We start from the raw sequence: 72,089 nt of genomic DNA, 5'->3' as shown, positions 1-72,089 counted from the left end.
TTTTTTTGATACAATAGAATAATGTAGATTTCTAAACCCGGTATACGTCAATTTTTGTCTCTGTTAAATGGAAAAATTCATAAAAATAAGATTGATATTTTTATGAATGGGGGAGATGGGTTTTTGGTAGCTAAAATTATCGCACCAATAACAAGCTAATAATGTATGAAATAAAAAAAACAATCAACTATTATACAGAAACGTACAAGGGTTTAATGTAAAAAAGCTAAACTGATAAATTATTAGATTTTACTTACCTCCTTACCACATAACCTGCATAAAACTTTAGAGGGTATCCATTTTTTGAGGGAAAAAAGAGAGAGAGAAAGAGAGAGAAAGAATGAGAGAGAGAGAAAAAGAAATAAAGAGATAGAGAGAGAGAGATAAATATATGGAGAAAAAGGAAGTGTACAAAAAGACGTACAGACATACGGACACGTTCGATTATAAAGTATCTTTAGCTACTACAAAATTTAGCTCTTTATCGTTTAGTTTATTTAAACTCACACTTTCTGTTTTCAATTGTTTTAAGACACATTCTTTAAAAATTATAAATAATGATTTATTTTTTAAAAGCACATTGACAATTGACACATTTTTTTCATTTTTTCTTTCAAAATTATTTTGAAACACTATATCCAGCTGTTTTGAAAATTTTAATAGGAAGACGAAGAAAGACAATTAAAAATGAGGGATGAGGAGAGGGAAAGAAAACCCTCAAAAATAGATGGATAATCCCTCATTTTTATGACGTCACATTGAGCGACTTTCTTCTTCTTCTTTTAATAGAGATAACAAGGATGACAACATCCATACAAGCGAAGCAAATAAAATCTGACAGACAGACAAACGAACATAAACAAAAATAGAGTTACTATGCATTCTATATTCCATCAATTCTTAAAAGTTTTGGAATAGTTTGGAATTGTTTTTATGGACAGCTTTCCGCGGATATTAAATGAATGATTATAAGATTAAACCAGTTTTATGATTATTTAGTATCCATGGAAAATTGTCTCTTATTCAATGCTACATATGATTTTTATAGTTGCTGAGAACCGGTTCTAATCAACAGGATATTAATCGGTTTCGAAGCCAACCTGTAAAAAAATTCTTTCTTTATAAGAAGCTTAATATGAACATAAGTATAATCTAAGACTAGATCATATAAATGTGTCGCTTAAAACATTGTACTAAATAGTAATAGGAATCAATATATGTTTAAAATTGTTTAAAAAGAGCTAAAAACTTATCTTAAAGAATATAGAACTAGTCCCCAAATTTGTTTAAAAACGTTTTGTTATTAATTAGCTTAACAACATTGAATTTTAATTAATTAAAAGTTTTGTGTTCAAACGTTTCAACCATCAATTATAATCTGCAACAGTGGTAACATTTGTGTAACATCATTGGGGTTGTATATCAAGATCTATTTATCGGCCATTGTCTTATCCCTTTAGATCCCTGAGTAGGTCATATATCATATACCAAAATAAAGGAATAGACAAAAAAAAGAATTAATTTTTATGATATCAGAGATTTAAAGTAATAGAATGTCTGGTTATTCGTCTGTTCGATTGATCCTATGATAATTTTCCATTAAAACATCGACTAATGCATTTTATAAAAGTGTTAATTTATCGCATCGAATTAAAACAAGTTTTCTTTACCCCCTGAGATGCCAAAAGCACGGGTTAAAAACTGTTTTTTTTTTATTTTTAGATTGTACATTTTTTATATTCGTAGAAAACTGGATTTAATACTGACGTATGAGGGGATGTACAGACAGACCGGAATACGAGTATAGAGTAGCTTCGGCGCAATTATATATTAATAATCTAACAAAGGTATTTCATAAAAAAATACAAGATTTATTATACATTTAAACTGGTCAGAATAGGCAGAATAATAGGATGATTATTTATTGAATATATTTTAATATTATATCAATTAAAAGCTTGGGCGTCACGTTTCTGTACAGGACAGAAACCACGTGCACAGGAATAAGGAGCTAAGACTGTCGACAACCTAGCATATAGGTATACAGTCTACCGAATGTAAGCTGGTGGTGAGATGTTCACACAAAGGCCTACATAAATCAACTAACTCCTCAATGCAGCAGGATGGAACATGGTGGCGGTTATCAGTGTAGGTCTGACTCGGCTGGAGAAGTATAGGAATGTGGACAGGGATGGAAATGCATAAACTTGAATGAAGAAGGCACTATGCCACACTCGCCTCCTTCTGAGGGAACATGAAATGTTCACTCACAGTTGACCGGCACGCCTGCTTCGGCGGGTGGTTGTTGTGGTCGCAGGTTCCTCAATTTCGGCCTTTTTCACGATATCAACAGGATTGGGTTCTGAGAGAGTAGGACCTTCTGGGAGCTCTGGAGCAACGGCATTCTGGAGAGCCAGCATACCTTCGCAGGGAGCCTGGGCCACCGGGCCCTCAGGGACAGCATCAGCCTGTGGATTAACGGGCAGATCGATTCCAGATGGAAAGAGCTCGCTAATTTGAGCATCAAGCTCTTGATCACTGGTCTCCCCCTCTGCGGGATCAAGGACCACGGGATTGCCTTCCCTGTCGGTTGGTCTGTATTCATCAGAGCATTCAGAACCATAATGGGAGATCAGCTCAACCCCATCATCATCCGGTCGTGGTGCGTTCTCAGCGGGAAGGGGTGCCTCTATGGTCGCCACATTCTGCCCAGGTACATTTACAATATTACAACGCGTATTAATATATTTAATAACCCTGTCAGAGTTTTGGTCTAACAGTCGACTAGTGGACTCAATAACAGAGCACATTCGTGCTTTTAGCTTGACGGTCGACTCCTCTGAGACAGTGCGAATTTTTTCGCGCAATGTTTTGCGGTTCCGCAATAATTCGGCGGATATTTCAATAAGACGTTTGCCATGGTGTATGTGTGCTTTCTCAACATATGAGGCATTGTTAGCAATTTTAGATTCCAGACTTCTCTGGAAGGGGAGAAGGGCTTCTTCTATTGCTTCTTTTACGGTGGAGGATAGGACTTTTTTCCATTCCTCAGCAGTCACCCAAAAAGCTTTAGGCTCATTTTTACTTTCTGCTAATGTCTCTTTCTTTTTAGGGGGTAATGGAGGCGGTTGAGTTTCCACCTTAGCCTTCTTGGCTGCTAGGCCGCCGCTGCCTGTTGGTGTTGGCGGTCGTTTTTCTACCGCTTTTGGGGCTGACTTTACGGCGACTACCTCTAGTTCAGGTGAGGCATTACGTTTTGGTGGCGATTCCACCCAATTTTTCTGCGGTTCCCCTCCCCTAGGTATCATATTTTGTTCCATTAAAGGCCTGACCCTAGGTCTGGCTTTGTCGGAATATTCGTTGGCTTCTAAACTTTTAGCCTGCCGCAAGTTTTCTTGCTGCTCAAGGAGCCCCGGGGGAACATCTTTTCCAACGGTGCGATAGACGTGTATCGCACGGCTGACACACTGAAGGTCAGTGAGGCTTTCAGGGTTACGTGGCGGTTTTACTCGAGGCTGGATGGGATACCTGTTTTCATCAGGCTCATAGTAGGCCTCCTCTTGGCCCTGGGGATAGCCATGATTGTTGTCATAATAATAGTCCTCTTCTGGGTAGAAGGGTGCCTCTTCATATCCACAACGGTATGAAGGGTGACTGGCCCCATGGGAATGGTGAAAACCCCTTTGGAAATTTCGCCTGGGATATCCTAAAATAAAAATAATAAACTTAAAATTAAAGGTCTTTAATTCCTTATACCGAATAAGGAAATATTTTTACAAAGACGACCTTTAGGGACGACAATTTTATAGGTATATATGTCTGGTTATAGGTCGTCCGTTTTTTGGAAATTAGTTTTCCCCATTATTTGTAAAATCTTGTAATTCGTGTGTTTCACTCGTACCTCCTGCTTTGTACGCGTGAATTTCGGTGCAGGCTAATATGTAGATGATAAAAGCGACGCATAGTAACGACCCTATCCCTGTAAGGATGGCTGCTACTACAAGCACCATATGATACCAAGTACTAGATAGGAAATCAACCACTTTATAATACGTTTGAATAAACCAGGAGTCTGTAATTTTTACTTCAAAATTATTAGAGTCCGCGGCCAATTGGCTGAGGTATAATTCCTCAGCGCTTTCTGAGAAATTAGTTTTTTCTAGGCTTTGCCAAGAATGATAAAGAAATAGGCTAATTGGTTTATCCATAAGATATTGGTTTACATTTAGTATTTGCATACCCTGCCCTTGATTCCCAATGAATTTTCCTTGGTACAATTGTAAGAAAATTGGATTTTCGGAACATTTGGTTGGGGTTAGATGGGTGGTGTTAACCAATCTGTGGGAAAACGGTGATACCCCCATAGTCTTATTATTAATTGAAACCGAGAAATGATCTACAAAACAGGGTAAATTTTCTCCCACAGAAACATTGATTTTAAGGTTATTGCACTGTATTACCAGATCCAGCTCACCGAGCGCCCTAACTAACTTTTTACGATGGGTCTGAATACTACTTTTAGACAGAAAGTGGTTCTGTAAGCAGCGGTTTTCGGGGACAATTAATTTACTATATTGTTGGTAAGAATAAAAAATCTCTAGTGGTAACATGTCATCTTTTTCCTTAGCATTTAAAAGTGGAAAATATGGTTTTACAGAGTTTGTGAACCATACCATTAAGTTATCAATATTAGTTCTGTAATAAGATAATTCAGTAATTAGATTTTCAAAATGCCTTTTATCTTTAAGTTCTAACGCTAGCGTAATTTGGGGATCGATCACTAGATATTTTTGGTCACCCTATTCTCCTTCAAATGTAAACAATGAAATATTAAAGATGTCTACCGTTCGCCAAGGAGAAGTGAATTTTTGTGCGTTATCAGATTTATCATCCGAGATAATTCGGTCGTAGCCTAATCGAAGATTGTGATCTAGACAATTGTTTCCCACCCAATGACTACCCAGGTAACAGCCCGCCTTTGTTTGTAATAATTCAACAGGTTCAGCCTGGACCCCTATTTGTTTTTCCTCAAATGTCCCAGGGATAAAAATGCTGTTAATGGCTACGCCGTGTCCCTCGCAGGCGGGGTCAATGCCGTTAAGGAGGTCGTTGGGGTAAGAAAGTGTCCCGTTTACGATGAAACGCGTGTATGACATCTGGTGTTCATACACTGAGACCGATTTTCCTTCAAAGTTAAATATTTTAGTATTGGACATGGTGTAACAGTCTTCATAAGATACGAGGCTCGGTATCTCCACCAGTGCTGGAGCGGCGAGGTGGACATGGCTATACCTGCCACAATACCAGTAGTGTGTACTGGTTCGGAGGTGACAACGGATTCCAGGTATAATTTTTCTTTCAACCTTTTGAAGCAGGTGAAATCGTTTTTGTTCGGTATTAGTAATATTAAGAAACGCAGCGCATTCAGAGATTTTCAAACGCGGGTTTTCGTTTGCTACACATTGAGTCGCATCTATTTGTATTATTTCGGACGCATTTGATTTTGCCAAAATAATAAAAAGCCCCATGAATCCCAAAATAAAGTTACCTCGAGCTCCTGGTGCTTTTGCCAAATGATGCATTATTTTTTTTATGCTTAGTGTTTTTCTCTGAAATATGTTAATCCGTTAGTTTTAACGTATATTTTTTTTGTTTATTTTCATTATTATACATACATAAATTAAGCTATATACATTTGCCACTTTTGTTTTATATACATTTTACTTCTTCCTTCTAATTGGGTTATGTAGTCCGATTTGGACGTGTATGCGGTTATCCCCCCCTTGTGACCTAGTTTTTCTTTCTTCTTCTAATATATATTTAGGTACTATGCTTTGTTTGTTAACATTAATAACTTTTTCAGGGCTGGATTGTTTGGGTCGTTGCGCAAAGAAGGATGCCTCAGATGGGACAGTCTCTTCTAAGAAACTATTTTCGACATGGATGTTAGGACCGGATGACCGATCTGCACCCGGGGGTTCTTGGTTTTCGGGCTGTGATTCAAATGGTGAGTTTTTTTCCATTATATCCCCTCCCCCATTACAATCCACCTCCCCTTGGAGTACATCCTGATTAGGTTCAGGGTTTTCTTCGATAAATTCATCGTTATTGTTATCTAGGTAGGTAAAATCATCGTTTTCTATACCTTTATTATCGTTTATTTCGGTTAGTCCCGTATTATCTATGGTCAAGGTTATTTCCTCAGACGCGACAATTTCTTCAATTGGAAAGACGTTAAAGGAAAGTGTTTCCCCCAATAATTCTACTTTAGAATCTATTTTTCGTATTTTATCTCGGCTAACAACTTGGTTAGTTTTAATTGGATTTGACCCGAAGGGACTAAGTTCAAAAAGGGCTTCTGAGAATTTTTTTGTTACAATAAAAGGACCCCCATAGAATGATTGCAATTTTTTGCTGACCCCTACCTTGACTAGGTTAAAGAAGGCAAAACATACATCGTTAACGAAAATAGGGGATGAAGCCTTTCTAGATTTATTTTGAAATTCTAAATAGATTTTAGATTTTTTGGAAACTTGTGCAATAATTTCTTCCAAATTTTTTAGGTAGTTTAAGTAAGATCTGCAATCAATATCCTGCCTGTTCTGCAGAATTGGTGAAAAGAAATCGAGATTAAGAGTTGGTTGTCTGCCGAACATAAGGTAGTATGGCGTATACCCCGTTCTTCTAGACGTACTTGCGTTAATTACAAAAGTGGTCAAAGCTAATTTTCTTGCCCAGTCTTTACTTTCGAATCGGTCATCAGATCTTAGACCTGCATAAATGCTTTGATTATGCCTTTCACATGGGTTACTATTAGGGTTTCTCGGGGGAATAAGTTTAGTTTCGATACCTAATTCGTCCATAACTTTTTTAAAAACTTCCCCAGTGAAATTTGTTCCCCTGTCACTCCTCAGTGACCGAAATAAGCCGTAGGTGGGTACCACCTGTTCGAGAATTACTTTTACCGTGCTCTCCACGGTAGCATCTTTGATAGGGTGAGCGATTATGTACCTAGAGAATAAGTCCACTAGGATAAATATGTAGCAGACATGTTGTCCTTGAAAATAGTTAGGGGTTAAGGGACCGATAAGGTCTACCGATACTTGGCCAAAAATCTCGTGACTAATGGCTGAATGGGTGATGGGTTGTTTGTGCTTAGGTACCTGTCCTATCTTTCTTAGGCAGGTAATACAATTTTTAATGCGTGATTCTACAAACTTATTGATTCCTATAAGGAAGAATCTTTCGATTATTTTGCGTATTGTTTCATTTACCCCTTTGTGGCCTACAATATTATTGTGTGCTAATTCAAAAACTTTATTATATAATCCAATGGGTACAACGGGTCTTTCAATGAACGTTCCGTTACTAAGAGGTTGTCTAAATATCAGAAGTCCTTCCATAACATATAAATGTTCTATTAACTTAAAAAGGACCTCTTTCCGGCCGGTTAGTTCTGCTCTTTCAAAGTTTGACAACTGCTTTTTTTCGAATATCCACCTACGAATGTCAAATAATATTTGATCTTTTTGTGTTTCAGATTGCCAGACATTGTGCACACCGACTTCAGACGCCGCATGTAACTCAAAAATCTGGTCTTGGTAGGGACAATCCTGTTCATAAGGATCCAATGTAAATGAACTAGTACATTTTTCGCAATCGGTTTCCTTATGTTTTTTGCATAAAAATTGCCCTCTAGATAGATTGTCGGCATTGCAATGGTCCTTACCCTTCCTATGAATTACTGTAAAGTCGAAACTTTGGATAAAGAATATCCAACGCAAAGTTACCCCATTTATTGTTCCTTTTTGCCATTTTTTGTAATGAACTAAGGAAATCGAATCTGTTCGCACAATAAAGTTTCTAAATCTTAAGTAATGGAGAAAGGTTTTAAGAACAAATACTAGGCATGCTAACTCGCCTTTATAACTTGGATAATTTTTCTCTGCCCCGTTACATTTTTTGGAACATATCCCAATAATTCTTTCTTCACCCCCTTGTTTTTGGCTGAGAATTCCAGCGAAATAACTTGTAGAAAAATCTACATCTACTATAAAGGGGTTTGGGTTATCCCACTGGGGATAACCTTTACTTATAGAATTTGAGAACATATTTATAAAATTTTCCCAATCTTTTGATAAGGAATCGGTCCATTCGATAATTTTGTCGTTTCTGTGTTCATCTAGAGTACAAGAATTTTTCGCATAGGATGGGAAATAAGCCCTATAATAATTGGAGAAGCCCAGGAAACGCTGGAGTTCCTTGCCTATCCTGGGCCTGCTCCAATTTTTAATCTGTTCTAAGTATGCAGGGTTCATTTTAAGTCCTTGGGAACTGACTATATGACCTAAATATGTACATTCAGATGTAAAAAATTTACATTTGGCTAGATTTAACTTAAGTTTTGCTATTTTTAGGACTCCGAAGAGTTTTCTGAGATGGTTCAAATGTTCATCAACATTTTTTGAAAATATAATAAGATCATCAAGGTAAGAAATTATAAATTCGTACAAGCCAGGGATAAGGGTTAGGACTCTGTCCATCAGATGGCAGAACACTGATGGCGCGTTACACAGTCTGAACGGCAGTTTCTTGAAAAGATACTGCCGATTCAGGGCTGTGAACGCAGTCAAATGTTTACTTTCCTCTGAAATGGCTAGCGCATGAAAGGCGCTAGTCAAATCGAGAGTACTAAATACATTGCCAGTGCCTAATTTTTCTAAATTACTAGAAATCAAGGGAAGGGGCCAGTTGATTTTTCGTGTTACACTATTAAGCGCACGAAAATCTATTACAAACCTAAGTTTACCCTCCCCCCCAGCCGTCGGTTTTTTCTTTACGGCAAAGATAGGGGAGGACCACTCGCTGTAGCCCTCCTCAATGACGCCCCCCCTTAACCAATTTTCAATTTGTTCTTTTAATTTTGTTTCGTACAATGGGTTTAATTGAATGTTTCTAGCCTTAGTAGGTTTGGCCCCAGGGATTAAGTCTATTTTATACTGCAAGAGGTCGCAGTTACCGATATCGGCATCGTCAATCGAAAATATATCAAAATGATCAAGGCATAATTTTACTACCTTTTCCTTCATCCCTGGGTTATTTTTAATTAAGTCGCTATTTTCTAAGTCTAATTTTTCTTTAATGAATTTAATTCTTTTAAGAAGTGTAGTTCCTGACAATTCATTTATTTGATTAATATTTTTGTTGCAGGAATTCTGGGGATCTGATTCAAATTCAAAACAATATCCAACTTTGACATTATTCAGTAAGGTAATATTTTTTCCTGCTAAATTAACAAAATTTACCCAACATTCTCCCTTTTCATTTACATTATAAATACCCTCCATAAGCATCAAGCCGTTATGGCTTGTCATTTTAGAATTATTTGGAGATATATACAGCTTCCCGAATTTTCGGCGGGTAGGTATTGTTATTACCGTTGTATTCCCTCCTGGCAAAAATGTTGTTTTCTTTGCTAATTTCACGCATGTTTTATTTTGCTTTAATGTCCCAGTACCCCCCTTGTTACTCCAATTTATTCCTGGGATAAGGGAATTTTGTTCTGTTTGAACATTATTTTTAGGAATTAAGGGTATGTTTTTACTCTCTTCAACTATGTTAATTGTTGAATTTTCTATTGGAATTTGCTCTCCAGTGGGGAGCTCAAATGAAAACTTATCTAGTAGCAAATTAATTCGATTAACTTTGAGAAATTCATATCCTAAATTTATAATTTTAGACGTTGTTTCAGGGATGTAAAATGTTTCCTCAAATAGTTTATCTGATCCATTAAAACTGAACTTTAAATGTACGTGTCCTACGATATTTACTGGTTTTAAATCTACAGACAGGGCGCTAAGATTGGCAGGGGTAAATGTGATTTTATTATCATCTAAGATTTCTTTAGAAATAAGGGACCTAAAGTTATTTCCTGTATCCACTAAAGCGTGTTGCAGGAATTCCCCCCCCGTGGGGTTAAAAACTTTTAATTTTGCACAGATTGGCATTATAAAATTAATTATATTTTTAGGCGGAATCTAAGATGCATATCTTCCAAGATCCCAACCCCAGCGATTAGACGATGATAATCCTCACACAGAGATTTTCTATGCTCCAGGTATAGTTGTGTGTCAAATCTTTTTAAATCATGCAATGTTTTAACAATATGATTAATTGTTAAAATAATTTTATATAACTTTCTGGGTTTCATTAAATTTTATTTAGTGCTCAAGAAATTTCTTAATAAGCATAAGAATGTTGATAGTTCTAAAGAAACTACTAAACTTTGATACGGGTCCTTATTTATATACTTTGATATATGTTGATTAGTATAGAAACCTATCGGAATAAAATTGAACTAAATTTTTAAAGATTGAAAGGCTACAAAGTAGCTTAAAAATAAGTGTTCAGCTTGCAACTAACAAGAGATTAAAAACTGACTGAGTTATTTTTTGATTTCTGTCTGTATTTATACAGATTATAGTTTTACTAGGTTAGTATTTGAATCACAATTTTAAATAGTATAGGGTTAGCGCTGTGTTACAGCTCAAAAAATATTAAGATACGTCGAACACACTTGAGAGGATCTACCCTAACTGATTTATTTTTCTGATATTGTTAGTATTTATACTAAATTTAAAAAGTTTTTTCCACCTATGGGGTAGAACATGTATATGTATTTACTAAAGTATAATTAATGCTGAAGTCAGCCTCAAAAATAAGAAGTGGTTTGTGGTAACTGCTTTGTTCGTGACTGGCCTTGATTAATAATATACATTCAATTTTATATAGTGGCCCTTTATTCCTCTGATAATCCTAGCGGAAGTTAATAGAACTAAGTTATTTTTATTCTGCTAGTAATCCTAGCGGAAAATAATTTAATCAAATTTTAATCAAAATAATTTAAGATTTTATTAATCACGTGTTAAGTAATTAAGTTTTTAATTTTTAAATGCTGCTTGATTGCAGCTCAAAAAATCAGAGAGGAAAAGTTAATTGAAAATCTTTCTGAACAACTGAATTAGATTTGAATATTCACTCGTATTTATACAGATTTGCAGTAGACCCCCCCCCTTTTCTTATTATCTACTTATATGGACCGCGATAGCATTCGAGGCGACATCTTTCGGATACATAATAAATTAAATATAGTTCTATTATTGTCACTGTGCAAAATACAATGATATTAACCCATATGAATCCGTTATTATACATAATTGCTGAAGTATTTCAGCTACAAAAAAAAATCAGAGGCTAAAAATGTGCAACTCTCAAATAAAATTGATACTGAGGATTTAGCTCGAAAATCATTGTTTATATACAGATAATTCTCTTAAAGTCCCCTAGCGGTTAAAAATCGAACTAAAATGTTTTAGATTCTTATGTATATACACTCAAAAATATACGATATTTACATTTTAAATAGATCATGCGATATTAAAAATAAGGACAGTTTACTAAATAGGTTAATAAGTATTCACTTGTTGGCTTCTTTATGAAGACTATTAATTTTCCAAAAGGAATGGAAATCTTAAGTGCATGTGAAATGCTCCTCAGGTTACCTCCCTCTTTCCCCCAATTTCCTGTCTCGGCTACGGTGGGATAGGGAAAGGAGGGGAAGGAGTTTATTTTATGTTGCTTAGTCATACTTAATAATAACAATTTGTTTTATTTTCCCGCGCCAAAGCATTGCCTGGTAAGGGATATTTGATATTAAGGAATTTGCAAGTTCAGCTTGACATGGGATATTTTGTTTATCTTTCCATATCAAAATATGAAATTCATTCAGCCAATTTTTATTTTCTAGGATAGGGACAATTAATATCGCATATATCCATTCTTTTTACATATAATGGACGTGATTTTTAACAAGCGCTTGTACATGTTTATCTATTTCAGATTCATCGCTGGCTTCCTGATCCATTTGGTTGATGGTTTTACGCGCATACTGCTCAGGTATTTTATTACTATTACCCGAAGCTTTTCTAGGTGGGGTGAATTTATTTCGTGTCTTCCCAAAGCGGGACTCGGGATGTGGAGGCTCCCCAGCTTTCTTTTTGTTACAGTTCTGTACTACGTGGCCAGGGATATTACAATGCCAGCATTTAATATTTTTACTCCTCCCATTAAAGGCTCCTATGACGCCCTCGATTTGATCCCAAGCAATAGGATCATCCTCATGATCTACCCAAGAAGGAACCTCATCAGGTTCTTCGGTTAAGTTTTCCTTATACACTGCCGTGTTAGTGGGGGTATTATCTTCGATAATGCTGATTATGGGTTGTTTTTTCGTTTCCGCAGAATTTTTGGGTAAGAACATTTCCATGGCTTGGGAATAGCAAGCCGAAAGGTTTTCCTTGCTAATGTGGCCAGACCCGTCCCAATTAACGTATCTTTGTCCGAGGGTAATAAGTTTATTTAAGTAAGCGTTGTAGTCATCCAAAAATTGCATACTCTCAACATAATTGGCCATGTCCATGGCAAGGTTTGAATACAGTAGATTTTTGCTAACGTTAAGATAGAATTCTTTCCACTTCTTTTTAGGTATTATGCCAGGGTTCATGAGTTTGAACACCTTAAGTTTGTTCTCAAAGTAGGTGTCAAGGGGTTGATTAGTCTCTTGTTTTAGGTTGTAGAAGTACTGCGAGGCTACCTCTGGATCCGAGAAAGGAGTGACCAGCCTTCTGATCATCAGGTAATAACTTAAGGCAGATAAAGCCTGATTTCTTTCAGGTGTAATTAGGTCCCCTAATCGTTCCCCTCTAGAGTCATAAATTCGCTGGTATAAAATATCCTTAAAAAGGATTGGGTCACAGATTCTGTATGTTTTTGCAACCCTCCACAAATTAGCGAAGAAATTATCAAAGTCGGCTCTGCCGTCCCACCTAGGGGCATCCCTCGCAAAATCGGAATCCCATTTTTGTCCCTTAATAAAGCATTCTTTAATAAAATCATCGTCGGCGGCGCTGATTGCTGCCGTCGCGGGTGTGCTTCTTGTAGAGGGTCTTGTTGCTACATTGGGTGCAGACCTACGGAGAGGCTCTAACGACTTAATCCTATCAGGGATAAAGGGAAACTTTTCCAATAAAGTTTTTTCGTATTCCGTTAGGGAAGTTTCCCTTACATTCATCCAATTGTCATTATCCGCCGGACCTACAAAGCCTACAATTGAATAAGCCATACAACCTGGGGCTGCAATTCTATCCTTGGCGACCCATTCGGTCACGCTTATCTTTTGTTGGACCGATAACCGGTCATAAAAAGTGGCATTAATTGAGTCGTCACCTATGGTGTTAAAATGGGTCATGTTGAGACTTTCATTTAACGTTTTTTCCGCAAACAATGGGCCTAGATTTCCGTCCGCTGGGAGTTTTGATACCCTACGTTTTAGGTCTAAGATGTCGGTATCGGCTAATAATCTGCGATGTGATTCCGTGTCCTTAAACCCTGCCCATTTTGTTTCTATTTCGAGCTTCATAATCTCGGATTCTTGTTTTATCATATCTCTATAATGTGACGAGTATTCGTTTAATTTAACGTTTAACGCTTCCTTTATAAATTCTTTGATTTTTTCAGGGGAAAGTGGGTCTGACTGCGGCTGCGTGTTATCAGGGACGGTCGGAACCGGCGGAGGAGGCGGAGTTTTGGTTTTCTCGCCATCCCCCTTCTTGGCATTATCGGTCATGGTGCTGGAGCTGTAGTGTTCGTTAACACTTATTTGTCTACCACGAACTTTTTAAGAACTTGGGAGTATCCCTTTCTTCCTGTTTTAGGGAGAAAATATGGAAATATGTGAAATTAATACTAATGTGAAAATAAAAGGCGGGTTCCTTTTTATCTTTGTTTGGCAGTTTGCCACGAAATAATTATTAGCAATAATCTGTAACAAATTGTTACTATAAACTGTTTCCGTGAATAAACTTAGTTATCTATTCGGAAAATATTAATTTCACTTTGCAATCGAAGCTACTTTACAGTTTGATTTTGTCTGTACGTTAATAATTATCTATACCTTCCCCCCTCAAAAATGAGTGGTAGACAAGACTGCGCCAAAATGACGTATGAGGGGATGTACAGACAGACCGGAATACGAGTATAGAGTAGCTTCGGCGCAATTATATATTAATAATCTAACAAAGGTATTTCATAAAAAAATACAAGATTTATTATACATTTAAACTGGTCAGAATAGGCAGAATAATAGGATGATTATTTATTGAATATATTTTAATATTATATCAATTAAAAGCTTGGGCGTCACGTTTCTGTACAGGACAGAAACCACGTGCACAGGAATAAGGAGCTAAGACTGTCGACAACCTAGCATATAGGTATACAGTCTACCGAATGTAAGCTGGTGGTGAGATGTTCACACAAAGGCCTACATAAATCAACTAACTCCTCAATGCAGCAGGATGGAACATGGTGGCGGTTATCAGTGTAGGTCTGACTCGGCTGGAGAAGTATAGGAATGTGGACAGGGATGGAAATGCATAAACTTGAATGAAGAAGGCACTATGCCACAATACGATGCTATACATACTTTTTTCATAAAGGCTGAGAACCCGTTCTAATCCTCGGGATATTAATCGTTTTCGAAGCCATACTAGAAAACATATTAACATCATTTTAACAACATACTTATGTTGATAAAATAACAACACAAAATTTAGACAGAGTTGACCTATCCGTTTACTCTAGAAATGCCATAAACATTTATCTATGCATCCTTAAGTAGATTAACCCCATGTGTGGTCCTAGAAACAATACCCCCCTCCCCCCACCATAAAAAATATAACCCCCCCCCCCCGCACAGTGAGTATTAAACCGCTAAAGTAGAGTTAATAGATACGCAGAGAGGGGGAGTAGACATTAGACTGTAAATTATTCTGGTACCCAAAGTTTTATAAACAAATTATCAAACTTGAAGTGTCCAAACTTTTTAACCAATAATTTCATTCTTTAGAATGGGTGCAGTTTATAATAATTTAGGATTTAAATGAATATATAGTCCATTGTCTAGAGGAATAGTCTATGGATGGTTTTAGGCTAATTTTCTGTTCCTTTCTTCCCGTTCGAATACAAAGTCTCTAGATGCTATAGCTATAGTCAAAGCCACTAGTATAGGCTATTAGTTATTTATCGTATCGTATTATAGACAGCTTTCCTCGGATTTTAAAATTAAAAAATTATAAGACTAAAACCAGTTAAGTAATCTTTATTTTACTATACGTAGAACATTTTCTCTAATACTAAAATGCCATAAATGAGTTTTCAGAATTGCCGAGAACCAGTTCTAATCCAGCGGTTATATAAATCGGTTTTGAAGGCTTATAATAATTTGAAATTCTACCATTTTTCCATTGTGAAAGTCCCAAATATTAGGTTACCTATGCTTATGTAGTTACATCATGCAGGGTTAAGTATGGAATTTAGTCTTTATTGTATTTGGAAAACTATGGTTCTATGATGTTCTTGTTAAACAGCCATTTTTTTACTTTGGTAGCATAGCCAACTCTATAGAAATTATATCATTTTCATGTTTCTATAATATTATCTGTCAGTAAATCCTCTATGATCTCGTAAAAGGCTGGACCAATCGTTTTTCATTAGTAGGGAAGGTTTTAGGCTATTTTGAGGAGGTGTGACATTCCCCCATAAATTAAATATCAACCCCCCCCCAAAAACAAAAATGTTTTGGGGGAGGGGTACACAAAAACCCCTCTTCTTAAAACAGTTAAAGACAAAAATTCATATAGTTTTAGGCTATTTTCCACAATTTTTCCGTGGTTTTGTATGTACTGTTTATTAGTAAAACTATGGGTTGTATTGTGTATATAGGCATACTGAGTTAAGTATGTAACTAGAGAGAGATAATGAATCATTTTTAGGTAGCGCAGCTACTCTATAGATAGGCTAGGTCTGTATGTCCGTCTGTTGCTACAAAAGTTGTGTTGTATTGTGTATATAGGCATACTGAGTTAAGTATGTAACTAGAGAGAGATAATGAATCATTTTTAGGTAGCGCAGCTACTCTATAGATAGGTTTGGTCTGTATGTCCGTCTGTTGCTACAAAAGTTGTGTTGTATTGTGTATATAGGCATACTGAGTTAAGTATGTAACTAGAGAGAGATAATGAATCATTTTTAGGTAGCGCAGCTACTCTATAGATAGGTTTGGTCTGTATGTCCGTCTGTTGCTACAAAAGTTGTGTTGTATTGTGTATATAGGCATACTGAGTTAAGTATGTAACTAGAGAGAGATAATGAATCATTTTTAGGTAGCGCAGCTACTCTATAGATAGGCTAGGTCCGTACGTCCATCTGTCAAGAATTCATATTGATAAAGGAACAAGTTAGGAGAGTGATTTATTGATAGTATCTGCCATTATATAAACATTATAATTTTATACCTACCCTCAGGGAATCTACTGCTGCAATGTCTAGCACGTGACACTAATAGTGGGAGTAGGTAGGGGGGGGGGGGGAATGCCTCATCACTTTAACAGGCGAAACTCATTACCATGCACAGTTAGGACTTCCATACAAAGGTAGTGCAATCTAAGGGTTGTTTGTCTGTTGGATGTTACTTAACCTAATATCCTAAGGTGGGCTTTAGAGTATCGCATCCCACAAGTAGATGATCACTTGAAATCGATTCAAAAGTCTCCCGCCCAAACGAGGTATATGGATGCAACAGTTCTTGTTCTAACTAAATATTTAACCCATTTCTTTTAATTTATTTGTTTTTCATATTTTTATTCATTAATTCTAGTTATAAATCAAATCTTGATTTTTTTAAAGGTTTGTTAGTTTTTCAAAGGAAATATTTTCCAGTATGGATTCAAAATTTATTAATATCTGCTGGATTAAAACCGGTTCTCAGCCACCTTGAAAAATTATGTATAGCATCGTATTATATCCAGTTTTCTACGAATATAAAAAAAACAGGTTTTAATCTTATAGTTGAACATTTTATATCCGCGGAAAGCATTTTATAATACGATGCGGGAATTACCTAATCCAGTATGGCTTCGAAACCGATTAATATTTGGTGGATTAGAACCGATTCTCAGCCATACTGAAAAATCATGTTAATCTCTATATCACCAATGGATATTAGGAGAGTCAACTGATAACCAACCTTTTGATTTTAAGATCTTTGTCTGAATGTCCTAAATATGCATGGTTTATGATTTGCGCCTGTTTACGGGCCAAAACATTCACCCCTACTCTAACTATAAGTGTCACGTACATATACGTACCATTTTTAACGTCTCTTGTAAGACGCAGTTTGGTGCAAACTCGAACCCGACACCTCCCCGACGACAAGAGGATAGCTATAATTAATTTTAAAATGGTTTCTAACAATAATTAAACATAGAAAAAAATGTATTCATTAACATATTTTTACCATTTTAATTCCTTCTCCATGTAGTTCTTACATTCAGACAATAAAAAAAGTTTTTTTTGTAATTCCTGCTTATTAATATAGACAGTTTAATTTTTTTTGAAGGTTCCCCTTAATGAACAATGAGCATATAACCATTCGTCAAACTGTCTCTACTAAAGGACATCTTTATGTACAGAAATAGTGTTTTCCTTCTTCTGATTTTTAAGATAGAAGGTTAAGATTTAGCTGTAAATCAAATTTATATACATCAACTGCTGAAATTTTGTGTGTAGATTTTATATTGTCACAAAGTGTCTAGAATAATCTACTCTAAAATTCAATTGATGCGCATGTCCGTCTGTTATGCTTACTTTTTCCTTCCATCTACATGGCTGTTCATCCTACTAATTCTAAGGGGCAGAAAAGGGCAAGAAAAATAGCTTTAAACCATTTCAAGACTTATTCCATAAAATACAGAACTCAACCGTTTCAGTAGGTATTGAAATCCTAAGCTACAGACAAAAAAAAAACCTTACTACTTTATAAAATACAACTAGCAGATACGCCCCTTGAGGCTTCTATGGAGACTTGAAGGATGGGAGGGAGCATTCACTTTTAACTTTAGTTTTAGTTTAATTTTATTTTTTTGGGGGGAGGGGGGGATCATTTTTCCATGTAGCGATTTCTCTTGGGAGAGTAGATAATAGATTTACCTTTACCAAAAGTAATAAAGGAAAACCATATCGGTTCAGCAGTTAGCGAGATCCATTGCTACAAAAAAAATGTTAAAATGACTTGTGTTTATTTTATTACTTTATATGATAGAATGAAAGGGGAAATATAAAATTACTTCCCACTGTTCTATCCCTAAATCCAAGCCATTTTTTTAATTTCCTCCCAATTTCACCAATGAAATGTTAATTCTTAGCATATGCAAAATCAGAGTGTTTTCACAAAGTATATGAAATCAGCAAAAATTTATGCAGTTGAATGTACAATACATTGCAGAAAAAAATAGATATATTATTATATGGATCTTACCAGGGGCGTCCAAGCTTTTTTTTGGGGGGGGGAAATTTTTTATGGGGGGGTAATTCGTTTTTGGGGTGGGTAAAATTAGTTTACCCCCCCCCCCAAAAAATTTACCCCCGGGGTAAAATTTTTTTGGGGGGGGGTAATTTAAATTCTATTAAATATATATTATTAAAAATGCGCGCGAAGCAAGCAAAAAAATTTTTTATTAGAGATTTTTTATTTTGGGGGGGTTATTTACCCCCCCAAAATTGTTTGGGGGGGTAAATACCCCCTCCTAAATGGTTGGGGATGCCTACGGCACCCCCAGGGTAGGGGTAAATTTTAAATGGGGGGGCGGGTAAAATGAAAAAAAATCGTTTGGGGGGGGGGGTAATCGCCCCATTACCCCCCCCCCCCCCTTGGACGTCTATGGATCTTACACCAGATTTTCATGTTCTCTAATAAAGCAAGACACGCAGCGGGCTAGAATAAAGATTCCCTACTTCAATATCCCCTCCCTTCCTACTGGATGAACGAACTGACCGATAAATGAGTTCCATGTTCGAAACTAAATTGACGACAATTTTTCCAATGTTATAATAACCAAGTATATTCTACTTTGCTCTTTTATTATTATTTGCTGTTCTGGTTATTTGCAAATTTGTAGAAACACTCTCTGTCATTTGTTGGGGGGGTAAGACAAAAGATTATAGCTAAAGGAATGTGACATTATGTCTATATACGGACATACATACATACATAGTTTTAGAAGCTACTCTATATACCATATGTAAGTCTGTATGTTCATAGCTGTAGGAATATTCACTGTTATTTGTTTGGGGGGGGGGGGGATGATACAAAGGATTATAGCTAAAGAATGTGACATTATGTCTATATACGGACATACATACATACATAGTTTTAGAAGCTACTCTATATACCATATGTGTGTCTGTATGTCCATAGTTGTAGGAATATTCACTGTCATTTGTTAGAGGGGGCTAAGACAAAATATGATAGCTTAAGGAATGTGACATTATGTCTATATACGGACATACATACATACATAGTTTGAGAAGCTACTCTATATACTATATGTATGTCTGTATGTCCATAGTTGTAGGAATATTCACTCTCATTTGTTGGGGAGGTAATACAAAGGATTATAGCTAAGGAATGTGACATTATGTCTATATACGGACATACATACATACATAGCTTTACTATCGAAGCTACTCTATAACTATATGTATGTAGGTATGTCCATAGTTGTGGGAATATTCACTGTCATATGTTGGGGGGTAAGACATTGGATTATAGCTAAAAGAATGTGACATGACATTATGTCTATATAGATATGTCTATATAATACATACATAGTTTTAGTAGCGAAGCTACTCTATGCCACATGTATGTCTGTATGTTCTTAGTTGGAGAAATGGACATAATACTTGATTATAGAGTGGCAATGCTTGTATACTAAAAGTATGTCCTGTTTGTCCGATCATCAACAAAAAAGACTGCATCTTCCTTATTCATGACCTCCAGAGCATTATTGAAATAGACGTAACTGGACAAAGTGTCTCAAAAATCAGCCATGTGACGTCATAAAATGAGGATTATGAGAGGAGACGTGTGAAAGAAACCCCCTAAAAAAGAGATGGATAATCTTTCATTTTTATGACGTCACATGGCTTAAAGACTAACGGACAAAGTAATTATAAACAGGTAAATGCTCATGGTTACAAATAAGCTTTACATAAAAAAGGACAGTTGTCTTAAATAGCAGCCGAGTAAATCCTAATTCCCGACACATTACAAACTGTCCCAATTTTGTATAACTTTTGCGGAACATGTCCCAGTTACGTCATATTTTTCTTTCCCGAAAAAGAGAAAGGGGGAAGAAAATCTCTTCAAAAGAGATGGGGAAAACCCTCTTTTCTCCCATCTCTTTTTTCTTCCCCCCTTCCCTTTTTTTTCTTACCCACTTCCCTTTTTCGGGAAAGAAAAATATGACGTAATTGGAACATGTTCCGCAAAAGTTATACAAAATTGGGACAGTTTGTAATGTGTCCTAATTCCCTAGTGACATTAAAGACTCACGAACAGACATGGAGAGTTTAAAGTAATAATAGTATTGTCGTTCAATAACAGAAAATATTAGATACAAACAGACATACAGCCATTTGAGAGGAATAAAGTAGCTTCGCTACTAAAATCCCCGTACCATGCATGAATGAGAAATTACCATATAAGCCTAAAATTTAAGCCCTACTTTATAAAAGTTGTTGAAAGCTCAAATTTTTTTTTTTTTTGCTTGAAATTGCAGACCTTAAGAATTTTGTTTGTCTAAGCAGCTATGAAATTATTAGGGTGTCGTAGTTCTTAATTTTAATCGTTTATTACGGTGAACTTTTTTATATTCTTTGCTAAAAAAATTATTTTCATTATTTTTTTTATATCTTTACTTAATGTTCATGGTTACTTTAATTTTCAATTTGTTTTCTTGATGTCCTAAGTTGTGATTATTCATTGTTAAGGTCAAAGGTATTTTCTTTCTCTTATTTTTCTTTTTCTTTCTTTCATTCTCTTTTTTTTTCTTTTTTTCTCTCCCTCTCCTCTCTCTTTCTTCCTAGCTCTATCTTTCTTTATTTCTCTTTTTTTCTTCTTTTCTTTCTTTCTCTATCTATCTATCTATCTCTTTCTCTTTTTCGCAAACTCTCTCATCCTCTATTTCTCTATCTATCTATCTATCTCTATCTCACTTTCATTCTATTATTTTCTCTCTTTCTTTATTACTCTCAATCTCTCTCTCTCTCCTTTTTTTTGTTTCCATTCTATCTCCTTTCTCTTTTTTCCTTTTTTCCCTCTCTCTCTTTCTCTATTTTTCTTTCTATCTCTCCTCTCTCTTTGTCTCCCTTTTTCTTTTCTTTTTTCTTGATCTCTTCTACTCTAACGTTTAGCTTTTCAAAATATTGTATGTAATTATCCTTCTAAATTCTTAAAATACGGATTTTGCTTGTAAAAACTCTGGCACCTATGTAGACTTAAAATAGGGTCATGTCATATTGGAATTTTTTAAAGCTCTGGTACCCACCATATTATTTACTTACACATGACCAACTTTTTGTTAAACAATAATTTTATACTCATGGATAAACAGGGAGGGAGGGGACATTGGACTGTTATTATACTAGTACCCAAAGTATAATTAATATAAAATGAACTCAATTGTATATAATTTTTGGGGCTTTTATTAAATCTAGTTTTATGATAACGTTGTCTTATTCGTAGGCTTAACAAAACAACAATGGGGACTTTGAGTGAATATCCAACGATGTTTTATTAAGGGGTATTTTTTGCATTATACTCGGGGATATACATCAATTTATCGTCCATTGTCTTCAGTGGCGTGCGAAGCACTTTGTCTAGGGGGGGCATTTTGAAGATTTTGTAAAATTTTGCCCCCCCCTAAATCAAAGTGCCCCGGGGGGGCACTTTGCTTTAGGGGGGGGCATTTTGATTATATATACTAATTTTAAATAAGGGCGTTTTAAGGGGTGGGATTATTTGATTATGGGCCTCCTAGTCCTTATCCCTTCTTCCCCATCCCTTCCCCCATCCCTATTTCCCATTTATATCCCCCACCTCTTCCCCCCCCCACCTCTTCCCCCCCTCATCTCTCCCCCCCCATCTCTTCTCCCCCATCCCTTCTCCCCACCCTGCAATGACCGAAGGGAAGGGAGCTAGAAAACATCTTCGAAAAAATAATACAGAAGATAAATTAACCTTTCCACCCCCAAAGATATAATGAACTGTGTAAAAAATAAAAAAAATTACTTTCATTGTGATAAAAAGCAGAAACTATTTGGAAGGGCGCGAAGCGCAAATTTTTTTCTTCAAATATGCAGGGAGGGAGGGGTTTTTGGGCTATCTATTACACTAGTCCCCAATATTTCATAGCAGAAACCATTTGGAAGGGCGCGAAGCGCAAATTTTTTTCTTCAAATATGCAGGGAGGGAGGGGTTTTTGGGCTATTTATTACACTAGTCCCCAATATTTCATAGCAGAAACATTTGGAAGGGCGCGAAGCGCAAATTTTTTTCTTCAAATATGCAGGGAGGGAGGGGTTTTTGGGCTATTTATTACACTAGTCCCCAATATTTCATAGCAGAAACCATTTGGAAGGGCGCGAAGCGCAAATTTTTTTCTTCAAATATGCAGGGGTGAGGGGTTTTTGGGCTATTTATTACACTAGTCCCCAATATTTCATAGCAGAAACCATTTGGAAGGGCGCAAAGCGCAAATTTTTTTCTTCAAATATGCAGGGAGGGAGGGGTTTTTGGGTTATTTATTACACTAGTCCCCAATATTTCCTAGCAGAAACCATTTGGAAGGGAGCGAAGCGCAAATTTTTTTCTTCAAATATGCAGGGAGGGAGGTGTTTTTGGGCTATTTATTACACTAGTCCCCAATATTTCATATAAAATTTTCTTATTCGTTGGCTCAACAACTTTGGGGACTTTAATGGAATTTTGATTGGTTGGTTAATTAAGTCGAGTTTCCATACATTTCATCCACTAATTGTAATTGTAATTGTAATTAAAAAATTTGGTAAGGTTAAATGAATAGTAACTGTCTGTTTGGCGCGAAGCGCCAAAATTTTTTTTTGGAGTATTTCTTGATCTTTTTTTTTGGAAACTGGGATAGTTTTGCTTTTTGTAGGGTAGGGGGCTAAAAGGGGCATTTTTGTTGACCAGGGGGGGGGCAAAATGGGGCATTTTTTAACATTTAGGGGGGGGCAGGGGGGGGCGGTTGCTAGGGGGGGGGGGCAGTTGGGGGCGTTTTGGTCGCTAGGGGGGGGGCGATTGCCCCAAATGCCCCCTTCGGTTCGCACGCCACTGATTGTCTTATCCTTTAGATCCATGGAGTTTACATATTAAGAACCTCTGGGGCATAAAATCAAGTGCAGCTAAAATTTTTAGCAGGGAAGCTACTCTATAATTAATTTACAATTAATGGCTGTTCACCTTTCAAGTTATTCTTTGAAATGTCAATGGTATTTAATCAAAAAAATTGTGGAAGGGTGCAAAAAAAATAGCATAAAACTATACCAAATTAGATTTAAGACAAAATTGACATAAATCATCACGTAATCTTTAAAAACAGTGGTTTTCGAGATCTCAACGGACAAATTACTTTATATAACAGGATATATTGTTCATGTATTTATAATTACTTTTACGAAACTAGTAAAAACTAAAATTTTACAAATGATTATCTCTTCATGTCTATTCTACTTATGGATAAACCCATTCTTGTTTATTTACTGAAAGTAAAAGTATAAAAATAAATTTTATACATTAAACTTCATGAAGAAATATTTTACATTAGCGGCTACGCCCTCTAGAGGCCTCTAGGGGCATTTGAAGTGTGGGAATCATGTTTAGAAGGGACGAAGGTTGTGTTTCCCTTGTTATCATCCATTGTCTTATCCCTTTAGATCCCTAATAAAATAGATAGATTAATCTATCCTAAAATTCAACACTTCTATGTAAAAATATTAATAATGGCTTTAAGTTTACCGCTTTTAACAAGGACTAATACAACCAAAAGTATATCCTTATACTAAAGTTATACTGTGTATGTCTGTCTGTCTGTGTGTATGTACCGAAGGATCTCGCAAACCGCTGAACCGTTATACTTCTCCTTTACATCGTAGATTCTCATAAAAAATAAACATTACCACCCCCCACCATTTGAAATAATATTTTATAACTAAAATTGAAGCAGGGGGATCGGATTCCCTCCCACCCAACCTAAGAAGCTCCTAAAAGCCGCTAGTGATCGATAAAAAAGTAAATTATAGAGTGGTTTGGATCATAAGCAAAAACAATAGCTTTATAAATATGCATAATTTTGAATAAACAAACAAAGAGTATAAAAGATAAAAAGACTCCGTGCGTCTTTTAAGAATCGCAGCTTCTATATAACTAGGGGTGCAGGTGACATTTGACTGTAAATTAAGTGGTAAACAATCTTTAAACATTTTAATGCACTTTTTGGATTAAATTCATATACTTTTTATTAATTTTTTATCAGTTGGTTCAAATAAGCAATATCTAAACCTTTAAATCAATGATATAAATATAGAGAAGGGGTAATATTGTTAATTAACAACGTGGATGTACATCAATTATTCGTCCATTTGTAAATGTCGTTATGTTTCTTGATTTTGAAAATTAGCAATATTTTACAAACAGATCTATAGTATAGATGTATATACAGACAACTACCTCCCTTCATTTTTTAAAAAGACCTCTTTTGTCTGCTTCTAAACTATGTTTACTACTTGACTGTGTTAATATAAGCCACACACCATTGGTTGATTTTCAATGACCTAATAGAAAGGTTGCACAAGGTGGTTGCGATGGGAAGATACAGTTATTTAACCCTTTCTCCCTCTAGTGTCTTACTCTAATATTTTACATTTACTTATTTAAATGTAAACTAATTTTGGAAGTAATTTTACTTGTTAGATAAATACTTAGAAAAGGCCATAAATATTAATAATATACCTACTGTGTTGGAGAGGGCGAAGGAAGGGAGGTGACAATAAAGTAAAATTTGGTTAGGTCAAAAACTTTGGGGATAAAACTGAATCTAATTAGGGTGTTGGTGTATAGAGTAACAGCGTCCAAACTATTTAACCAATAATTTAAAATTTCGTGGGAGTTAATTTTGTCATAGTTTAGGTTGAAGGCCTTAGTGAGGATCTGGAATAAACTCCCAATTGTAATATGCACTTTAAAAAGTAAACTCTCTCGAAAGTTTCATGATAACGTTTTCTTATTCGTTGACTTTATAACTTTTGGGACTTTAGTGAATTTTGATTAGTTAGTTCAATAAGTTGAGTGTTATTACGTTTCAACCACCAATTGCATTCTACCAAAGAGGTAAATTTGTGTATCATCATTGGGGATGTTTATCAATTTATCGGCCATTGTCTTATCCCTTTTGATCCCTGACTTGTAAACCATTGATGTATGGGCGAGGGTAATCCTTCCTTGGCTACCTGTAGGCTAGGGGTAAAGCCATTATAGTACAATATATGTTTCTATTAAAAAAAAATTTATTTTATAAGTTGGAAATATTTCCACAAAAATCTATATTATGTAGTTAATTATTTCACCGCTAGGAGTCTCAAAACAATATTTAAAAACTTTTTTATTCAGCAAATTATATTTTGCAATAAAAAAAATGTTTTATTATAAATCAATTTTATGTTTGTTAATTGTTTAAGACTATTTAATTTGTTTTAAATCATGATTGTGTTATGGGGAAATCTGATTAGGTATGACTTTTAAAAGCATCATACAAATGTCTAAGTTAGGGTTACACGTGCAATCAAAGAGTTGGTTGTCGCCTGTTGGGCTAACGAGCCCCTCAGGTTACGACAACGATTTTATGGGTGGACATTCTTGTATGTCTAATAATTATAAACATTGAGATGTAATGTCCATTAAAGTCCCCAAAAGCTGCTGGAACTACTAAATAAGCCCCCAAAGTTTTATGAAATTGTTTCCTATTCGTTGGATTGACAAATTTGGAGACATTTATTGGATTTGATTGATTGGTTCATTATGTTTAGTGTCTAAATGTTTCAACCACAAATTGCAATCTAAGGGCTATTATTGTGTATCATCATTGAGGATGTACAAAAATTTATCGGCCATTGTCTTATCTCTGCATACCTAAACATTGAATGCTCATATGCATAGAAATTACTTTATTATTTACACAAACACAGGGGGAAAAAAATCTTTCAAATTTATGAGGTATATTTTAACATTAGGTATAAATATTGGGGGAAGAAAGAGTTGTAGATTAATTTATCCTGTACCTCCTTGCTTTTTAAGTGTATTGGGACGTCCAAGCTTTTTAGTTTGAGGTGTTTTTAAGGTTTCAAAACGGAAATCTTAAAAATTTGAGAGTGGTAAAATGTAATGTAAAGTTTGAGAGGGGGGTAAACACTCTTACCCCCACCCTTGGACGTATATGAAAACTTTTCTTCTTCTTTTTTATTGATAACAACAACAGCATGCATAGGTTTGTTAGGTTTCGAACCTTAAACTCAAGCTATAAATTAAAATTTTATTTTGGGTAATTTTAATTTATCATCCATTGTCTTATCCCTAAATCCCTGAAAGCGACCACACATATAAGACAAGTGAGAGTTTATAAAAAAAGATTTAGAGGTGTATGGTCCTACAAAAATTGAGATTTGAATCGGTTCATTGCTTAGCAAGATCTTAAAAGGGAATCAAAATCTTTACTACCCTCTTTCAATTTTGGTTTCAAAAACAAAACAAAAAACATTTTTGGGGTGATTTCTCTTAGGAGGGTGGTGGCACCTTCCTAAGATAGTTATAAACCCGCTTAGGACCCATGAGAAGCTAAGCTGTAAAGGAAAAACATGTCAGTTCAGCTGTTACAAGATCCTTCGGTACAAATAAACAGAAATTCAGAGAGAGATCCAGTTACTTTTATCTAAGGATAATTTTTTTTTTCAATTTTAAGGAAACCCTTATGTATAAAGCAATTGAAAGAATTTGATAATTTATGCGAAGATTATTTTATAAGATAACAAGGAATGCAGGGAAAGATATTTAGCAAATTTCATTGTTTAAAAGTAACAGGTTGTAAGTCTATCTGTCTGTGTGTAGCTTAAGATGTCGCTAATCGCTGGACCTACATGTTTTGTAAATATTTATAATTCTGGTGTTTATACAAATGAGCCATTTTTTGTTTTATAAATTAGAAAAAAAATGACATCTGTTTGGTTTTCCTTTGCAATTAAGCTTTTTTTAGGCACAGGGGAGGTTTTAAACTATTTTGGGAGAGTGTATCTCCACCCTCCCAGTTTAAACCCCCCCCCCACAATTTTTTAAAAATATTTCTTATTAAAACTCAAGTAGAAGGGCGGTTGACTTATCCCCCTCCCACCCTAAGAACACCAAGAGGCTTCTAAGGGGCGTTGCCGCTAGTCTATCTTAAAATAAAAGCTATGTCTTGCATTTTTTTTCGATTGGGTGTTTGATCACGAATTGCATATGGTAAAACTATTTTTCTTATTTAATTGTTATCCTAATAAGATAAAAGTTATGCTTGAAAATTGTTTTAATAGCTATTATTATATGTTGCATCTTTAAAAAAATGACATGTGGCTACACAAACAAGAAAATAATATATTGAAAGATCAAATGTTTTCCTTAAAAATCTCTAATAAGGATGAATATTGAATACTATGTGTTATGTTAAATGTAACAAATAAGAATATAAAACATGTTCCACTATTAGATAAACAAACGCACATGTGTGTTTTATACAAATTTTAGTTTAAATTGTACACAATAGAGGTCCAATTAAATTTGGAAATAAATTAATATTGCTTGTAGAACAAGTAATTTGACATATATTTTGTATCATCTATGTTTAATTTTTAATATTGCATAGTTTATTTAACCTATAAACTCGCATACAATATTATTAATTACAAAGCATCAACAAAATCAAAATGACATTTATTGTAGAAATAAAAGCTACTAAATCTGCATCTCGGTACCAAGCCATGAGGTTCTTCAGGAAGGCTTAACAATTTTTTTGAGGGTCTGAATCAATGAATCAATGAACCCTGTTAAGAGCAACATATGTACTTCTTTTCACCTACTTCTTAGAAAAACAGAGTAAAATCGATGACGAGAATACTCAACCAAAAAATTCTGTTCACCCACCATCATAATAGACAAAATTATCCCTTCTGTAGATTAAAACTTAATTTAAATTGTGGACAAGATTTTACACAGATTCAGCTTTTAAGAACAACCCAATAAATTTCTATTAAAAGTTGCATGTCCAACGGATGAGAGAACGTGTTAAAAACTTTGGGTACTAGTATAATCAATGATCCAATGTTCACTTGATACAATGAAAAATCATGTATAGCATCATATTACAAACAATTTTCCACTAATCATAAAATAAAGATCCTAAAATTAATTTCAGTTTTGTTAGCCCGGGCTTTCGGCCCCTCGGGGTTGACAAATCTGGAATAAATAAATATATTTTCATATAGTAAAGCTAGGATCATGGAAAGAAAACGAAGTTGCCGGTTTCATCGTTTTTTCACAGTAGCTTTTGAAGGAATTTTAGGTAAAGGTTAGGTTAAGTAAATGTTAATGTTAATGATTGCCCCGCAGGGTTAGAAAATATACCCAGCAGGGCTAGAGCCCCCCCGCAGTGGCTAGAAATAGGAGAAAGGCTACTGTGAAAAAAAGACGAAACCGAAAACTTCGTTTTCTTTCCATGATCCTAAAGCTAATATACAATTTTGTTTAGACTTACAAACTATTGTTCTTGTTATTCAGTTCTTCTGACAATATGTAACAGTTCGTTTGTCATTCTTTCTGATTTTAGAGCTTCGCTGTTATGTTGTCATCCTTGTTTTTAATCTCGCTTTAAAAACCAAGATTCATAGATTCTCTGTATTTTTGGAGCCGCTAAGTCGCTCTCTCTCTCTCTCTCTCTCTCTCTCTCTCTCTCTCTCTCTCTCTCTCTCTCTCTCTCTCTCTCTCTCTCTCTCTCTCTCTCTCTCTCTCTCTCTCTCTCTCTCTCTCTCTCTCTCTCTCTCTCTCTCTCTCTCTCTCTCTCTCTCTCTCTCTCTCTCTCTCTCTCTCTCCCTCTCTCTCTCTCTCTCTCTCTCTCTCTCTATCTCTCTCTCTCTCTCTCTCTCTCTCTCTCTCTCTCTCTCTCTCTCTCTCTCTCTCTCTATTTCTCGCTCGCTTTCTCTCTTCAAATTCAACTATATTTTTTTCCAATAATTTTTGGATTTCTTAAATAGCAGCTTTTCTACAATTGTGTTAATTACAATTTCTTTTCGTATAATGATATTAAGGATGTTTTTTATACAGTTTTAACCTGAGATTTGTATACAGAAATTATTTACAAAAAAGGAACGAAATGTATTTAATTGACTCCTATTTTTATCTTTAAATAAAATTAAACTATTTATAAAACCATGCAATAAATATCCTGTTATAGTAGTATAGTGTTTAGTTGGTTAAGAACTTCCTAACCACTGAACCGATTTTGTTCTCCTTTATATTATAGGTAAGCAAAATATCTGGTGTTGTTTTAGGCTATTTGATTGCTAAATTGTCCTTTGAAGATTTGTGTTGGCCCCCTTTCTCCCACCTCGAATACAAAGCCCCTAGATACTAGAGGCACAGCCGCTTATAACAGGGAGGGTGGGGACATTGGGCTGTTTATTCTACTAGTCCATAAAGCTTTATAATAACGTTTTCTTGTTCATTAGCCTAACAACTTTGGGGACTTTCTTTAATTCTTATTGGTTGGTTTATAAAGTTAAGTGTCCAAACGTCTCAACCACTAATTGTAATCTACGGAAGGGACAATTTTATGTATCTTCATTGGGGTTGTACATCAATTTATCGGTCATTGTCTTATCCTTTTAGATCCATGCGGTAATAAAATGTTAAAAGTTTAAGTTTAGCTATTATATTGACTTTTTAACTTATTCAAGTCCTCTAAAAGGATATTTTTTAGCTGCGCTATTTTTAAACGTTCTATACTTGTGTTAAACAATTTTAGGATTCTTTTTTGTATGAAGAGATTTTTATCAGTTTTACAAATAGTTTGGATAGATAGATAGATAGTTTGGATAGTTTGGATAGTCGGGACTAAACGACAGCTTTACAATGGCGCCCTACAGACCAAATACAATAGACACACGGACAGAGATAAGTATAGAGTTGTACCCTTTATGCGGATTTTGTACATACTCTAAAATAAAAAGCTTAGACGTCCTTAAATAAACATTAATATTTACAAAATGTTTAAAAGAATACTAGTTCAGTGTTTATAATCTTAGAGTCTATAAAATGTGAGATCTTAAAGCCCTTTTCAGTTTTACGGGCTTTGTTTAAAAAACCTTCATTTATTGGAAAAAGACACCAATAGACAATGGTTAAATCTAAGTGGAATGGTAATATAATCTACATCCCTTTCTTCTCCAAATATTTACAGGCACGCATACGATGATCTTCAAATATTACCAGATAGTCCGTAAGTTTATTTAAAACCTGTTGATTTTTAACTTATTTAACATTATTATATGATCTAATTATCCGATTGGTCTGACTTTTGGTATACTGATTCCTGGGACAAAAAAGTTCAATATTATAAGCGAAGCAACTCTATAATTAAATTCTAAAAAAATAAGTATGTCCATAAACATTATCCTGTATCAAGCAGTATTTCAACAAATTTACTTACAATTTTGCTTCGACTCTTATACATTTACATTCTGATTATTTAGTTTTGACACTCTACAAGTGTTAATGTCCGTTTGTCTTACCTTTTCAGAGCTTCGCCTTTATGGATGTTGACATCCTTGTTTTACAATAAATCATTCAACTGAAACTTTTCTATATTTAGTCTTTGTCCGTCATTTCTTTCGTCTGGCCTTACGTAGGAATAGAAAGGCATGTAACTCTCCCCTGAAAAGGACAAGAAGCTATTTGCTAGCAGACTTATGGTGCCTCTGCCCTTTAGGGAAGGTAGTTGTCTGAAATATACATCTATACATATATATTTATTGTCGGCTTGTTGTCAAGGAGGTGTCAGGTTCGAGTCTAGGTTACACTGCGTAATACTAGAGACGATAAAAATGTTTTGCCAGGCCCAAAACATTTATATTATTAGTAGAGGGAATGATTGATACATAAACAGGCACATCGTATTCCCATTAACTCCAAGTACTTCCAATCAAAGGCCGTTAAATCAAAGGATCGGGTGTCTGATCGGTTTTACTTTTTACCAAGTGCATAGCTGATTTTGAACATTGTACTTTTTAAAACTTGATCGTATATTCTTGGACTTTTAGGCATTTGTCACCAAAATTCCCATTGTCTGATATTTAAAATATTTTAATAATTCCCATAAGACTAGTTAATACTAATCAAAGGAAAGGGATAAAAATGTAGCAAGACAAAGTGTCTCAAAAATCAGCCATGTGACGTCATGAAAATGAGGAAGATGAGATGAGAAGTGAAAAAGAAAACAAAAAAAATAGATGGATAATTTTTCATTTTAATGACGTCACATGGCTGATTTTTAAGACACTTTGTCCTACTACAATAAAAATTGTATTAAAGAAACAGACAACCAACCCTTTGATAATTTGCCTTTTTCTTGAAGTACTAGAATTTATAAAACAAAAAGATGAGGCATAGTCCCTTTCGTTGCAACGCTCCTTAAGGGGCGATTCTTCGTATTTTCACAGTAGCCTTTCTCTTATTTCTAGCCCCTGCGGGGGGCTCTAACCCTGTTGGACAATCACCTGATCCAACCTAACCTAACCTAACCTAAAATAACCTATTAAAAGCCATTTTTAAAATACGACGAATCACCTCTTAAGGGGCGTTGCAACGAAAGGGACTATACCCAAAAGATGATATGACACTACTTACTATGTATGTCTATATAAATACTAGCAGCAAAGCCCCATTTTTATTTTGTTATGGGAGGTCCTCCAGAGTCCAAAATAGTTACAAACCTTACCAGGGCCTATCAGAAGCAACACTGTAAAGGAAAAACCATGTTGCTTCAGCAGACAGACAGACATACATCGTTCTACTTTGTATTATAGATGGGGATGAAGTCACGCATATGACATAGCAGCAGTAAGTAATATTATATAATAAGGAAATAAATTTACTAATTCCTATCCCCACCCAAATTCTAGCTCTCATTATATAATTAATTATATTCTAATTAGCTTGGAAAAAATTGTAAATATCTTAGCAATCCTCAACTATGCCAGGGGGGGAGGAGAGGACAATGGCAATAATTAAATTTGCTTTCACACATTTTGTGCAGGTTTACCACTGATACCCATCCTCTCCTTCTTAATAATGGGGGGGGGGGGAGATGTTTTTAGGCAGATTAGGTTAGGTTATATTGGGTACTTGGTAGCCCCGCAGGGTTATGGCACTACAATCTCCTTAGGGTTTTTGTCCCCGCAGGATATGTCGAAAAAAACCACCCCATTATTTTCAATTAATTTCAAAAAGTGAAATGGGCAAAGTGTTCTAATATTTCGGTGAGTGGAATAACTCTAAAAATCAGGGCTCGGCAGTAGAGTTTAGGCGCCAATAAAATCGTCATATCATAACGTTAGAATTCAGCTGGATATCTAAACCTAAACCCAAACAGACAATCCGCGGACCACCCTTTTTATTTTGCACACAAGTTGGTTTAAATTTGTGGCTTATGCGCGGCTGCCGAGACTTGCTAAAAATATTAGAAAAAAAACATTCATTTAAAACACATATTTTAACTTACCAGACAGTAAAGTTCTTAGACTAATCATAAACAGATTTTTTAATATAACAAATATAAATTAAAATTATTTAATTTAAATAAACATAGGTGTAGATTCTGAATTGCATCACATGAAATTCCTGGAATCCTGACTATTATCTAAATGCCAGCCAAGAAAATCCCGTATCCCATTTATTCCTATTTCTATTAGACAAACAGTTTCGGTACTAAAATATTCAGGGATCTAAAGGGATAAGACAATGGCCGATAAATTAATGTGCAATCCCAATGATGATTCACAAAATCACCTCTTCTGTAGATTACAATTGGTGGTTGAAACGTTTGTACGCTCAACTTTATGAACCAACCAATCAAAAAACAATAAAGTCCCGAAGGTTGTTAAGTCAACGAAAAAGAAAACATTCTTATAAGACCTTGGGGACCAGTGTAATAAACAGCTAATAACCCCTCCCTACCTAAAAATCTTACTATGATTAATCTTATATAGCACTAATATAAACTAGGAGAAAGTCAATGAATCATTTAAAACTATTTTTGGTTAGGAACTATAAATAAATATCCCATTTATCAATTTAAGGCGGTATCATCTATATATCTATCTATTTAAAAAAACTTGTATAATGTATTTTCTAGTATGGCTTCGAAAATCTTATCACTTTAGATAGAAGGATATTTCAAAATGGCTTCGAAACCGATTAATATCCGCTGGATTAGAGCCAGTTCTCAGCCATTTTGAAAACTCATGTATAGCATTGTCTTAAAGACAATTTTCCACGAATATTCAAATCGCAAAATTAATGACAGTTTTATTAGCCCGGACCTTCGGCTACTCGGGGTCTAACAAACCTGGTTTTAATATTTACTTAATTTTTTTTAAATATCCAGGGGAAATCTGTCTATAATACAATACTAACTATTCTATCTTTCTATCCATCCTTGTTTCTTTTTGCATATCTATTTTCATTCTAAATTGCTTTCTTTCTACTTATCTAACCAGTTTAACATGTAGCGCATCCGCTAGTCGTCGGGGAGGTTGATATGGGTTCGAATCTTTGCTCAACATCGAGTTAAGACTAAAGACGTTATAGATGGTTCCTACTGCTACTATGTCAGATGTCCGACTTTAGAAGGATGGGGAATGCCTTGGCCTAAAAAAAACAACCCATTACAATGCACATACAGTTAGGACTTCAAAACAAAGGTCTTCTAATAAAAGAGTCGCTTGGGTGTTACTTAACCTCTATTTATTATTTTCATTTTTGTTCATCTATCTAATTTTATTTATATTTATCTATCTATCTACTTTCCTTTCTTTCTGTCTACTAGCTATCTCTCTCTCTCTCTCTCTCTCTCTCTCTCTCTCTCTCTCTCTGTATCTATCTATTTATCCATTTTAAATCAGATTTGCCACGCTGATTTTCTGTCCAATAAATGTCCTCAAAGATCCCCAAAATGTCTTTTTTTTCTCCCTTAAATCCCCTATACTTAAATTAAAATCTGTATGTTTATTCATTATAGCAAATTTTTTTTCAATTGGGTAATAGTCAAATTAATTGGGCTGTTAATTTGACTATTCCCTAAAGATGTATCATAATTTTTTCTTATTCGTTGGGTTAACAACTTTGGGAACTTTTATTAAATTTTAATTTGTTGGTGTATTAGTTGAGTGTACAAAGGTTTCAACCACTAATTGTAATCTACAGATGGAGTAATTTTGTGAATCATCATTGGGGATTTATATCAATTTATCTACCATTTTCTTATCCCTTTAGATCCCTGGATATTAGGGGGAATTCTAAGACCTTAAACAGGCATAGCCGAACTAATTTGCTCTTTTTAATAAACATATTTGAGTCCGTTCTCTTTCCATTTGTCTGCTAGTTGAAGCTTGAAATTAACTTACAACTCTGATATACTTCACAGGAATGTAGAGAAAGGTCTATAGAAGATATTTGTCTACTAGTTGAAGCTTGAAATTAACATACAACTATGATATACTTCACAGGAATGTAGGGAAAGGTCTATAGAAGATATTTGTCTACTAGTTGAAGCTTGAAATTAACATACAACTCTGATATACTTCACAGGAATGTAGGGAAAGGTCTATAGAAGATATTTGTCTGCTAGTTGAAGCTTGAAATTAACTTACAACTCTGATATACTTCACAGGAATGTAGGGAAAGGTCTATGGAAGATATGTGTCTGCTAGTTGAAGCTTGAAATTAACTTACAACTCTGATATACTTCACAGGAATGTAGGGAAAGGTCTATAGAAGATATTTGTCTACTAGTTGAAGCTTGAAATTAACTTACAACTCTGATATACTTCACAGGAATATAAGGAAAGGTCTACGGAAGATATTTGTCTACTAGTTGAAGCTTGAAATTAACTTACAACTCTGATATACTTCACAGGAATGTAGGGAAAGGTCTATGGAAGATATTTGTCTGCTAGTTGAAGCGTGAAATTAACTTACAACTCTGATATACTTCACAGGAATGTAGGGAAAGGTCTATAGAAGATATTTGTCTGCTAGTTGAAGCTTGAAATTAACTTACAACTCTGATATACTTCACAAGGGTGTATGGAAAGGTCTATGGAAGATACTTGTCTACTAGTTGAAGCTTGAAATTAACTTACAACTCTGATATACTTCACAGGAATGTAGGGAAAGGTCTATAGAAGATATTTGTCTACTAGTTGAAGCTTGAAATTAACTTACAACTCTGATATACTTCACAGGAATATAAGGAAAGGTCTACGGAAGATATTTGTCTACTAGTTGAAGCTTGAAATTAACTTACAACTCTGATATACTTCACAGGAATGTAGGGAAAGGTCTATGGAAGATATTTGTCTGCTAGTTGAAGTGTGAAATTAACTTACAACTCTGATATACTTCACAGGAATGTAGGGAAAGGTCTATAGAAGATATTTGTCTGCTAGTTGAAGCTTGAAATTAACTTACAACTCTGATATACTTCACAGGAATGTAGGGAAAGGTCTATGGAAGATATTTGTCTGCTAGTTGAAGCTTGAAATTAACTTACAACTCTGATATACTTCACAGGAATGTAGGGAAAGGTCTATGAAAGATATTTGTCTGCTAGTTGAAGCTTGAAATTAACTTACAACTCTGATATACTTCACAGGAATGTAGGGAAAGGTCTATAGAAGATATTTGTCTACTAGTTGAAGCTTGAAATTAACTTACAACTCTGATATACTTCACAGGAATATAAGGAAAGGTCTATGAAAGATATTTGTCTACTAGTTGAAGCTTGAAATTAACTTACAACTCTGATATACTTCACAGGAATGTAGGGAAAGGTCTATAGAAGATATTTGTCTACTAGTTGAAGCTTGAAATTAACTTACAACTCTGATATACTTCACAGGAATATAAGGAAAGGTCTATGAAAGATATTTGTCTACTAGTTGAAGCTTGAAATTAACTTACAACTCTGATATACTTCACAGGAATATAAGGAAAGGTCTATGAAAGATATTTGTCTACTAGTTGAAGCTTGAAATTAACTTACAACTCTGATATACTTATCAGGAATGTAGGAAAGGTCTATAGAAGATACTTGTCTACTAGTTGAAGCTTGAAATTAACTTACAACTCTGATATACTTCACAGGAATGTAGGGAAAGGTCTATAGAAGATATTTGTCTACTATTTGAAACTTGAAATTAACTTACAACTCTGATATACTTCACAAGGGTGTATGGAAAGGTCTATGGAAGAAACTTGTCTACTAGTTGAAGCTTGAAATTAACTTACAACTCTGATATACTTCACAGGAATGTAGGGAAAGGTCTATAGAAGATATTTGTCTACTAGTTGAAGCTTGAAATTAACTTACAACTCTGATATACTTCACAGGAATATAAGGAAAGGTCTACGGAAGATATTTGTCTACTAGTTGAAGCTTGAAATTAACTTACAACTCTGATATACTTCACAGGAATGTAGGGAAAGGTCTATGGAAGATATTTGTCTGCTAGTTGAAGCGTGAAATTAACTTACAACTCTGATATACTTCACAGGAATGTAGGGAAAGGTCTATAGAAGATATTTGTCTGCTAGTTGAAGCTTGAAATTAACTTACAACTCTGATATACTTCACAAGGGTGTATGGAAAGGTCTATGGAAGATACTTGTCTACTAGTTGAAGCTTGAAATTAACTTACAACTCTGATATACTTCTCAGGAATGTAGGGAAAGGTCTATAGAAGATATTTGTCTACTAGTTGAAGCTTGAAATTAACTTACAACTCTGATATACTTCACAAGGGTGTATGGAAAGGTCTATGGAAGATACTTGTCTACTAGTTGAAGCTTGAAATTAACTTACAACTCTGATATACTTCTCAGGAATGTAGGGAAAGGTCTATAGAAGATATTTGTCTGCTAGTTGAAGCTTGAAATTAACTTACAACTCTGATATACTTCACAGGAATGTAGGGAAAGGTCTATAGAAGATATTTGTCTGCTAGTTGAAGCTTGAAATTAACTTACAACTCTGATATACTTCACAGGAATGTAAGGAAAGGTCTATAGAAGATACTTGTCTACTAGTTGAAGCTTGAAATTAACTTACAACTCTGATATACTTCACAGGAATGTAGGGAAAGGTCTATGAAAGATATTTGTCTACTAGTTGAAGCTTGAAATTAACTTACAACTCTGATATACTTATCAGGAATGTAGGAAAGGTCTATAGAAGATACTTGTCTACTAGTTGAAGCTTGAAATTAACTTACAACTCTGATATACTTATCAGGAATGTAGGGAAAGGTCTATAGAAGATACTTGTCTACTAGTTGAAGCTTGAAATTAACTTACAACTCTGATATACTTCACAGGAATGTAGGGAAAGGTATATAGAAGATATTTGTCTGCTAGTTGAAGCGTGAAATTAACTTACAACTCTGATATACTTCACAGGAATGTAGGGAAAGGTATATAGAAGATATTTGTCTGCTAGTTGAAGCTTGAAATTAACTTACAACTCTGATATACTTCACAGGAATGTAGGGAAAGGTCTATAGAAGATATTTGTCTACTATTTGAAACTTGAAATTAACTTACAACTCTGATATACTTCACAAGGGTGTATGGAAAGGTCTATGGAAGATACTTGTCTACTAGTTGAAGCTTGAAATTAACTTACAACTCTGATATACTTCACAGGAATGTAGGGAAAGGTCTATAGAAGATATTTGTCTACTAGTTGAAGCTTGAAATTAACTTACAACTCTGATATACTTCACAGGAATATAAGGAAAGGTCTACGGAAGATATTTGTCTACTAATTGAAGCTTGAAATTAACTTACAACTCTGATATACTTCACAGGAATGTAGGGAAAGGTCTATGGAAGATATTTGTCTGCTAGTTGAAGCGTGAAATTAACTTACAACTCTGATATACTTCACAGGAATGTAGGGAAAGGTCTATAGAAGATATTTGTCTGCTAGTTGAAGCTTGAAATTAACTTACAACTCTGATATACTTCACAAGGGTGTATGGAAAGGTCTATGGAAGATACTTGTCTACTAGTTGAAGCTTGAAATTAACTTACAACTCTGATATACTTCTCAGGAATGTAGGGAAAGGTCTATAGAAGATATTTGTCTACTAGTTGAAGCTTAAAATTAACTTACAACTCTGATATACTTCACAGGAATGTAGGAAAAGGTCCATAGAAGATATTTTTTGGCTAGTTGCATATTTTTATTTATATATCTCTCAGTCTATTTTGCTGTGACGCATTTTTTTTTTTTGTGGGGGGGGGGATTGTGATTTTCTAAGGATTAAGAATCATTCTAGTATGTGGATTACAGAAGACTTACATAAATATACTTCAGAAATAAAGTAATAGGCGAATAATAGTTAAAGATTAATATTTGCTAGATTAAAACTGGTCTCAGCCATAATAAAAAATCGTAATTGCAACGTATTAAAGACAATTTTCATAAAATTGATACCAGTTTTGTTAGCCCAGGACTTTGGTTCCTAACAAAAGTAGTTTAAATCTCATAATTTTTATTTTAATACTGCGGAAAACTGTTTATAATACGATGTGAAAGATAACTATACTCGCGTTTTTTGCCCTTCTGTTTTTCCATAAAATATTTTACAATTTAAAGACTTTTACATAAATAATAGTAATTCTAAGACATTAAGCTATATATATTTTTATATTCTTTCAATATTTTGTAACTTTATTTGTCCGTTAAGATCTCACAAACCACTAAAAGTTTTGAGTTATTATATTTCTAAATGAAAAACAAAGCCACCGGTAAAATACTATACTTAAAGTAGTAATGTTTTTTTATTCATCTTCACATAGTTCACGGGATGGTTTTAGGCTATTTTTCTTCGAATACCTAAATCCGTAGTTTCTATAGTAACCAATAAAATATCAAAGTGGGTTTTAAAGAAAATGTTCGTTAATAAATAGAATCTTCTAAAGAAATTTTAGAAGATGATAATTTTATATATTAAAGTACACTTTCCTAGAAAAGAAATTATTATAAAGGACAGACAGACGGATAAACTTAGCTTTAAACTGCATTAGTGATGTTTAACTTTTCATTTTCTCAATGTTATTAATATTCAGGGATCGTAAGGTATAAGGCAATGGATAATAAATCGATGTGCGTACCCAATAATAATAGACAAATTTACCCCTCAAATAATTATAAAATATTTGTTGAAAAACTTTTACATTAATAGTTTGGGACCAACTAATCTTATAACCAAAATTTTTGAGCTAACTAAAAAGATGGGTACCAGTGCAATGTATAGTCCATTTCCCCTCCCTTCCTCCTATTACTATAGAATTTTTCCGCCTAAAGGGGTTATTTTCAAATTTTCAATTTGCTTGACCGTTGAACATTATTAGTGGAGGTAAATTAGAAATATCAAACAGTTTTTTTTTACTTAAGGCTTAAAAATAGACGATCTTAAGTTTTTAGTGCCGAAACATCGTTATAACTACATTGAGAAAAATAAACATAAATTTATTTTTTTAATTGAGATATTGTTTCATTTAGTGATTTAAATCCGTTGAACTCTTTGTAACCACTGAACCGATTAAGGTTTTAATTATAGAATGGATTTAGGCTCTTTTATTTTCAAACTTAGGACTCAAAACGGTTTTAGGCTATTGTTTTTTAGGCCTTCTCTCCCCATTCGATTACTGAACCTTGCTAGGGGCGATTTAACATCTTTAGTTATGGTGTAAAACCTTTATGGAAAATTGTATGTTTAAAAATTATTTGATTATTCTATAAATCTTAATGTCTACTGTATAGTAAATATAGATTAAGGAATGATCTAATTTCTTTTAATGGATCTTTAAAAGGTGGACTTTACTTATACATTTACATACAAATCACCTCATTTACTACAAGCCATAGTTAGATAGATAGATAGATAGATAGATAGATAGATAGATATATAGATAGATATATAGATAGATATATAGATAGATAGATAGATAGATTGATAGATAGATAGATAGATAGATAGATAGATAGATAGATAGATAGATAGATAGATAGATAGATAGATAGATAGATAGATAGATAGATAGATAGATAGATAGATAGATAGATAGATAGATAGATAGATAGATAGATAGATAGATAGATAGATAGATAGATAGATAGATAGATAGATAGATAGATAGATAGATAGATAGATAGATAGATAGATAGATAGATAGATAGATAGATAGATAGATAGATAGATAGATAGATAGATAGATAGATAGATAGATAGATAGATAGATAGATAGATAGATAGATAGATAGATAGATAGATAGATAGATAGATAGATAGATAGATAGATAGATAGAAAGATAGAGAGAAAGACAATTTCTGTATACACGCTACTGGATGGATAGATAGATAGATGGTCAGATATTAGAATTAAACACTGGAGGCGGAAGGGGTTAAATAACTGTTAATCCCAATCCCAAGGACCTTGTGCACACTCTCAATAGTGTTGGGAATATTAACACAGCCAATTAGCAGAAAACAATTTTCTTGCAGACGAAAGGGCCCCTGGAAAATTGGGGCAGGTGGTTATCTGTATATACATCTATACTATAGATAGATGGTGGTCAGATAAATAAATGGATAAATTAGCATTGAAATAATGGATAGATAGATAGATAGATAGATTGATAGATGGTTAGGTAAATAAATGGATGAATTAGCATTGAAATCACCTAATTTACAATCTAAACACTGATGAACATGGATGCCAAACACCAATTTCAGCCGCGATGCTTTTTTAAAAAAAACTCTTGAACTAAGTTATAGCCTTACAGACCAGAGATTTAAAAGAATAAGACAATGGCCAATAAATTAATGTACATCCCCAATGATGATCCATAAATTTACCCCTTCTGTAGATTAGAATTAGTAGTTAAAGCGTTTGAAAAATAAACTTAATTAACTAATAAATAAAAATTCACTAAAGTCCCCATGTTGTTAAGCCAACAAATAAGAAAACGTTATTATTGGACTTTGGGGACTAGTGTTATAAACAGCCAATTGTCCCCCCCCCCCCCTCTCTCTCTCTCTCTCTCTCTCTCTCTCTCTCTCTCTTCTTACAGACAGACCGACGGACAAACCAATGTACAGACGAAAGGGTCGAAAGAGAGAGACATTTAATATAATAAAACAAATTTAAGATAAATCATAACAAAGAAAAATTGAGTACAAAATAATTAAAGGTTGAAACTGGGGAGGAAAGAGTCATTGGGCTGTTTATTAAACTAAACCACAAAGTTTTATAATACCATTTTCTGAATGGTAGGCTCAAAAGCTTTGGGAACTTTTAATGAATTTTGATTGGTTGGTTTGTTATGTTAAGTTTCCAAACGTTTTAAATACTAATTGTAATCCATAGAATGGGTGTATTATCATTGGGGATGTACATCAATCTATTGACACCCATGTTCATTGAAAATTGTTTGAATTAATGGGAGCATGCCAAAATACACAATTAGGACTACTTGCATTTACATTAAAATTCAGTTCCTTGCGCAGCTACTCTATTAATATCTGTTTGTCTGTCTGTACTTTGTAGTGAAGAATCTCGCTAACCGCTGAACCCCAATAGTCTTTCATCAAAGTGAAGTTTTGTATTGGTCCAGGGAAAGTTTATTACTATTTTTGTCGTTTGTATAATTGTCGTCAATTTAGGTTGCTAACATGGATTTTAATAAATAATGTTTTTTTTCAAACTGTCCGATCTTCTCAATTAGTTAATTCTACATAAGGGGTTATTTTATTTATGATAATTTGGGATGTATTTTATCGTCTACTATATTATCCATTATGATAATGGATATAGAACACGTGGATATCATGACAGGGGAGAGATTGTCGTCAATTTAGATTGCTAACATGGACCTTATTGGTCAATTCGTTCATCCAGTAGGAGGGGAGGGGTATCGTAATTTTAGCCAGCCAATTTATTAGGTACATGAAAACCAGGTGCTAGTGTTAGTATATCGATTTATGGTATTTTTATCTTTAGTTATACTATCCCTTCCTTTGCAAATATATGAACAAACATAGCTAGATAAATATATGTTTGAAACCAATTCATAATATTTGATGTTATATGAGGTATTCAATTTTACATCATTAATTATAGGTTTAGATATCCCTATAAGAGTTCCTACATTACCCTTATTTTTAAAAATCTATCTTCGCAAAAGAAGGCGATTCCATCACTTAACCATCAGACACCCCCTCTCCCCACTAAGTATCTAACCTCTGCAGGGCTATGGTATCTTTTACCTAACCTAACCTTTTTTTAAAGGATGCCCTTGTAGTCATGATGTAATATCATGGAAACGGGAAACACCTTATAGAGCCTTTAAAAATAATAACGCCATACGATACAAATGACCGATAATAAGCAGTATTCATTTTAATTGACCAATGGTAGGCCAGTATGACGTCATTTTTTATAGTTTCTAGAAGCTGCTTCTTTTACTTTGAGTAAATAAAAAAAAACAATCTTTCCTGTAATTTTACTTTGTCTCATTTTCTGTCTGTGTTCTTCTAGCTATTTTTAATATTGCAAAATCTAGCTGAAAAGTATGAACGCAATTGGTATGTAATACATAGTATATGGTATGCTAAATAGACAAACTATCTATCTATCTATCTTTGTTTATATATATGTCATCAGGGATTTAATGGATAAGACAATTGTAGATAAATTTACATACATCCCAATAGACAAAACTACCTATGTGTAGAATAAAATTATTGGTTGAGACGTTTGAACATGCTTGTTTGAACAAATTAAACAAGTATCGATATGAGAACTCAAACTTTTCAAGTCGTTGAATTAGAAAATGTGTTATAAAACTTTGGGTACTAATGTAATTTACAGTCCAATGTCCCCTTTCTCCCTGATATGTAATACATGGTATAAGGTATGCTAAATAGCCAAACTATAGGCCCTAAGGCCATGGGATGTTAAGCAGGTGTTTACAAAATACGGCGAAATATTAAAGATAGCCAAAAATGCATATTTTTCCTTTCTCATATATTTATTTATCTATTTATCTAACTATTCATTTATCTATCTATCGTCCTTTATCCTTATATAAAAGTAACAGGATCTGTGGCTAACCACTGAACCGATTTGGCTCTCCTTAACAGTGGAGCTTCTTAAAGGTCCTAGGAAGGTTTATAACTATTTTTGGGGACCATTCTCAAAATTTTGTTTACATTTTTATCAATTTATAATTATAATTAGGTAAAGTAAAGTCCCACCCCCTTCACCCCTTCCTTCTAGTGCCCCTAGAGGCATCTAAGGGGCGTAGCAGCTAGTATCTATCGAACCAACAAACAATCTATCTATTGATCTTCATTTCTTTCTTTCTTTAAATATACTCATCTTTTTTCAGTTTTTTGCTATCTAAATGTTAAGCTATATTGCATGAGTCCTATATCAATATAGTTTCAATCATATACAAACATTATCGCCCTTGTCTAACAATCAATGCACCAATCTAACCTAACCTAAATCAATTCAAATCTCCCTGATTTTGTTACAAAATTGTAGTATTATCAATTTTGAGCAAGCATAAAAGTATAATTTTTCTTGTGAGGTATGGAATTAAATAATTTTTGGAAAACTTGGGATAAAGATTCTAAAAAAATAAATTTTTGATCATCACAAATGTTGGATCATGAAAAGAAAACGAAGTAGTGGGTTTCGTCGTATTTTGACAGTAGCTTTTATCCTATTTCTAGCCCCTGTGGGGGGTTCTAACCCTGAGTAATAGTAAACAATTAGATTTTTATGTCAGCCATAAAATGAAACTGCAGATATAATTTCATTGAAATACAATGCTAGCACGATGGCGTGCACTGGGAATTTTCCTGGGTTTAAACCTTGAGGGAGGTAAAAATAAGAGGAAGGCAAGTTTACTAATTTTAAATATCAGTTTTGGGGGTAGGAGTGGTGTTAAAAAAATCCCTTCTGCACGCCTATGTTTGCAACAAAGAAGCTTTTCTTTAAGTTTTTATTTTAAGTATCACAATTATTTTTAGAACAATTGTCCCTTTTTTCCTATAGGAAAAATATATGGAATTTTAGCAAGATTAACCTTTTGGCATATGATTAGTGTTTAAATAAAAATTTCAGATATTATTTCAACCAAAACTTGGCTGGGTGATTCTTGTAACAGTTAGATACAATTTAGAAAGTGTAGCAACTCTATAATCATTAATAAAAGTATTTTAACATCAAAAGGGTATACTAAATAAAATCTAACTTTCATTTTTATATAAAAAAAAAATGCCTACTTTTTTGCTGCGGCACTTATTAACATTATTTTACTAGGATATATCGAGATTTAATTCTAAATTTTTTGCTAAAATGAGTAAACACCCTAAAAATTAACCTATTGACTTGGGAATTTTGTTATCAGTTTATCAAATATTATTATTTGTTTAGCTATGTATTTACATTTTTAAGATATTTTTATCAACTTTACAAGAATAAAAGCGAAGCTAAACATACCCAATGGTCAGTCAGTCGGACGAACATTGAGCGCTTTTCTGGTGACGATGTAAGAGATGCATAACTTATAAAATGATATATGACTGTTATATGAATCAGCATGCTATTTATTCTGAAAATAAAAACATCAATATAACTACTAAACTGATTGAGTTTTATATTAAAGGAAAGCTTCACATAGGTCTTAGGTTAGGCTATTTTTTATATTCAAGTATTAGCATGGTTGTAGGATATTTTTCTACCAATTCCTTTTCTTTTGAATTTGTAGTTCCTAATTATTAGGGGCGCAGCCACTAGTTGACCAATAATTAGTAAAAACATAGGACTAAACTTTTACTTTAATAATGAAAATTTAATTCATGATCTAACATTGATAAAATTGTCTACATAATGTTCTCATCAATTGTTCTCTCCCTTCGTCCCTGGCTGTCTGATTAAATGCAGGATAATATCAAATTTCTCAGATTTAAACAAACTTTCCCTTGGTCAAAGTTGCTGAAATAAAGTTATTAATAAAAATTGCGAAAATTAACCTACTGTCAATGTTAAAACAACAAAGATTTTTTATGAGTTGTGAAAAATCTCTAAAATTGCCAAATTTGTTGGTTTATTATTAATTTTAGAAGCGCATCTACTTTATAACTAGTGTATTGACTGTCAAATCTAAGAATCTGCAACCACAGTTCTCCAATTTAGCCAGGCTTGGCAAGGCATAGATCCTCGGATGGTTTTATGCTATTAAAAAAAAAAACTCTCCTGTAGATGCCAGGGTAGTATAAAAGATTCCCTATATTATTCTAGAGTTTGACACTGATAGACAATACACAAAATTGTCTCTTCTGAAAACTAAAATGGTAGAAAAGTCTGGACATTGCTAGCTTGAACTTACTAAACAAGTATCCAAAGTTTATCACTTAATAAATCACAAAACTTTGGGCACCAATATACTTTACAGTTCAATTTCCACTCCCTTTCTTAAAAACCAAGGTTCAGTAATCAGCTCTTGAATATTAAATTCCATTAATCTGTCCCTATATCCATGAAAAATTAGGAGAAATTAAGTTTAACTTCCATTTCGCTTACCCTGTTTTATGCATATAATGAATAACCTTCCTACCTATCTCAAATTAAATTCCATCTTAAATTCAAATATTGTTACTCTAGTGTTTTAACATTCCAACCAATAAAAAAACATTAACTCTATAGTAATGGATGTATAATCTCGTGGATATTATTACAGTGAAAAATTTTCGCCAATAAAGCTTGCAAACATGGAACTCATTTTTTATTGGTCATTTCGTTCCTCTAGTAGGAGGCCCGGGGAGTAGATGGGGTAAAGGGGGAATCGTTATTTTAGCCCGCTGCGTGTTTCAATGTATTAAAGAACATGAAAATCTGGTGTAAGATCCAAGTAATAATATATCTATTTCTATTGTGAATATAGAGTAAATGCCTTGACAAAAAATTCTCTGTCGAAACTGTAAGCATTACGCCAATGTACAAATTGACATAGACATTAGACCATAAATTACATTCTCAAAGTTTAAAAAAACTCGTTTTCTTATTCATTACCATACAAACTTTATGTATCTGTGATTAATCTTGATTGGTTGGTTAACACTAGCAATTTCCAAATCTTTCATCTACAGAAGGAGTAATTTTGATTATCTCATTATGGAAGTACACCAATTTATCGTCCATTGTCTTATCCCTTAAGATCTCAAAATTTACGAGTTGTTTTGAATAGACACTTTAATGAAAATATGTTTTCCTATTTAACATTCTACCCCTTTCAGAATCTGATGATGAGTAAGAAAATGCCGTTTTTCAACATCGTACGCGGTTATACGCAATATCAGAAGGGAGACGCAAATTTTAGATCTCAGTTTTCGCGGTTTGATACTATATGATATGAAATTTGCGTCACCCTTCAAATATTGCGTATGAACGCGTACAACTTAGAGAAACGGCATTTCTGACCCGTCATCTAAAATCTTACCTACTTTGAATGCCTCCCCCCCCCCCCCCATACCCACGAAGCCATCAATCAAATGCCTAATTACTATTTCATTAAACTTTTAATTACCCTACTATGTACACATCGCGGGTAGGGATTTGGTATCTGAAAAAAAAATATTTTAACGTTAACTTTTTAGCCATTTAACGTGTTTTTAACTGAAAATGTTATTTAATAGTATACATATTTTAAATTTTTTTTGTATTTAAACTAACCTTTGATTTCTATATCATATAAATGGATTGAAATAGCTTCAAACCTTCCCTTTCAATGTAATAGTTGATCAATGAATACATAAGCTTGTATGCAAATTAACAAGAATGACAACATCCATAAAAGCAAAACTCAAAAACTCATAGATCCGAATAAACGAGAAAAAATTTATCTATCGCATAATTGCTTGAGTACTGAATAATCAATATGGAAGTTTTGATACTTGATAATAGAAATGCTAAGCCTGTAATATTATGCCCTATTGACCTAGAATAGTTTGAAAAATATCCAAATTATTGATCATAGCTATTCGTTATTTACGTAATGACGGACCGAACCTAAATAAAGAAAAGCATTCTTTTAATGAATGAAAAAAAATGAAAATATTTATTTAATCCTGATTAAATGGATCAAACTGGCTGTGTACAAAATTTTCAACAAATAATTTTAACCTATAGAAGGAGTAATTTTGTTTATCATCATAAGAGTTCGTCGTCAATTTATAGTACATTGTCTTATTCTGAAAGATCCTTATTGGTTTATAGACAATGCCTACAAAATACAAGAAAATTTCATATTATACAAGTACATATTGTATATTTACTTATTTTTGTGCTATTTTTTTTTTGACAGAAATCATGAATGAATGTTTTCACTTTTAGGCAATGATCGACAAATGTAAAATATACATATTTATAATTTTAGCTTTAAACTTTGCAAAATTATTCCTTTAGAAATTAAGTAAGTTAAGAATATTACTATCTTAACTAAAAAGTCCGCTACACTTTTCAAAATTACACTAAAATTGTTAAGGAAATGGTCACGATTATTGCGTCTAACTTAACCAAAAATATATAAAATTTCGCTTTTCAAAATAACTGTATTTTAATTATTCTTATTCTAGTAACCTTGAAGGAAATTAAAAGACAAACAAAATGAAATAATTAAATCTAAGTATATCTGTTTTATTTCAAAATTGAATCAATCATTTTATTGTTGACATTAAAAATATATCAAGATTTCTTTTGGCGGTAAACGAACAGAAATCATTTAAATTCTAGGGGCTATGCTCTTAGAGGGGGCAGAAAATAGCCTAAACCCATCCCATGACCTTTTTTAGGCTTCCCTAAAAAGGAGAAATCAATCCATTTAGTAGTTATTGAAATTTTAAGCTTCAGACAAAAAAAAACTTTATAATATAACTAGTAACTTCGCCCCTATCCTCTATGGGAGGGCGGCAAAGGTTAGGAAAATACGATGGGATTATTTGGAAATGAAGGTGGGAAAAGACAATGGACGATAAATCAATCTTTCCTCTGATTCATGTACAAATGTTAAGTTATGCATTTTTCCAATACTTGTTTTTCATTTCAATTCATTGTTTTTCATTTTCGTTTGAGCTTAAATCTTCTCAAAGTGAACTAATTAAAATTAACAAATTGGGCTCTATAAATCCTTCCTGAGTCAATTACAGTTAAGCAAAAAAAAAGGGATTAGACAATGGACGATGAATTATTTACATCCTACATTTTCTTTTACTTTTGGACAATGCGAGTTTGAATCAATCAATCAATCAAGATTAAAAAGTACCCAAAGTTTTTAGGCCAACGAATGAGAGAACTTATTTTCTTGTATTCATTCTAATCCGGTGGATAGGAACCGGTTCTCATCCATACGAAAAAACTATGTCTAGCATCGTATTAAATCCAGCTTTCTAAAATATAAAAATGCCGAAGGCACCGGCTAAAAAAACTGGTTTTAATCTTATAATTGTACATTCTATATCCGCGGAAAGCCGTTTATAATACGATGTGAGAAATAACTATACCAGTATAATTTTCAGTCCAATGTTCCCTCCCTCGTAAGAAATACTATTTTTTAAAAGAATAATACACAATAACAATTTGGAAAGTGAATCAATTTATCACTATTGTCTTATCCCTTAAGATCCCTGCTTACATAATGAGTTTAAGTAACTTTAGGTAGCTGTTAAATTGAAAATTGGTTTGTGAAAACTTTCAGGGAAGAAAGAATAATTCTTATATCTATAATACAATGTAGAATGATGTCTGTCCGTCTGTCCCTTAAGATCTCAGGGAATATACCTACTGGTCCTGTGGTGGTTTTAGGCTATTTTCTTGGGGGGAAAAACAAAAAATCTTTCCGCCATTTTTTTTAATGTTTTAAAATAGTGGTGGAGTTGGTGATCTCCAGGTAATAAAAGATGTAATTATACCTCTTGGGGCAAAGTCCCAAGAGGCTAGGGGCGAGACCGCTAGTATATAAAAAGGTAACAGGATGATTTTGTATCTGTCTGTATCAAAGGTTCTTGCTGTTGAACTGTTGAACCGATATGGTTCTCCTTTACAATGTAGCTTCTCATATGCCAAGGAAATTCTTAAATTAGGTACCATGTTGCCTCACCCCCTCCCCCAACAAAAAAATTATCTACTTTTTCTTTTTAAATAAAAAATTGGAAAATAGACGCTAGTGATAATAAATTAATACACACAACCTCTTTTCTCAATATTTGCCAGCTATTAAAAGCAGATTTTACAAATAAGACATTAATATTTCAGTCATTATCTTATCCCCGATTCCATGGAAATCCATTCATTGCTTTTTAACAAGGATAACATTTCAGAATGCTCCAAATCAAATAGATCTAGAAAATCTACTCATACTGTCCCCTTATAGAGAAAGCAGGGTTCTTTGGGGATAATAGAATAGACAATAAATTGTACTGTACATTCCCAATGATGATGAACAAAATAACCCCTGCTGTAGATTAAAATTATTTTGTGAAAAATTTGGACACTGTTGATTTCAACTAATCTATTATGATTTGAAAAAAAGAAGGATTTTGTTCACTTTAAGGGAAAAACGCCCATTTGTGCATGAAAAGATTATAGATTTTTCATTTAATAATTACAGAGTAGCTCCCAGGATTGAAATAATACCAGAAAAAAACCTAGTTTTTACCACTTTTACGGTAAAATTTTACCAGCCTTTACGTTTTAAAAGGTGGTAAAATTTTACCGTAAACGTGGTAAAAACACTTTTTGTGGTATTTTCTCACGGTTTTTACCACCTTTTTTACCACAATTTTCGGTCAAATTTTACCAGATTTCCGGTAAAATATTACCATTTTAGGACGCAAATTTATACCAGATTTTGACCAATTTTACCACTTTTTTGGTAAAATCTTACCGCAAATTTCTGTAAGATTTTACCGAAAAAGTGGTAAAACTGGTCAACACCTGGTAATATTTTCGTCCTAAATTGATAAAATTTACCGGAAATCTGGTAAAATTTGACTGAAAATTGCGGTAAAATCGGGTGGTAAAAATCGTGAGAAAGTGGTAAAAAACGACCGACCCTAATTATAGAGAAACTTCGCTTTTAAAATAGAAAAAATTATAAAATTTTTTGTTGTATTTTTATATTTATTTAACTTGAACATAAAATAATAATTCTAATAATCAGCAGCCGTTCTCAATGTCGCGCAGCTGAGGACCCTTGGGTGCGCCGCCAAACACACAAGTGTTCTTGATTCTACTGCTCTGGCCGAAAACTGTTGCGCAACCTCCTGGATTTGCTGGGCACCGGCCCCATTCCCTCGTATAACTGATATCAACCTGGAATAAAATTGCTCAGTAGTTAATTAGATAATTACAGGGATATAAAGGGATAAGACAATGGCTGATAAATTGATGTTCATCTCTAATGATGATACACATCGTTACCCCTTCTGTAAGTTACAATAAGTGATTGAAATGTTAGGACACTCAACTTAATGAACCAACCAATAAAAAATCAATAAAAGTACCCAAGGTTGTTAGGCCAAAGAATAAGAAAATGTTATTTTAAAACTTTGGGGGCTAGTGTAATTTACAGCCCAATGTCCCATCCCTCCCTACTAAATATCTAATCTATAATACAAAGTAGAACGATGTCTGTCTGTCCGTCCGTCCCTTAAGATCTCGGTAACCACTGAACCGATCAGATTCTACTCTTCAGGGAATTTACCTACTTTATCACCTCTTGGGGCAAAGCCCCTAGAGGCTAGGGGCGAAGCCGCTAGTTAAAAACAATAGGATCACAGTCGCCTTCAGATATATATTTTGGGTTAACAAAACTGGTTTTAATTTTAGAATTTTTTATTTTAATGGAAAATTGTCTGTCAAACTATCAGGGTGATAATGCTTATCATCATTGGATATTAACAACAATTTATCGTCCATTGTCTTATTCCTTAAGATCCTTAGATTTTAATAAAACAAAGAGTAGCTACGCCCCCCCCACACACACACACCAAAAAATCTTTATTTTTTTCAATTTAAAACTTAAGTAAAGCGGAGGGTCGATACACTTCATTATAGTGCCTCTAGAGGCCTCTAAAGGCGCATTTTTCACTATAATTTCAAATTGATTTACCTAGATTAGCTATGCCCTGCATGTAAGCATCTTTGCTGGCAGCTGTTTTAAACACCTCTTTCTCCATGTTATCTCAACTTCTACGACAGACAAAATAGTTATTAATATATAGTTATAAGATATAAATGGTTAAATATGTCAAGGGTTAATAATTCATAAAGCGTATATATTTGCAAAACGACTTTTGTAAATGTGTACCTATACAGTATTTTTTAAAGGTTTTGCAGTTTGTACTATTGCAATAATTTACACTGTTAGTGTTGAAGATTTGCAGAAATGGACGAACACAAACACTTAAGGTATATTTTATGATAAAATCTTTTCCAGTATGGCTTCGAAACCGATTACTATATATAATATCCACTGGATTAGAACCGGTTCCGAGCCATACTGAAAAAAAAAACCTGTAGCGTATTGAATTATATCTAGTTTTAGACGAATATAAAAATGTACAATTATAATATTAAAACCAGTTTTGTTAGCCAGTGCATTAGGCATCTCATGTTACAGTGTTGAAGATTTGCAGAAATGGATGAACACAAACACTTTAGGTACATTTATGATAAAATCTTTTCTTGTATTCATTCGAATCCGGTGGATAGGAACCGGTTCTCATCCATACGAAAAATCTATGTCTAGCATCGTATTATATCCAGTTTTCTACGAATATAGAAATGTACAATCACAAGATTAAAACTAGTTTTTTTAGCACCACGGGGCTAAAAAAACTAGTTTTAATCTTATAATTGTACATTCTATATCCGCAGAAAGCCGTTTATAATACGATACGAGAAATAACTATTCCAGTATGGCTTCGAAACCGATTACTATATATAATATCCACTGGATTAGAACCGGTTCCGAGCCATACTGAAAAAAAACCTGTAGCGTATTGAATTATATCTAGTTTTAGACGAATATAAAAATGTACAATTATAATATTAAAATGTTAGCCAGTGCAGTGCATTAGGCATCTCATGGCTAAAATAAACTGGTTTTAATCTTATTATTGTACATTTTTATTTAACATCTGTGATACAAAGTAGAACGATGTCTGTCTGAAGCATAAGATCTCAGTAACCACTGAACCGATTGGGCTCTACTCTTCAGGGAATATACCTACTGGTCCTTTGATGGCTTTAAGCTATTTTCTTTTTAAGATATTTAAAAAAAATGTAAAATAACCCCCCACCAAAAAAATACCTACCACCTCAAAAAAACTTTGGGGGCTAGTGTAATTTACAGCCCAATGTCCCATCCCTCCCTACTAAATATCTAATCTAAAATACAAAGTAGAACGATGTCTGTCTGTCTGTCCGTCCGTCTGTCTGTCTGTCTGTCTGTCTGTCAGTCCGTCCGTCCGTCCCTTAAGATCTCGGTAACCACTGAACCGATCAGATTCTACTCTTCAGGGAATTTACCTACTTTATCACCTCTTGGGGCAAAGTTCAGATCGAAATTCGAATTCTAAGTGCCATTTAATCACAGATTACGAGATGGTTGCATTAAAACCCCCCTTACATACCTATTGAAGGACCACCTGGAGGCCTGGAGCTCCGGAACCTGGAGGCCTATCCAAAAAATCTTAAATCTGGGGGAAATTCATCATATAAGAACGATTTTATCCCTAATAACCTATCCTCTCAGTCCAAAGATTAAGCCTATACACCAGGTTTACGCAAATGTGTCAGAACTCCCCCCCCCCCCTACCCTTGTTAGGCTAAAAATAGCGACTTGAGTTTTTTGGCCCAAATATATATTTTAAATTTTAACAAAGTTAGGTTAGGTTGAGTAAGGGTTATAAAATAAAGGAGAAAAAGCTACTGTAAAAATATGAAGAAAAAAACGCAGCTTTAGATTCCTTCCAGTACCCGATAAAAAATCCATTACGGGTTTTTTTAATGCAACCATCTCGTAATCAATGTATAAATGGCACTAAATGGCATAAATCATGTGAAATGATACAAAAACGCATTTTTTTAGATTTCTAGTACCAGCAACTACCGGCTAGAACCGTTTGAAAACGTTTTGGAGCGGGTAAAGAGTATTATGTAAAGAAATAGAAACCAATTAAAATATAAAATAGGGTTGGGCCGGATATCCGGCAATGTAATCATTCATATTATTTAACAAACATCCCTGTCAAAATGGCCTAGAAACCTACCCAAGAAAGTAGATGTCAGTCAAATGGTAAGTAATAATAATTCATTAATAGATTAAATCAATGCTTAGAACTTAGAAGTAGGATCAACTTAATAGTTACTTTTTAAGTTTTCATCGTTTTTAGCTGTAATTACAGTTGACATAATTACAGTAGAAGTTCCAAATACTGACCTTAGATGTAGATACAGTTGGATTTTTCGGCATTATAGTTGCAGAAGTGCCGGGTGCTGGTGCACTTCTCCTGGTGGCTTTCATTGTCTTCACATTGTTTGCTCTGTTAGACTCTTCAGATCCTAAAATTTACAGATTTAAATATTTAAAAATTACATCTATAATAGTATAATGAAGTCTGTCTGTCTATCTTGTTAACCTCAGAACCGCCAAGGTTGTGTTTTTCAAGGAATATATACCTACATTTTTTTGTTAGTTAAAAAAACGTTTTCTCATTCGTTGGCTGAACAAGTTTGGGGAATTTTTTTTGAATTTATTGCCCATTGTATTATCTCGTTAGATAAATCTGCTGATTTAGGTAATCATTTCTTGCATTACCTGCAATTTTTTTCCAAAGTCCATCCCCATCCGCTTCCTTCATTTTAGCGCTTGGAGCCCGGGCTCGTTTAGCCGGCAAAATGTCAGCAGCCGCTGCTACAGCCGGCGGCTCACTGTTGATTCGCCGCTTCCCTGCCTGCAGATCTGCAGCTCCTGTTGCCTGTGGCTCCAGCAAGCTTTTCTACAAAGACAACATTTTTAGCAATAAGCAAAAAAAAATGGATGAGTTGGAATGGATATAGATTTTGTGGATTGTAACAGGGGATTTTTTTGCCGCCAATTTAGTTTGCTATAGTATTAACCCTTACAGATCGGGCCCCTATTCCCACCTTAATAGATCGGGGGGGGGGGGGGGTCATATTGACCCCCCCCTCTATCTTGGCTTCTGTTACAGATAAAGACGTAAAATTTTTTTCTGGTGGTTCATGTGTATTTTTAGAGAAAATTACTTTTTCTAGTCATAGCAGTCAGGCCGCTCCTTAGCCGCTTTTTAGCGGCCAGCCGCTAAATTTTAAAACAGCTGTAGAGCGGCCAATTTTGCAGCTAGGATGATCAAATTTTAGGACGAACTTTTATTTTTCATAACAAAAAAATTACTTTTTCTGATCATCGCCGAAAAACGGCAAATAACGGAAACCGCCATTTTCGGCGGTTACGGCGGTAAAACGGCGGTTGGCGGCGCCAATTAATATTTTTATCTGTATATTGTTGCTCAAGAATTCATCAAAAAAATTTATAGGTCTCTAACTGTAATAGAAGCCACGATATTCATGATATATGTCTGTAGTAAAAGCCGGACAAAAATCGGTCATAAAGTCGGTCAGGGTGTGGTCAAACGGTCATAACACCACTTTTCTCATAAGGTCATTGATATCTCAGTATTCACCAAAAAAATTTTAGGTTTCTACCTTATACACAAAAGTCATAATGTAGAAATTAAGATTTATTTAGAATTTTTTTTAAATTTTGGTGCTACCCAACCGACTTTGACCGGACACCACGACCGACACAGACCAGATATCCTAATAAAATCAACTCCTGCCTACGCATAATTACTAAACTTAAAAAGTCATGAAGTCACAGCTCTCCATCTTACCTACAAAAAAATGACATTAAAAAAACTAGAGGGGGGGGTCAATATGACCCCCCCCCCCCGATCTGTAAGGGTTAAGATATTGGTCAGTATGTTCCTCCATTTATGAAATATTTCGGGCGTTATCCTCTTAGAAATTTTTTTTCTCAATTTTTTCAATTTCAATTTCAAGAAGAAAAAAACAATCCTTTAATAGTTATTTCTTGCATCGTATTATAAACAACTTTCCGCGGATATAGAATGTACAATTATAAGGTTAAAACAATTTAAACTAGTTTTAATCTTATGTACTTTTTAATCTTTGTACTTTTTTATATTCGTAGAAAGCTGGATATAATTCGATGCTAGACATAGTTTTTTCGTATTGATGAGAACCGGTTCCTATCTACCGGATTACTCTTTATTACATTTAGCAACTTTTACCTTTTGGGCATGCTGTAATAAAATCAATACGTCATTACGATCCGTCGCCCCCAAGGATAATATCCCCACTTACCTGATAGATCAAGCGTGGTTTAAATAGAACTGAAGCCTCTAGCCAACTAAAGAAGTACAGGGTTACGAAAGTTTAAATTGATGTAATTTTTTTTTAATGTTAATATTGAATGTAATATAGTTTTGTAATGACATATAAAATATATTCGATAGAATATAAAAAAATATAGTGCATTCAATATTAAAAAAAATATTTAAATATATATAGTTGTTAACCATATTTCCGGCCGGGTTCTTAAAAGATAATGCCGCGTTTTTTCGACATTTTTTACGCTATGAATAACAAGCGCGACATTCGCGAAATCTAAAAGAGTATACAATGATTTATTTAATTATTTCGCTTTTGATGGTACGGCCTTCATAGAAAAAAAAGATTATCTTCAATCCATTTTTGCTGCATATTAATTAATGCATCTTTTTAGAGCTGTGTTAGACATTAGAAAAATTGCTAAAAAAATAATTTAAAATTCAGTATTTTTATGTTATATACTCTGTTTGAAATTCTATCGTCAACGTTCAATCAATCAATGTCTAAAAAACGCCGAAAAAATGTGGCATTCATCTTTTAAAAACCCATCTCGGTGGTATTTCCGGTTGGCAAAGACAACATAAATATAGAAATCATGAAACATTGTTGTTCCACAATGCCACATTTTTAAACATCTTGCTTAAAAAAATCTTCCAAACAAAAATTGTAAATTCTATAAATTTAAATATTTAGAGAAAATTGAGTAGTAATTTACTTCTTGATTCAAAATATTTGATTAAATTGAATCAAAACTAATAATTATTTTTGGCACTCTATATTCAAATAATCATAAGCTTATCAATAGTGCGCATGCGCGCACAGAGGTGCCATAAATTTCAAATCTTAAAAATATAAGTTTTGTAGCGAAATTACTCTATAATTCGAAATCTCTGTCTTTCTTTTAGAAACATTCAGGGGAATATACGAAAGCTTATATTTATATTAAAGATGAAAAATCGATAAATTCAAATGCACACGGCACATCTGCGTACACACCTGGATTTTTTTTCTTTTAATTTTAATTCGTATGAAGCTAGCTCTAATAAGTAAATATTAAATTTGATATATTTTTGACGATGCGGGAGGATGTTTTAAAAGAAATGATGAAATAATTTTCAAGGTTTTAAAAAAAAAGTTAGCTTCTTTTATGCGAAAGAATTCAATAAAAAGTAAAAATTGACCCGATTTTTGGTAAAATTTTACCAAGTTGGGTTTTTTTGCCAAAGTAAATCTTGACTTAGCCTAAAAATTTACCTTGTCAATTTTTACCAAAAAGTTGGTCAAATTTTACCAAGTTCATTTTTTTTGTCAGAGTCCAAATGGACTCAGCCTAAAAAAAAAAACCTTGTCAATTTTTACCAAAAAGTTGGTCAAATTTTACCAAGTTTTTTTTTTTGTCAAAGTCCAAAAATCTGGACTTGGCCTAAAAATTTACCTTGTCAAATTTGACCAACTTTTTGGTAAAAATTGACCAAATTGCGTTTTTTTGTCTAAGTCCGAAAATTCGGACTTAACCTGAAAAATAAAGTTGTAAAATTGACCACATTTTTGGTAAAACTTCCAAATGTGGTAAAATTTAAAAAAAAAAAAATTTAAATTTAGGCTTCATTGTATAGAAATCATTATTTTAAAGTACTACAATTGATTATGAAGAGCTGTAATTAATTTAAAACACAAAAAACGGGGTTTTTTGTTTCGTCAAATTTTACAAAAAAAATGGTAAAATTTTACTAATTTCTTGGCTAACATTTTTGCTGGTAAAATTTACCACGAAACTGGTAAGATTTACCAGATTGACCAGCTTTACCACTTTTCCGGTAAAAAGGGTGAAATTTTCTGGTACTTCGTAGAACCTGGGCTTTGCTATTTTTAAATACTATTACAGTGATAGATTTCAACGACGTTTTGTTGATGGTCAGATCTTATCAAATGTTCATACATTCTAACTGTGTGTCACAAAAAAATCTCTGAACAGTTTTAGAATATAAAAAAATAAGAAATTCATTAATAGAGAAGTAATGTTTTTTGTATAAACTGATTGAGTTCTCCTTTTTAAGGAACATTGGTTACAGTATGGTTTTAGGCTTTTTATGTTTAAGCTGGGTTTTACTGACAAATCTTAACCTCTTGAATGCAGAGTCCCTAGATAATAGGGGCGTAAAAAAGGGTTCATGTTCTTTTTTTTTTTAAACTTCAAACAATAACATATAAAACTACTTAATCCAATTCAATTTAGCAGTAAAATATTTGCTATATTTATTTCATCGTTGGTTATTTTGTAGAAATACCATTTCTTTCGATGTTATCACTTTAGTACTGCCTTAAAATTGACTTAGAGTACGGGTCTTGTAATATTAAACAGCACAGAATCACAAGACGATTTAAACCTTAGAAAATATGCTCCCTTATGTCATAATAGAGATGTTAAAGTCCATAGAATCCGCTTTTAAATTTGACTTAACTAGCCAGACGTATTAATGACCAAACGAGAAAAAAGTCTCAGAACAAAAATTTAACAGGAGCCAAAATTTTTAGATATTGCTTTTGGTACCCTTCGAAACTACTCAATAAGTGTATCAATCAGTTTTTAACAGCCTAATGTTTGATGTGAGAGAGACGGGGGGGGGGGGGTGAATGGGATAAGACGTTTCCCATGCTCCTCAAAAAAATTCGGTAGAGTTCATTTTACCCCTAGGGTTAATATCTTTTCAAGTATTGCTTCAAAACCGATTGATATCCGATAGATTATAACAGGTTTTTAAGTCATACTGAAAAATCATGTACAACATCCTATTACAGACAATTATCCACAAATATTTAAATAAAATCATTAAAAATTAATTTTGTTAGCCCTGATAATATAATATTTGCAGAAAGCTGTCTATAATACGATACGATTATTAACTAAAAGAGAATAACAAAGAAATGGCAATTTATGAAATTATTGAGGAATCTTAGCTACTCTTTGGCGCAATTGTTCTTGTTGCAATTTAAAACTGATTTTTTTAATTGGCTAAAAATGTGTTGAAAATTTTTTTTCCTAACAAACGGATGCTTTTAATCCAAGAATGAATCCAATTTCTTCATATTTATTCTATATATATTACTAGAGGCCTCTAGTGGCGCTTTAAATGTTTTTGTTTCAAATATGTAATTATTTTCAAAGTTACGTTCAAGCCTCTACGTAAAAAAAAAAATTTCAAGATTTTTTTGTGATTTATCTTGGACAGACAGACAAAGATCCTTCTACTTTGTATTATAGCCTAGCGGCTGCGCCCCTAGCATCTAGTGACTCTTAACACGAAGGGATTAGGAACAGTAGAAAAAATAGCCTAAAACCATACGCAGACTTATTGATAAAAATAAAATAGCCTAAAACCATCTCAGAACATATACGAAGCCTTACTGTAAAGGAGAACCATTTCGATTCAGCGTTAACGAGATCCTTCACTACTGACAAAAAAGGCTTACTACTTTATATAATAGGATATTTTTGTTGCAAATTGCTTAAATACAGGATTCTGTTTTAGGATATGCTTAAATATGTAGGACTTGAGTATAGAGATGCTTAGGTTTAAATATATTGGACCTTGTTGTCCTAGGAATCAGTGTTCCTAATGAAAGATTGGTATATTGATAAATATATAGTTAAGCAAAACCATGTTATCCTATAAATGGATAGATTATAGATGTATAGACAAACATAGATAGATGGTTGGTTTCATGTCATTCTATAGATGGATAGACGAGTAGACGCAGATAGATAAGTATTATTATTGGACAGATTGATAGATAGATAGATGAGTGGTTAATTGAGAGAATAACCATGTTATTCTTTAGACGGATGGAAAGATAGAAGAACAATTTTCAATTATAGACAGTAGATGGTTAGACAAAGATAGATAGACAGATGGATGGTTAGTTAAGAAAAACTATTTTATACTATAAATGGATAGGTCATAGATAGATAGATAGGTAGATAGTTAGACAGAAAGATAGATAGAGAGATGGGACGATAGATATTTGATAGATAGATAGATTGTTGGATGGTTTAGTTGAGAATAACCATGTTATCTGATCTTTTCTAGGCTTTCTCTTAAGGCATGGGGCCCTAATAAAATACCCTATGATATTCTTTTTAAAATCTTATTGTAGGTTGCACTTATAGCCTCAAACCATGAATAGCATAAAACCATTCCAGAAACTTTCTTAATTTAACTCAATTGCACTGTTAAAAATATATTTTTTTTTTAGCATCAGATAATACTATATATTCTTCACATTAATGTATAGTATCAATCTGTACATTATAGGAAAAAAACCTCATTACAATACAAGGAAGTTTTCAATACTGTATTGGGTATTAGATATTGTACTGTGGAGTAACATGTAGTACTAAATAATGTATATGTCTGTAGAGTATTATCCAATACGCTCTTGGGAATAAAATTCAATACGGTAGAAGTAAGTTTTTAATACTCTCCTTCGCAATTTTTGATACCCTCTATCATAATTTTTGATACGCTGTAGAGTATGAAACTGTTTTACTTTGGATGAAAGATCAGTTTATAATATATGATTATTATATGTACATATACATTTTATTATATCAACAAACATACCAAGCAGAGCCATAAAACATTAATTTAAATGTAAATTTAGTAAAAAAAATGACTTTAAAGATGTTTAGGGCTAAACATGATCCTTAAAAATAAAAACTATGGTCAGCCATAATTACAAAAATCAAAACTATAAATCTGAGCATAAATAGTAACTTTTCATCTTTGTCTAAAACGACCAAGCCATTGCTGGAAATACTTCCATGAGAGGTGTGCACGATTGGTGTCTGTTTCAATTATTCTTTACAGTACAGTTTTGTACCCTAGAAGGTATGAATAGTTACTATTTTAATATACTATTCTCTTGCGTATTGTCCAATACTCTACAGCGTATCAAATATTACTATATTAAATAAACTTTACTCCAGCGTATTTTCCCGTACGATAGAGGGTATCAAATATTACTATTTTAATACACTATTCTACAGCGTAATTTCCCGTACGATAGAGGGTATCAAATATTACTATTTTAATAAACTTTTCTACAGCGTAATTTCCTGTACGATAGAGGGTATCAAATATTACTATTTTAATAAACTGTTCTACAGCGTAAGGGGGGGGGGGTAGGCGACATTGGAGTGTAAACTATAATCGTACCCAAATTTTTATATCCACACAAATTTTTCGTAGATTCAAAAACTTTGGTTCCTTTTTTTAACATTGATTTGTTAGTGTTCAATCTTTACAACCAATATTTATAATCTACAGAAGAGGGTAACTTTGTTTATCATCATTGAGGATAAATATCAATTAATCGTCCATTGTCTTATTCCTCAAGATCCTTAGATATTTTCCAGAGATCTAAAGGAATAAGACAATGGACGATAAATTAATGTACATCCCCAAAGAAGACACACAAAATAACCACTTCTGTCCATTAGTGATTGAAACGTCTGGACTCAATTAAACTTAATTTAACTTAATTAACCAACCAATCAAAATTAAATAAAAGTCCCAAAAGTAATAAGAAAACGTTATTATAAAACTTTGGGGACTAGTGTAATGAACAGTTCAATCTTCCTGGTATTTTGTGAGGGCCCCCAGCTAAATGACAGGGTAACAATGACCCCCTGCCAAGGACCTACACAATTGCCTCTTTAAATCTTCACAAAATACAATACAATTTGTGTTGGGAGGAGGTTTTTAAAAGCGAAGCTTCATTATAATCAGGGTCGGTCCGTACGTCTGTAACGGATAGCTCTTTTTGTTAATTCAAGCATGTTAGAATTATTCTATTGATTTCAAATTTTGTAAGGTGATTCCTGTAGTAGTTAGGTAGGATTTAAAAAGCGTAGCAACTCTACAATCGGTACCTGAATGTATATATAATCAAAGCATCTCTATAATCAAGTCCTAAACATGTAAGTATGTCTTTAAACAGTATCCTGTATAATGTATTTAAGCAGTTGTTCAACAAATTTACTAAAATTTACTAAAATTTTGTCCTACCGTTTAAGAGCTTCGCTTTTATGGATGTTATCATCCTTGTTGTTTAACAAACAAGGATAATTACACACATAATTAACACTTTAAATACAATACAAAAGTGTTCTATATTATTAAAAGCAAAGCTTTTTCTACATTTAGCGCCTGTACGTCCATCCTTAAAGTATAGCTCTTACGATTAATTTAGAATTAAGTTAGAAAGCGTAGCAACTCTTTTAAAGAACTAAAAGATCTGTATGTTTCTTTAGAACTTGTATTCATTATACAATATTATGTTCTTTCATTTATTTGCTTAAAACTTTGGGGACTTTTATTAAATCTTGTTCAAATCAGCAGTGCCCAAATTTTTCTACCAATAATTTTATCTAAAGAAAATGTTATCATAATTAATATTCGAGGTATAAATAAATTTAGGATACATTGTCTTATCCATTAAGATCCCCAGAAAAAACGCCACCAATTACAATAGACAAAATAACCACTTCCGTAGATTAAACTTATTGGTGAAAAGTTTGGACATGAATGAGAGCCCTTAATTATAAACTTTAGGTACCAGTATAATTTACAGTCCAATGTCCCCTCCATCCCAAATGAATTTTCTCACAGATTTGGACTAAGAAAGAAATATAATATTAATTGGTCACTAAATACTCTCAAATTAATTAGAAATTTTAAAATTTCACAAACCATTTAGATTATGAATTATTTGAGACTTGCAGCAATTTTAATATACTCACATTAAAAGGAAGCTCTACTATTTAATTTTATTTGTAATTTTTAATGTGAAACTATTGGTTACGCCCCTAGAGGCAATTGGAGACATTGGGGAAAATCGCCCCCTAATTTTGAACTTTAGATTTTAAAGAAAAGATAAGTTTATTATTTTTTTTTTTGGGGGGGGGGGTTTGTCATTTTTTGTAAGTGAGATTTACAGTGGGAGGATAGCGGCATCCTCCCCCAAAAAACCTTCTCTGGACCTATAAGAAGCTACATTGTTAAGGTGATCAATATCAGTTCATCGGTATGCGAGATTCCTCGGTACACACAGATAGACACACACACAAACACAAGACATGCTGTTACATTTATATATAACTAAAATTCAACAAAAAAAAGCAAAAAATTAAAGGGTTGATGTATAAAATGATTTAATTATGATAGGATCCGATTATGTAAAGAACATATAAAAGAAACTTACATTTTTTAGTATCTGTCACTCAATTACAAAAATGGATACATCGAATCTTCATAGAAAAATTCAGAAGCATGTCTATTATAGCCGTAGAATAAAGTATTTCCTAAGATAAAAGCAATAGCCATATCAAGGATAAATGGAAAAAGTGAGTTATAAATGCTCATCAATTAGGGGAATATTCACAAAAAAAGACAACACTTTTGCTATCTTAAAAAAATAACCCAAAAGAGCTTCTCTTGAAAGCTAAGCAATTATGCTCTAAAATGTCTCTTGAACTTGTCATAAGACGAGTGATAAATTTCATTCAAATTACTCCCCAGATAGTAGTATAGTAGAGTAGAGTGTAATACAAACAAAACAACCAATTAAAAAATTAAAAGTAGTACAAAATAAACGTCTCCTAATAAAATTATCCCTTCTGTAGATTACAATTATCTTTTAAAAAGTTTGGACACTTATAGTTTGGAACCAATCAATTAGATTTCGAAAAAAGTACCCAAAGTTTTTGAGCTAACGAATGTGATAACGTGGTTTAAAACCTTGGGTACCAGTGTAATTTACAGTCCAATATCTCTAGATCGGTAATATGAAAGCCATTACCATTTATTTTGATTCTAAATGTTGAATACTTTTTATTCTAATGCCTTTTGGTTAACCTCAGATTTGATTAAGGGCAGGTTTTAGGCTATTAATAAGGGTTAGGTCTACAAAATTGCCTTCAGAGTAGTTATATACAATATGTAATAGAAAATTTTAAGTGGTTTTTTAAGAACCTTTTTTGGTGAATCCTACTATTATTTTCTATGTTAAAATGTATGAACATCTCTTTGAATACTTTACTTAACTGTTCTGCCCTGCAAAATATCAAATAATTCAGGGGAAAATATTCACCAAAAATTAATGTAAGACATAATAGATGTATCTTTCTATATTTCTGTTTATTTTCTTTCTCTCTCCCTCTCTCTCTCTCTCTCTCTCTCTCTCTCTCTCTTTCTGTCTCTCTCTGTCTCTCATTCTCTATCTCTCTCCTTTATTCCTTCTTTCTTTCACTATCCCTATCTCTTTCTCTCTCTTTTTCTTATGTCTTACTTCTTCTCTCCTTCTCTCTCTCCCTCTCTCTCTCTCTCTCTCAATCTCTCAATCTTTCTTTATTCTTCTGTCTTTATCTATCTATCTTTCTATCTTTATCCCTCTCTCTTTTTATCTCTCTTTCTTTGTTTCTTTTTTAAATTTCTCATTCTATCCCTCTCTCTTTCTTTCAATTTCTTTCTTTCTTTCTCTCTCTCTCTCTCTCTCTCTAGGCCTCTAGTGGCACTTTAAAAGTTTTTTTTTACATTTAAAATATGTCTATGTTGCGTTTGACGTTAATGTTTCGTTGGAATCTCTTTGTTAAATCGAGAACGTATTTTTTTTTTTGATTTTTTGTGATTTCTCTTGGGAGGGTGGCGATACCCTCCCCCAAAATAATTATAAACCTTCCCGGAACCTATGAAAATCTACCCTGTTAAGGAGAACCCGAATATTCAAAAAATTATTCTTTGTTTAATTACTCTGTGGTAAAATTAAACCCAGGTTTTGCGCTTTATGCACAAAAATTTTAATTTGTACAAATTAAACCCAGGTTGTTTGCCGTATATACAAAAATTTCAATTCGTAAAAATTAGACCTAGGTTGTTCGCATACAAAAAAAATTAAAATTAAAAAAAAATATTTTGATTTTTTGGGGGGGGGGGATTCATGGGGCTTCGCCCCATGTTGCAGTGGGGTTCCCCCACCTCAATTACTGGTTTTTGTTTAAAAGAAATTAAAAAAAAAAAATTTTGGAAGTGGGGATTATTTTATTTTTGGGGGGGTTGGGGTGTCCCACCCCCCAAGAAAATAGCTTAAAACCACCAGAGGACCAGTAGGTATATTCCCAGAAGGGTAGAGCCCAATTTGATCAGCAGTTACTGAGATTTTACAAAAAAATGTAAAAAAAAAATTTGGGGGGGTTGGATTTTTTTTATTTTTTGGGGGGTTGGGGGTGTCCCACCCCCCAAGAAAATAGCCTAAAACCACCACAGGTCCAGTAGGTATGTTCCCTGAAGAGTAGAATTCGATCGGTTCAGTGGTTACCGAGATCTTAAGGGACAGACAGACAGACGGACAGACAGACAGACGGACAGACGGACAGATGGACAGACGGTCAGACGGTCAGACGGTCAGACGGTCAGATGGACAGACGGACAGACGGACAGACATCAAGCTACTTTGTATTATAGATATATATCTTTCTTTCTTTCTCTCTCCCTCTTTTTCCATATTTATCTAGCTATCTTTCACTCTCTCTGATTCATAATACCTACTCTTAAATGAAACAGCTACTAGTAGACAAATTCATCCTTGATTGAATTTAGTGAAGAATATATAACATTGTTTTTGTCATGTTAAGTGTGTTTTGACGTTTAGTTCCTACTTATTTTTTCTCTTTCCTATTTTCATATAATTTTTCATTATTCTATTTAAGAGAGAGGGGGTACAATGGGCTGTTTATTATACTAGTCCCCAAAGGTTTATAATAACGTTTTCTTATTCGTTGGGTTAAAAACGTTGGGGACTTTATTGAATTTTGATTGGTTGGTTAATTCAGTTGAGTGTTCAAACTTTTAAATCACTATTTTTAATCTACAGAAGGAGTAACTTTGTGTATCATCATTTGGGATGTACATCAATTTATTGTCCATTGTCTTATCCCTTCAGACTCCTGAAAGATTTTCTATAATTTGTCGTAAATGATAATGTGTGTAAACAAGGATGACAACATCCACAAACGCTAAGCTCAAAAATCTTAAAAACAAACACTAACAAATATAGAGTAACAGCGCTTTTAACATTCAACATGATTAAAAGTTTGAAGAAAAATTTCAACAAAAATCAATTCAAAATTAACTTAAATACCCTATATGGAAATACTTACATTTAAAGACTTGATTATAGAGATGCTTTGTATATATCATTATCTAGGAACCAAAATCCCCCCCCCCCCTCAAAAAAAAAAATAATTAAGGCAAAATAGAACTGTTCCTTTTATTTACAGCATTGCATTTCGATTCCTTCAACAATTTGGTAAGTTTTATATATTAAAAGAGGGTTGTTCTGTATGATAACATTGAATAAAAAGATTATAGAGTTGCTTCGCTGATTACATTATACTTTGTTGTCCCAGGAATCAATATACCAAAAATCAGATCAATTTGTTGTTAAAAAAAGTTAAAAAATCAACATGTTTAAAATGGACGTACGGACATTTTGGTGATGATTATAGAGTTGCTACGCTTTCTAAATCTTACCTAACTATTAAAGGAATCACCATGCAAAATTTGAAATCGAAAGGACAATTCTTACATGCCTAAATTAACGAAAAAAGCTATCCGTTACGGACGTACGGACGGACGGACCGACCCTAATTATAGAAAAGCTTCGCTTTTAATAATTATAGAAAAGCTTCGCTTTTAAAAATCGAACAGTCTTACCTAATATGTAGGGATCAAGTTTTTAAGACAACGAATGGCAGAACTAGTTTATAAACTCTTGGTTACGTAAAATTTAAAGACAGTTGTCCCCTCCCTCTGTGAATTGGTTAAGAGATCTTTCAAGACACACATAAACCCCTCACACACACACACACACACACAAACACAAACACACACATCTAACTACTTTAACAAATCCTTGAATAAATACTTTAATTCTACTAGCCATTACCATAATTTTTACAAGATAAGAGTAATATTTTAAAATATGTCAAATGTTTAAAATCGGATATATGTATTGTAAAAGGTATTCGGAAACGCAGTCGGGAGGGTGAAAAATTCATCTTTTCTTTATTATACATACTTAGATTATTACTTTGATGTTGCACCAGATTTTCATGTCCTCAAATAAAGTGTTACTCTCAGCTAGCTAAATAAAGATACATCCCCTCCCCTCCTATTAAATAAACAAACTGGCCAATAGAAGGGTTGGGCCGGATACTTTTTTGGCCGGATACCGGATACCGGATATCCGGCTGATTATTAATGCCGGAAATGTGTGACTTTTTAAGTATGGGTATGACACATAACTGAAAGTTGGAATTTTTTGAATATCTCCATCCTGGCGGGCACAGGTAAAGAGCAAAAATATTTTTTTGTCTTAAACAAAGCATTTTATCTAACCAAAATACTAAAATATAAAAGGCTACTGTGGCCGCAATTTTTGACTTAGAGACTTCAAATTTTAAACGTAAGCTTTTCTTACATGTCTACATAACGTATTAAAATTTCATAAAGATCCGCCGCCGTTTTCCCGCCAACTGCCGACTGTGGCGGTTGGCAGCTGCCAAATATAGCTGCGGCCGCTGAAATTTATATTTTGATATTTCTAATATAAAATTTACATGAAGATAAATATTTTCTGCAAAAAAAATTTCTTCTAGCTTCAAAAATAAGAAAATTACAGCCGTTTGAATTTTTTACGTAAAAAAGGACCTAAAAACAAAGGTTGTTAAATAAAAGGATGAAGGAAGCGAAAATTGACTTAGACTTATAAAAGGTCGGAAATTCATTATCAAACAGGAGACTTGCACAAAAAAATTTAGCCCTATAGCTCTAATAGGAACTGAGATAATAGGGGGGGGGGCGACCGATTAAGGTGCGGCAAGGGGCCCGACTGTTAGGGGTTAAGCCAATGAAACTGTGATTATAAAACTTTTGGTACCTATATGATTTACACTCTCTCCCATGTCATATTAGTTTTAGAAAGTCTTTCAAGAGATTAAAATTATTTGCATCCTCCACAAATTGAAAAAGGGGAAATGTGAAAAATCTTTACTTATTAAATTATCTTGTATGTGTATGTAACATTGTTATAGGGAGAAGGGAATATCAAGCACAAACTAAATATTAATTATATTGGCTATCATCATGTATTGTTTGTGTGTTTAGAATACCAATAAAATTGTTTGGTTAAACACTTGAAATATATTGAAAATGATAGAGTTGGGTAGTTTTTCTTTTGTTTGTTTATTACTTATGATCAGGTTAGATTTAGGTCATCCAGCAAAGGTTGTTATTTTCAATTAATTAGAGGATAGGGGGGTTCTGTGCTCGCTTTGCAGTTTGAGGGAAAATATCACTTTTTCTTCTTATTTGGCGGCAGCAAAAAATCAAGTCGTCATATTTACTAGGTTATTACTCATTATGATAAGCCTCTAGAATCTAAAGGCCAAAAAAACCTAAAGCTATCCTAATTTATAGATAAGAAGCTCCCCGGGAAAGCTTAACTCTTTACTTTATATGACACAAAAATTGAAATCCAAGAAGCTCTTTGCTATATTTAGTCAAAGGTTTAAATCGGAAGTTATTTGAAGGAAATGCTTTTGGTAAATTATATTTTCACTCAACCTTAGTTGACACTTAATTACAGACAAGATAGATAGATAGATAGATAGATAGATAGATAGAAAGATAGATAGATAGATAGATAGATAGATAGATAGATAGATAGATAGATAGATAGATAGATAGATAGATAGATAGATAGATAGATAGATAGATAGATAGATAGATAGATAGATAGATAGATAGATAGATAGATAGATAGATAGATAGATAGATAGATAGATAGAGAGAGAGATAGATAGATAGAGAGATAGATAGATAGATAGATAGATAGATGAAATAAGATTGATTTGTTCATTTAGTTGAGTGTCTGAACGTTTCAACCACTAATTGTTGTAATCTACAGAACTGGTAACATTGTGTATCATTATTTGGAATGTACATCAATTCATCGGGCCATTGTCTTATCTCTTTAGATCCCTGTCTAAAAATGCAACAAACAACCAACTACTCTGCTACAAAGGTATGCAATGGAAATATGATATAACTATGCTAAATGATTTTTCCCCTTCCTTATTAAATCTCATTTACAGGAATAAGAATTCAGAATAAAAAGAGTTTTCTAAAATTTAGTAATCCGCCTAAAATAGCTTTATAAACCTATAAAATAAATTACAGATTACAAAACTCTTTTTTTGCTTGACATTTCAGACATTGGCCGATACATTGATGTACATCCCCAATGATGATATATAAAATAGCCCCTTCTGGAGATTACACTTACTGGCTGAACTGCTTAGAATCAAGATTCAACAAAAGTCCACAACGAATAAGAAAACGTTATCATTAAACTTTGGGGACTAGTGTAATAAACAGCCCAGTGTCCCCTCCCTCCTGCCTCTAGTGTCACGTGCTAGACTGTCTATACATCAATATAAATATGACAAAAAAGAATTCATAAATGTTTAACTCAAAACAATAACAAGCCAGCAGGGACAAGGATAGGACAATGGAAAATTATATCGCTCTCTTTTTTATTAGTATTATTGCATCCATAAGCATGCAGAAGGGAGGGGGGGGGGGCGGGGGGTGTCAACACCAACTCTAAAAGTTTTATACTGCCCTGACAAAACCCTGTGTACGCAAAAAGAATTAATCCTTTGGGGTTTTAGTCAACTGCTATGTTAGGCTCATGAAATACTTCACAGAGTTAGTATTTAGCACCTAGCCTGAAGGTGAAAAAGAGCAGGTCAGGAAAATAGCCTAAAACCACTACAAGTTATTTATGAAGCTTCCTTCAAAAGTACATATGATTCCGGCTAGCATTTTTTAATATCTTTTGCCTCAGACAAAAATCATACTTCATGTTAGATAAATAGCCTAAAACCATCAACGAACCTATAAGTAGCTTCCATAAAGTGGAAAACTCAATCTCTTCAGCAGTTATAGAAATTTTAAGCTACAGACAAAAAAAACCTTACTACTTTATATAATAGGACTGCTTTATTGCTATCAAAGCATTTTGGGAAGAGGATTAATATATTCTCCATTGATCTATCCCTTTATTCCTAACAAGGATGTCAATTATTCAAAGTTAAGACAACACCTGTCAATATGCAATAATAGTGGGGGTAGTGATCCGGGATAGGACAATGGATATAGAATTTGTGGATTTATTGACAGGGGAAAATTTGTAGTCAATTTAGGTTTCTTATATTGGTCAGTTCGTTAATGGGGATGGGGTAAAAGGGATGTCTGGGGGTTATTGCTATTTTAGCCAGCTGTGAGCATCGCTTTATGAGAGTACATGTAAAACTGATGCAACATCCAAGTAATAATATAGGACTATAGATGATTAAATTACCACCTCTGAGGATTTAATTATTGGTGGAGAAGTTTAGACCCAATCAAGAAATAATAATTTAAATCAACGAAAAAATTATCCAATACTAAAGTAACAAGATGTATGATTGTCTATGTGTTTTTCAACAATTTTCAAGTATATCATTGGTACAAGGCAGGTTTTTAGCTATTTTTGAGTGGGTTCGTTAATGTTCCGTGAAAAAGTCCTTTTTTATAAATAAGTATTACATGTTGGGGTACTACACCCCCTTTGCCCTCCCCTACTTTCTATAATAAGCTACTTAATAAAATATCAATTTAAAATATGGTAAAAAACTAAAATAAGAAGAAAAAAAGCGGCAAAGATAAAAGAGATTAAATAAACAAAGAATTAAATATTTTTTTATAAAAAAAATTTGAATGTTTTTACATTGTTTTAAAAAATGCTTTTTAGCAAATTGTCCATACATAAAAGTAACATGATTTGTGTCTGTCAGTCTATCTGTAGCATTAGACAGACAGACTGTTAACTGCTGAAACCGATATAGTTCTCCTTTACAATGTACTATGTAGCTTCTTATAGTTACTGTGAAAAAAAATCCTCCCCCCCCTCCCAAAAAAAAAACTAAAATAAAATATGAGGGGAGGTCGTGTTAGAAGTCCTTTTATTGGTGGGTTTCAAAGAAAACTTAAATTTAATCATTTTAGCACACAGTAGGAACACGAGATAAAGGAAGAGAGAGAGAGAGAGAGAGAGAGAGAGAGAGAGAGAGAGAGAGAGAGAGAGAGAGAGAGAGAGAGAGAGAGAGAGAGAGAGAGAGAGAAGGAGAGAGAATAAGAAAGAGAGAGAGACAAGGAAAAATTAAGAGAGAAAAAAGAGATATAGTAGCAGATTTAAAGAAAAAACCGCACGCGGCTTTAAAAATCGGCGCCTTTTGTAAAATTTGTGAGCGTTTTTTTTCATATAATACGGCAGCCAATTTTGTTTTATCTTAAGGAGTAAAGATTCTCTTGAGGTTAGGCAAAAAAAAGAAAGGTTTTTGATAGGTATTGTCGATTAATCATTGAATTAAATGTCATACCTTAATAATACTTGTCAAGAAACAAGTAAGCTTTTCCAGTATGGCTTTGAAATTGATTGATATGCGCTAGATTAGAACCGGTTTTTAGTCATACTAAAAAATACCTGCATCGTATTATAGACAATTTTATACGAATATGAAAATCATAAAATTATTAACAGAAGGCCCGTGCTAACAAATCTGGTTTTTTAAAGTTTTTCATTTTAATTTCCGCGGAAAGCTGCCTATAATACGATAAATAACTAGTATTTTTCTATAAACGTTCTCTGACTTAGATAAAACGGATGCAGCACGGCCAAAATGACACACATACTTAATATAGAAGCTGCTCTACTTTTGAAATGGAGAATTCGTCCTAGTTTTTTTTCTAAAACTTAATAGTTATTTCTCGCATCGTATTATAAACGGCTTTCCGCGGATATAGAATGTACAATTATAAGATTAAAAGTAGTTTTCTTAGCCCCGAGGTGCCGAAGGCACCGGCTAAAAAACTGGTTTTAATCTTATGATCATAAATTTTTATATTCGCAGAAAACTGGATATAATACGATGCTAGACATAGTTTTTTCAAATGGATGAGAACCGGTTCCTATCCACCGGATTCGAATGAATACGAGAAAATATTTGTTCTTTCTCTAT

At 33.6% G+C, this 72,089-nt stretch overlaps 2 long non-coding RNA genes across 2 annotated transcripts; both read right to left on the bottom strand.

Moving 5' to 3' along the window:
* Positions 1–50,566: 50,566 nt before the first annotated feature.
* LOC145333714 (uncharacterized) lies at positions 50,567–51,661 on the bottom strand. The gene is made up of 2 exons (XR_013884584.1): positions 51,579–51,661; positions 50,567–50,779 (listed from the first exon to the last, which is right to left on the bottom strand). It is a non-coding gene; the product is annotated as an uncharacterized LOC145333714 (long non-coding RNA).
* Positions 51,662–53,316: 1,655 nt separating this feature from the next.
* Positions 53,317–54,543, bottom strand: LOC145333927 (uncharacterized). Its single transcript, XR_013884653.1, has 2 exons — positions 54,291–54,543; positions 53,317–54,034 (listed from the first exon to the last, which is right to left on the bottom strand). It is a non-coding gene; the product is annotated as an uncharacterized LOC145333927 (long non-coding RNA).
* Positions 54,544–72,089: the final 17,546 nt, after the last annotated feature.

This window comes from Acartia tonsa, chromosome 12 (assembly GCF_053477335.1).
Source record: "Acartia tonsa isolate MP-2025a chromosome 12, ASM5347733v1, whole genome shotgun sequence".
Taxonomy (NCBI): Eukaryota; Metazoa; Arthropoda; class Copepoda; order Calanoida; family Acartiidae; genus Acartia; species Acartia tonsa.
This window is presented reverse-complemented; position numbering and strand designations above follow the sequence as displayed.